The 72089-nt window shown below is 45.8% G+C and overlaps 1 protein-coding gene across 1 annotated transcript; it reads left to right on the top strand.

Annotated features, from left to right (window-relative positions):
- The first annotated feature begins 14706 nt into the window (after positions 1-14706).
- Positions 14707-54691, top strand: LOC149402651 (uncharacterized). Its single transcript, XM_089608472.1, has 6 exons — positions 14707-14753; positions 31371-31464; positions 31546-31638; positions 31711-31815; positions 31879-32347; positions 54651-54691. The coding sequence occupies exons 1-6, from the start codon at positions 14707-14709 to the stop codon at positions 54689-54691; spliced, it is 849 nt and encodes a 282-aa protein (XP_089464598.1).
- Positions 54692-72089: the final 17398 nt, after the last annotated feature.

Raw genomic sequence — 72089 nt, forward strand, 5'->3', positions numbered from 1 at the left:
ACATAACCCAGTGTCCATGATCACTTCAGGATTTAGATCAAGTCTCACTGTGACCATCATAGTGGCCTCGGTTAGTGTGTCGTAACGGTCCTTAAACGACACATCTACACCAAGACCTGTCCGGGTCGTACACTTACCACAAGTGTAGAATGCTCCCACATAGTGATCAGCCTTCACCCATGTGTTCCACATATATGACTTTAGATATAGCTTTCCAGGCGTATATCAGTCATCGACCTCGTTTTAGCTCACCGCCCGAACTCAGGTGCCCAGCACGTTACTCAGTTAGATACAGAGGCTATGGAAGATAGTTGTTATTGATTCTAATTGTTTAGAACTCAACCCACTAATCATATAATGCTAATAAAGTTATCTTATTATCGAATTTAGTAATCATTTATTCATTATCTTCAAGTGGGCAATATTCCTAACAATCTCCCACTTTGACCAGAGAAGATAAGTTTCCTTCAGCCAATTTAATTCTTTGCCATCATTATAGACGGTTTAGACTTTGACCCAGGATTGAGATTCCCATCATATGGATTCCCACTTTTATCTATACTCTATCATTTATGTCGATCTGACATATGTCCCATTTTCATATCATTCTAGTTCATGCATTTTTGCAAGTGTTCTTTGACTTACCATTTAAGGTCAAGTCAATTTGTTCACAGTAAATAAATTTACTTTAGAACAAATTAACACTTCGCATACCTTTAGATTATACACCAGACTTTATATCTAAAGATAACAAGTCTCCCTATCAAGGTCTACATCCCTTTGGTGCCAAAACAGGTTGCACCATTGCATGGTTTGATCTCATCACCACTTACTATAGTGTGATTTATTGAACGTGTTTAAATAAGAACTTTATTGACCTATTTCCATTACTTGGTTATTTATAGTTCATCCTTGTTTGTCGTGTTCATATTCAATATATACACAGGTCTTTAAGGATCTACTATATTTAAATAACTAAGTATCTCACTATTTCCAGAAATTACAGTGTTTACAACACATGTAGTTATTCTCGGAAATACGACATTGTCTAAGGTCTAATTATTAGTCCTTTTAAAGACAATGTCAATAGCCTCAACATTGAGCTCGTACCTTATATCAATAAGTATGTTTGAGACATAATGGAACGAGCATGTCGTTTCTAAATTTAATTTTAGAAACAGTTAGCTCAGTCAATTTACTTGTGTCATAATGAGGTCTAGAACTAAAATAGTAATGAATTTATTCATGACACTTGTTTAGGAGCTATACTTATCGATCATTCTCAAAATATCGATTATAACAAACATCCATGTACAATCATGACCAGTTTGTTAAGTACTTAGGATCTACCTTTCATATTTCGAAAAGTTTAGTAGTATAACTACTTCGATCCATGTCTTTATGTTATTGGAACTTCATCCTCAAAGGACAGTTCATCTTCAATTTTGAAGATCCCTAATGAAGTGGTTTGTGGTATCAGAAAGAAGAGTATCATTTATGATAATGTCTCTCCTTAAGGGCTCAATCCCTTACCTTATAGCTTATAAAGCTTAAACCATTTCATTAATCCTTTTATAGACCTCTCTATTCCTTTAAGCTAATAGCTTAACAGGTAGATCTATTAAATATGGGCTAATAACTTTCAGACAAGTTAGTATGATCGAGAGTGATATCTCAAGATCATGTCTTTCCATTTAAGGAAAGTTTATTGTTGATGAGAGTGACAAGGATCCATTCTAGGATGCTCCCACTAGGTTATTGATTTTAACGACAAGATAATTAAAAATTATCCTTCCTTTTAATTCATTGATTTATGTGGCAAGATAATCATTGATTACTCTTCCACTTTAATTATTGAACAATAGCATATACATTCCGGTTAAGGATGCCATCTTCAATGATGGATTTAATCCTATGAAGGATGTTTGCTATTTATTGAACAACAAGTGGCTGGATTTCATTAAAGAAAGCTCCCACTCTTTTATTGAACAATAGTGACTAGAATGCAATTAAGGATGCTCCCACTCAATAATATTGGTTATTTAGTGGCTAGGTTCCATTTATGGATGCTCCCACTAAGTCAATGAATAAGAGTAGCTAGGTTCCAGCTAAGGATGCTCCTACTCGATTATTGAATTTTAGACTGGCTAGGTTCCAATTAAGGATGCTCCCACTCAATCAATGAATCTAGAGTGACTAGGTTCCATTCAAGGATGCTCCCAATCAATACGAATATTAGTGACTAGGTTCCAATTAAGGAAGCTCCCACTAATTTAATTCATCATCAACACTAACTTTTAGTTGTGTCTCCTTTATTACTTATTATTTGCACAAGTCATTGTCGAATAATGGTAATATTTATTTAGACGCTTTCAAAGCTCTAAATAGTTCTTAAAACAATAAAACATATTCAACATAAGAATTTAATGAAGCAATAAAAGCTAATTAAATTCTAACAGAGATAATAACTTAGAAAATATTTATATTTATTTATTGTGCTTCTATATAGCATATGAACGGAAAAACGTGACCTTCATATTCTATATCTTTTTCATAAGGACATAAGCATTCATGCATATTCAAATATCATAAAAGCAATCAAGGCATTCAATTATAGAAGGAAATATTTAAACACACAACCATGTGTTCATAAATAATGTAATAAAACATAAAGAAAGAAAGATTCATCCTTTCTGGAATAACCATAAAGGCTACAGTCCAGAAAACCTCGGATTATTAAATGACACATCCCATGTTCAAAAATAAATCCAAAGATGAAAGTAATAAAACTAGCGGGAAATTAGATCTTCAAACGGAGCATGAGCTTTTCTACAATTCGGGCTTGAATCTGACATTGCTCAGCAAGCTCGTCTACACATGTGTGCTCCATCAGATCTGCTCTGCAACAAGCAAAGAAGTATGCTCATGAATAATTATCCTCAAAACATTTTTAGGATATCGTTAATCATGAATTTTAAGGTACAATACCAGCATTCTTCTTATTTTTCTCAAGCTTGGCAAAGTGCAAAGGACAATGCCTCTTCCAATGGCCTTCAATGTTGCAGTCGTTGCATTTACCAATGCTTTCTCGCTTCTTTTCTTTTCCTTTTCCACTTCTCTTGAAGTTCTTCCTTTCCTTCTTAGCGGGACCTTTCCCCTTCGAAGTATTCGGACGTGCCTTAGATGACTCAGCACCAGAAGTCAACTTCTTCTTGGTTTTAGGCGAAGAACTCTTGTCAGCATAGAGAGCTGACCCTTTGTTCTTCCCATGTCGAGTGATAGACTCGAAAGTATGTAGTTCATTCAACAGCAGAGACAGTCCATACGTCAACTTGTTCATGATGTAGTTGGACGTAAACTGTATAAAGTCACTCGAAAGGGAATTCAGGATTATTCCCACCTGAGTAACCTCATCCATCTGTGCCCCATGGAGTTCAGCTTCGGTGAAGTAGTTAGTCATCTTCATGACATGATCCCTCACCGGAGTTCCCGCAGTCATCCTAGTGCTAGTGCACTTACGGGTGAGCTCAATGCGGGCTTGCTCGCTTTGCATCCCAAACATTTGTTGCAACGAGTCAAGGATCTCCACAGCGGTCTCCTTCCCTTCCATCTTAGTTCGCAACGCATCAGATATGCTTGCGAGCATGTAGGCCACCGCCTTGTTATTGGCAGTAGTCCACTTGTCATAGTCCTCCCTCAAGTTCTTGGAGGCACCATGAGCAGGAAGAGGAGGTCTGTCTTCAGTGAGGATAAAGCGAATGCTTTCACTCACAAGCACAATGCTGAGATTCGACTTCCACTTAGGAAAGTTATCTCCAGTCAGGACGTCTTTCGACAACAGGGCCATAATAGGGTTCGACATGATTACTAAAAACATAAAAAGCACATTTATTGGCAATATGAAAAGAAACAACTATCAATATAATTTAGGAAATAAAAACTATAATGCAAACATGCACGGGATAAAACACTAAACAAAAGAACCCAGTTTTTATATTCCAAGGTAATTCGACTAATAGCCACAGTCCGTTTCACTCTGGTGACGTAACGGAGTGCACCTAGTGAAAATGAGAACCATCTCAGATTAGTGAGCAATCATAGTACATGCACCTTCATAACTATGCTCACTAACTTCCAATTTTATAGGAATCTTTTGCCACATGAGCAACCACCGGTTTGTTCATGCATGAGTCAACCCAACATTTCAGTGAAAGAAATCTAGCTCATACGCACTAGCGTAACTAGTACACGCAGAGATCAACCCTCCCACCTATCGTCAGAGACACAACCTTGGTATTGGAATCAGAAAAGCCCTTCCGAATGGAACTGACCACCATGTTCAGAAAACCGCCGGTCACGAGGGGATCTTTCATCCTCACGGTGTTGTGTCAATGTTGGAGACCTACGACTCAATATACTTTCAGTATTTTAATTTTCCTAGCATTAACTTTAATCTAGGTGATCCACTCGAGTTAACTAAGTCATATTAAAAACTCGAGTGTTTCTAAGCTACCCTTAAAAACAGATGTTTCGATATAGCTTAGTGATTAGGAATTCGTGACATCTAGTCTTGATTATCCTAAAAGTATTCCATTAAAATAAATCGATATCATAATCATTTATTTTGTAATGTTTTAAATAAAAAATCATTAGGGCTTAGCCCATACAATTATTTATATAAAACATTTAAAAACTTAATTTTTTTTTTCGGTAATTTTTTTTTTATATTGAGTGGGCCCGTGGGCCCACTAGGGTTCCCGGGCTGAGGCCCGGACGAATCCTCTAATCTTGACCTAGGTCAAGATTAGACTTGAGGCTGCACCGGACCGCCGCCGCCATGACGGCGCGGCCCGGCACGAAGAGGACGGCCGAAACTTGTCACAAAATTTTGTGACAAGTTTTCTTGTGGCGTAGTCGTGGAGGCTTTCTTCGTCCGTCATGCTTCTTCGTTTTGTATCCGTCTCTCGCCGATCGTCGTGATCAAGAACATCGCACCATCGGATTACAACAATAATAATAATAATTACATAAAACCTATACCCTTTGATTTTCGGGTTTACAAAAAAAATCTAGAAAAGCGAGAATCAAATATTCTACGATCAAACCACGAATCACAATCCACATATCATATATTGAATTTCATGAAATTCACATCCAAATATAATTTCATTCAAACCATATTTAAATTAATTACAAGAACGAATCGATTAATTAATCATAACATCTAGTTCTGATACCACTTGTTGGTGGATCGAGCGCGCATCGGACACGAACGATCGCTCCGACGTGCCTCTTTTGAGATGATTCCACCATATAACCATATTAATGCGGAAAAATAATTAATTACGCTGATCATAAGCTAATTAAATTATGGTTATAATTAACAAGATCTAGTTATGTTTAATTAATTTAATTCACGAGAGCATATAAGTCAAGCAACCGATATAGAGCGAAAAACGAATACTTACAGTTTTTGGCTCACGAACTGAAAGCTTTCACAATCCATCTTCGTCTTGAGTCGTCTTGATGAAGGACTCGAGGATGACACCTTAGTCTTCCGAAACGTAATCTCCGAGACGAATAAGAAAGATGAGTGGGCACAGTCTTTATCTCACTAGATCACGAAACTAGGTGTTTCGAGATCTTGCTCTTATTTTACTAAGAATGGAAACGAATTTCCGAGGGGAAGAGAGAGAGAATTTCGCACGGCCAAGGAGGCTAGAATGCACGAAATTATTAAGTCAAAATCCTTAATTTTTGCCTTCTCATGAACCCCTGTTTATAGTAGTAAAAAGGAGATATTCATGGAATCTTCCAGAATATTTTATTTCCTTTTATTGTGTTCACACTTGTGGATTAAATCTAGGCCATTGGATCTCAACAAGTGAATCCTACTTTTTCTCTCATCCATCAGATCAATATCTATGGGATATTATTCTTTTATTTAAATAGAGAATAATTTATTTAGTGAGATAATAAAGGAGAATATATTATTCTCCTAAATTTTCTCCTAAATATTCTCCTAAATATTCTCCTAAATACTCTCCTTTAAATAAGGAGAAAATATAGGAAAATATCTTATATTATTCTCTCTCCTTTATTTAAACAACTAAAGAGAAAATATTGGTAAATACCAATATTATAAAAATCGGTTTTTAGGCACACGGCCAAGGGGATTTGCGCAAACCCTAGTGCTAAAACCCTAAATCCGACTTTCATATTTTTGTGCAAGGCCCAATTGCTTAAAACCCAATTCATTAATTATTTACTCGGTCCAACAATAAACAAATAATTAATAATTGTTTATTTACTTGATCAAACAATAAATAAACAATTCTACCATAAATATTTATTTAATTCTGCGAATACCCGTTTTCCAGAATTAATGCTGTCAATCACAATTACAGCAAGTGAGATTAATAATGATAGACATCATTATACGAAATTTCTTATCCGCCTTTATCAGAGCCGAATCGGGGACTATGGACCTAGTAATAGGAGCTTAACAAATCCGATGAAAAAGACGAAATAGTCCTTTCTCTTTTGTCCATCGATTCGTCTAATCTTGGTCAAATACTCCACCTTGTAAGCCAAGATTGAACTCTCCTTTATACTAGAATTATATTTACTCATCGTGACGAGTGTCCACTGATATAGTCAGTTCGTGATCAAGATCCTCCAGGTTCAACCCGTGTCAAGAGAAGTCAATTTATCCGTTATACTTCTCTTGATACATATCAGCCCTAAGCATTGTTGCTTCCCCAGCGAAAGATTCTTTCGATCGTTACTTACTTCGAAAGTGCTAGCAATCTATCGGTTCTGGAATCAACCCTTAGGTTAGTGAACATTAACCTTCTTTCAGGAAGGCTGGATTCCGTATCTGTAAATCATTTCCCACTCGAATTATGCTCTGAGAAAACTCCCAAGACATAAGCTGTGAGTAGCATGAATAGCCTTTTAGCGAATGGGTCAAAGAGCTCAGTAACATAACCCAGTATCCATGATCACTTCAGGATATAGATCAAGTCTCACTGTGACCATCATAGTGGCGTCGGTTAGTGTGTCGTAACGGTCCTTAAACGACACATCTACACCAAGACCTGTCCGGGTCGTACACTTACCACAAGTGTAGAATGCTCCCACATAGTGATCAGCCTTCACCCATGTGTTCCACATATATGACATTAGATATAGCTTTCCAGGCGTATATCAGTCATCGATCTCGTTTTAGCTCACCGCCCGAACTCAGGTGCCCAGCACGTGACTCAGTTAGATACGGAGGCTATGGAAGATAGTTGTTATTGATTCTAATTGTTTAGAACTCAACCCACTAATCATATAATGCTAATAAAGTTATCTTATTATCAAATTTAGTAATCATTTATTCATTATCTTCAAGTGGGCAATATTCCTAACAGGCGCGAGGAGTGTCAGTCGACTCGCGGACTCGGAACTCGACTCGAGGAGTGGACTCAACTCCAGGAGATACGTAGAGTCGGCGCGAGGAGTATCAGTCGACTCGCGGACTCGGAACTCGACTCGAGGAGTGGACTCAACTCGAGGAGATACGTAGAGTCGGCGCGAGGAGTGTCAGTCGACTCGCGGACTCGGAACTCGACTCGAGGAGTGAACTCAACTCGAGGAGATATGTATAGGGTGTGTTTCTCTTTGGGACCTCCGGCCTGACCATCGGCCCCTTGAGACTTCGCTACACTTTTGTTTTTGTTTGTTGTTTTTTTTTTTGTTGAGTGAGTGAGTTTTAGTTTCGTTGAGCATTGTTTCCCATTAGCCCCCCGAGTTTCTTGTGTGCTCGTAGAGGAGACTAGAAATTATAATGCAACAAGATAAAGGCTTCGAGGCGAAATGTAATCTAATTACCATGTTGAAATAGTAAAAAATTACATTCCCAGGCCATTGGCCTTATTGAAATTTGAAATTGTCTTAAAACCGGAAATAAAATGACATCAATCAGGCATAAAGAAGACGAGAGTGGGCTTCTATGGGTAGCCGAGGTTTGACCTTGTCTTCGAGTTGGAAGATGGTGGTCACCATCTTTTCCTTTCCTTTCCCGTCCACGCCTTGGATGTGGCACATCCTTGCCATCGATTGGTCTCCCAACATTATGGCAATTCCCTTGTCAGTCGGGAACTTCATCATCAAGTGGTAGGTGGACATAATGGCCTTCAACCGATTGAGAGTCGGGCGACCGATGATGATGTTGTACGCCGAGGGTTGGTCCACAACCAGGAATGATACGATGCGAGTGACCTCGAGCCCCCCCGGCGTTCCGAAGGTGACCGGGAGGTCGATGGTTCCCTCCGTCATAACCCTCTCCCCGGAGAAGCCGAAGAGTGGGGTCGAGACTGGGGTCGGTCCCATTTCGGATAGCTTCATCCTGTCCAGCGCTGATTTGAAGATTATGTCGGCGGAGCTTCCATTGTCGATTAGGATTCTCCGGACGAGGTTGTTGGCGACCGGTGCGGAGATGACTATCGCGTCATTGTGCGGGTGGAGCACAAGCGCCGCCTCTTGGCCGGTGAAGAACATGGACTTGAACGGGGCCGGAGGAGGAGCCTCGTACGTGTGGTTGATGTAGTGCGCTATTTTCCCTTGGGAAACTTCGCGCACGTATTTCTTCCTTTGCATGCTCGAGTCTCCGAACTCCGGGCAGCCCATGATCGAGCCCACGATATGCAGTTGTGAGTTCTCCGATCCTTGGTTCGCCACTTGGTCTGTGACGGTCACCGTTGCCAGACCCTTCCTTTCTTGCCGTGGGCGCTCTACGTGCACCGCGGCCATCCCGATCGTTCTCAGGACATACTCTTTTAATTTCCCGTCTTGAATCAGGGCCTCAATCTGACGCCTGAGTTGATAACATTCGGACGTCAGATGCCCATGATCTTGGTGGTACTCACAGAACTTGTTTCGATCCCTCTTCGCGGGATCCTTTGTGAGAGGAGTCGGACTTCCTATCTTGTCGCGGTGCAAAGCTAGGATCCGCTCTTGTGGGGTGTTCAGAGGGGTGAACGTCGATAACGTTCGGAAGCTATCGACGTGTGACGATCTCGGCCCGGGGAAGGAGCGACCGTTAGGAGCCTGGCCTCCCTTGTTCCTCTTCCTTCGAGGGTCGGGACGATCTTCGTCTTGGTCGTCGCGGCGGCGACTACCTTGTCCCCGTGACTTTCGGCCGTCGCGGCCATCGAGATAGTCCTCGATTCCCATATACGTGCGGGCCCTCGACATTAGCTCCGCCATGTCTCGCGGGACTTTTCCGACAATAGACTTGAGGAAGTCGCTCGTGCGAACTCCCTCGGTGATTGCCGTGATGGCATCCTTGTCATCGAACCCCTCGACCTTGTGAGACTCCTCGGTGAAGTGAGCGAGGTATTGCCTCAACGTTTCGTCTCTCCCCTGCCGGATGGAGATGAGGTGGGTCTTTGACTTCTTTTGTGCCACAAGGGTGGCGAATCGAGCAAGGAAAGCCTCTCGTAAGGCCCGGAAAGACGAGATGCTTCCCGGCCTCAGACTTCGGAACCACTCAAACCCCGACCCCGTGAGGGTCAGGCTGAAAGCTTGACAGAGAGTGGCATCCGCCTGTCCTTGCATCGTCATCCACGTCTCGTAGTGTTGGATGTGGAAGTTTGGGTCAGTCCGTCCATCATAGGGAGCGATGGATGGCAATTTGAAGTTCCCCACGCAAGGCTGCGTGAGGATTTGAGCGGCGAAGGGAGAGTATGACTCCTCGATCCCCCAATAAGGCCTTTGCCTCCCTGACTCCCTCATCTCGATGATTTGGTTTTGGAGGCTCTGAATCATCGTGACCATGTCAAGCCCGTTAGCAGGGCTGACCGCCGGGGCCACAGGATTCACTGGTTGGCGCTCATTGGACGCTTGGTCCACGACGTTGGCCTGATGCCGACCGAGAGTTGCGGCGGGGAGCGTGTCCCTCCGGGAGTTGAGCCTTTGGCAGAGATCCTCCCCTCGAGAGTTTCTCTGCACCGTCCAGCGCTCTCTAAGGTCCACACTCGGTGCGTGGCGGGGCAAGGTCGCCCTTGGTCGGACCGTCCGGCGAGCGCTTCGGCTATCGGTACCATCATCCACCAGAGTTGATGTCTCCTCGGCGAGGGGCCGTGTCCGGCCGCCTCTTGAAACCGAGGGGGCGAGTCCCCGGGAATGTGACCGTGCCTGTCGTCGCGTCGGACGCGACGGACCGTCCAAAACACCATTGGGCCTCTCGGGTCGCGAATGGGCGAGGCTGAGAGTCACCTCGTTTGTCCTTGACTCCCCCACATAGTCGGTGTCGGAGTCGTCACGGGCGGATCGATCCTCGGCGTCGTAGCCGAGGAGATCGGCAATGAGCGAGCCGTCGACGCCGGGACGGTCTAGAAGCTCTACGAGCCGGTGAGCCGTGTCCTCTCGGAGCGCGTCCTCGGGGTCGTTCGTTGGGTCTTGGGGCTGGCTCTCGATATCACGAGGTTGCCCTTCAAGACGGTGAGCGAGGCTTCGGAGATCGTACCTTGAGCTCGTCGCTCGAGTGCCGGCGGAGGTTGTAGGAATGTGACTCATCTCTCAAGAGTCGTAAGTGTACTGAAAGTGAGGAAATGGAAGGGAGAGCGTGCTAAGGTCGGTGGTCCCCTCCTTCTAGCGCCAAAATGTTGTCGCAGTTTTTCGGACAACAATTTAGGAGTCAAAGGCGGTTAGACCCAAGGCCGGACCAAGTGGTCTCGCCTTGACTCGAGCGTGTCGGGCTTGGTATCCCAAGCCGTCCCTTAGCTGTTGGTGGTGTCAATCTCGGTCCAAGCACCTTATAAAGTAGGAAAAGAGGTGTGAACTACAAAGGGGAAACAGAGGGGGTGCCTCTGTTTACCTCTCCGACGCTCAACATTAGTAGGATTGAGGTGGATCATTACTACAAACAGTGGATTCCACAACGATACAGTACCGTTGTGGAATGATTCCACAACGGTTCTGTACCGTTGTGGAATCCTCCGCTGTGTAATGATTCCACAACGGTACTCGTACCGTTGTGAAATCTTAGGGATTCCACAACGGTACAGTACCGTTGTGGAAACATCCATTTTCCACAACGGGACAGTCCTGTTGTGAAAAAGGGATCAATTTTTTTAAACACTCGCCGCGGCCACGTATTGATTTCGCCGCGGAGAACACTTCCACAACGGTACGGCCGTACCGTTGTGGAAGTGTTCGCCGCGGCCAATGACATACATGGCCGCGGCGAACAAGAATTATGTTGTTTTCCGTTTCTCGCCGCGGCAACGTTACGTACTCATCGCGGCGTGATCTTCCACAACGGTACAGCCGTACCGTTGTGGAATAGTTCGCCGCGGCTAATGACATACATGGCCGCGGCGAACAAGAATTATGTTGTTTTCCGTTTCTCGCCGCGGCAACGTTACGTACTCCCCGCGGCGTGATCTTCCACAACGGTACAGCCGTACCGTTGTGGAATAGTTCACCGCGGCCAATGACATACATGGCCGCGGCGAACAAGAATTATGTTGTTTTAAAAATTCTCGCCGCGGCAAGGTATACCTTTGGCTGCGGCGAGATGAATTCCCAGGAAACTTTGCCGCAGCGTAATTATTACACGCCGCGGCCAAATTGTACCTGAGAGCTATTTTTTTGTTTTCCAATTAAAAACCTGAAAATTAAATATATCCAAAACCAAATATATATCCAAAAAATCCAAATACATCCATAACATCCAAAATATATACATAACATCCAAAACCAAATATATATCCAAAAAATCCAAAAATAAATATCTATATCCAAAATCAAACTAATATTCACATTCTATAAAAGTTTGTACGTATAACACCCACTCTTCTCGAACTTTCTCTAAGTTATCCGGTGTATATGACTTTTTCATTTGTAATTTATCTATACCAACTCCAACAATATCACGCATATAACTCAAGACATAATACCCGCATTCCGTGTTTCCGATTTGTCTGGGAGCTGAGGCACTTGTGATTAAGGTTGATTGACCGTTACTTTGGGCTTCTTGATTGTGAAGCTTGAAATCCGAAAAAATCCTTATCCGCCAAAAAAAAAAAGATTAGAAAAGAAGCATTAGTGTAAATGAAATATTTCAAATAACATGTAATTAATTTACCTTTTTATCAACATCCTTAAATCCAATGGGATTTTATTTTTCAACGGATCGAAGAACATCGCTTGATCTTTCCAAAGATCGAAGACAACAAGCATCCAATTTTCATTTAAATTGTACGACATCAAAACTAGTTGTTTTGGTTTGCAATTTCGTACTATTTTTCCGATTTTCTTGACGCCTTCGGATAAATAGGCCTCATCGTTGTTGGTTTGGAGGTAGCAACTCAAACCCGCTTCAACAAAACACATTACTTCACTCCGCTTTTTTTGTCTAATATGGATTGTAGATAACTACGAAAAACAATTATTGGATTAGTTAATAAAATGAAATATTGTATATTGATATAAGAAAAATAATATAAAAGAAATATTTACCCCATGTAAACCGTTATGCATGACGCGCCTATTTCCTCGTATGTAAGGAATTCTTTAACATCGTCAAACATCACCGGAATACGCTCTACGGCGATACTTGCACAAACTTTGACACTGATTGCATCCCCTTTCGGTAACATTACTCGGTTGGCATGTTGGGCGAGCAATCGAAACTTTGGATTAATCAACTTATATGAAATCTTCTTATCGTCATCGGCGCTAGGTTCACTACCACCACCGACCTTCAACACTTGTGTGACCACCGGGCCGCGACTCTCTTTTGCAATTTCAGTTTCTACTAATCTCTTTGGCCACTTAACGAAGCCCCCTACGGCTTCTTCAATAGTCTTGGCTTCATCGGTGAGAATCGGCAAAAAAGCTTTCTTAATCAAAGCCGTCGCAATGCTCACTCGAACGTTTACATCCTCCAAAGATGAAAAATGAACGTGTTCGGCTTTCATGTACGCTCGCCCGTTTGCTACATGAATCGTGCCTCCATTCATGAAATCATCAAGGAGGAAAATGCATTCTATGCTTTCATCCGAACACGGTGTCACCGGCGTGGTTGGATTCATTGAGCAACTTGCTCGAACACTATCGGGTTTGTCGGCAACTTCATGTTGAGAATGTTTATCTAATAAATTCACTAATGTTATTAAAAAATATATATAAAAATATTTGACTTTTTTACTTGTATTAAAAAATTAAAAATTACCTAAAGACGTTACTTCATTAGCCTTGTCTTCATCACCATCTTTAGCCATGTCTTCATCACCGCCCTTAGCCATCTCTTCATCATCACCCTTAGGCATCTCTTCATCAACACCAATATTTTCCTCTTCATTTGTGGGACGTAGGACACTAGGCAACTCGTCATTAGCATCTTTGAGACTCAAACCATTTTGAGTTAAGGCTTTCATAATGAAAGATTTTAACTCACACATTTCTCGACGTAACTTAGTTACCTCGTCACTCGAGTTTGACCGACGAGATACGGAATTGCAACTTGACGAGTATTTAGATTGCCCACGAACACGACCGGGATGTTCCTTAGATTGCAAGACACTTTCCATAGACTCATCCGTAACTTCTTGAGATGATTTTCCCTTCATTCTCGACTCAACCCATAATACCTCTTTTGTAGGCCATTCACCCGTTTCCTCGTACTATTATCAAGCAATACCACAAATTAATTCATAAATATTATGAAACATGGACAACAAAATAAAACATGTAAATCTAACCTTTTATTGATCAAGTTTTCGATATCCATTGCGGCCGGTTCTAGATTTGTACACGTTCTTCCTCGCTGTTTCTTTCCCATTGTCCGATGATTTTTTGAACACATCGGAACGTCTATACTCAACAGATTTTATCCAATCTTCTTCGGTGATATTTCCATAGCGTTTTAAAACGTATTCCGGCCTCTTCAAGACGCTTGGATCATTGAGGTTGTCTTTGACTAGATCGTTGTATAGCTCATGACGGAATAACCTCGCCGCTTCTCCAACTCTCATAAGACAATTATTCTTAAGTTCGATAGGGACCGTAAATGCTTCACATATTTCGTTCCAAATCCTTTCTTTTAGCTCTTTATGCTCTTTTAGTCTCCAATCGATCATCGAAATTGGAACGTGTTCTCTAGCTAACACGCCAAAATAACTCGATAACTCATCACCCTCCTTATCCAATGGTTCATCTCTATCATTAAATTTGACGTTTATCTTTTTACCAAGAGTTTTAACCTTATTAATCTTGGGCATAAGAGTATTTCTTCTTTTTCCGGGACCATCGATATTGGTGGATCTCCGTTTACCGCTAACGGTAGTAGTGGAAGTATTAGACATAATCTATGAAAAAACAAAATTCAACATAATCTCAATTCAAACAAATTCCAACACAAACTCAAACTTAAATTCAATTTCAATTCAAACCAATTTCAATATAAACTCAAATCGAAATTCGATTCCACACTAATTTTCTACATAAATATCAAATTCCATATTCAATTTCTATATAACTTAAACAAAAATACACAATTCTAACCTAATTTCAACATACAAATACAAATTACATAAAAAAAACACTTACCCATAACCTAATTTCAACATAAAAATACAAATTACATAGAAAAAACACTTACCCGGAGTGAAGACGACGAGCACGGAGGCGTAGTGGAGAGATAAAACGTCAATGACGTTGTTGGGACTTGTGGTCGGAGGGTTGTGGTCGGAGGCAAGGTTTTGTGGACTTAGAAATTTGTGGAGAGTGGGTTTGGTGAGCTTGTGGAGAGGGGTTTGTGAAGAAGAAGAAGAAGAAGCGGGGAAGAAGGAGATGAGGGGCGGAGGAAGAAAAAAAGGCCGCGGGGAAGGAGATGAGGGGCGGAGGAAGAAGAGATGGGCGGAGGAAGAAGAGAGGAGAGAGAGGGACGGCGGCTGAGGAAGAAGAGAGGAGAGAGAGAGACGGCGGCAGAGGAAGAAGAGAGGGACGACGGCGACGGAGTGGGTGTGGGTCGGAGAGAAAGAGAGAAGAAGAGGGTGGGTCGGAGAGAAAGAGAGAAGAAGAGGGTGGGTCGGAGAGAAAGAGAGAAGAAGAAGAAAAATGAAATTTCTGAAAATTTTGAAAAAAATCGAGTGGGAAAACTGTTTTAGGGTCTGACCGCGATATTTCGCCGCGGCCAAGGTCCAACGTCGCCGCGGCGAGTGTATTCCACAACGGTATGACCGTCCCGTTGTGGAATATTTCGCCGCGACCACGTATCTGATTGGCCGCGGCGAAACATTCTGGCCGCGGCGATCTTCATACGTGGCCGCGCGAAATAGTTCACAGATTTACATAGCCCCTGTAACTCATTTCGCCGCGGCCATGTACCTATTTCGCCGCGGCGTGACCTTCCTGGCCGCAGCCAAATTATAGTATAGCCGCGGCGAAATAGTTCTCAGATTTACATAGCCCTGGAACTATTTTCGCCGCGGCCACGTATGCAGTTCGCCGCGGCGTGATCGACCTGACCGCAGCCAAAGTATAGTATAGCCGCGGCGAAACAGTTCTCAGATTTACTGAAACTCGTTTCGCCGCTGCAATGTATATCTTTCGCCGCGGCGAGTGTATTCCACAACGGGACGAGCGTCCCGTTGTGGAATCTATTCGCCGCGGCTATGTATAGTTTTCGCCGCGGCGAAACATCGCGCACTGGATCTATAAATTAAAATTTCTCGTCATTTTCACTTTCTAATCTCAAAACCTCATTCGGAAACCCACTCCAAACCTAATTCCGACCTGTTCTGTGCCATTCTTGGTTATCACTCTCAACTATACGTCCAAATCTTGTAAGTTATTCTCCTAGTTGCTTTGAATATGCTTGTTTTTTATAACTTGGTAATTAGAATGGGTATTTGTTGTAAATCTAGGATTTTCTATCATTGAAGATGAAAAAATGGATGTGGCAGAATAGATTAACTGAGATATATCAAGAAAGTGTACATGAGTTTTGTAAATTCGCTAGAGATAATATGGACGACGTGAAATCTATTCGTTGCCCTTGTGTTCGATGTGGAAATCATAGGCATTTTTCGCTTGATGTTGTTCGAACCCATTTGTTTGCGTATGGAATAATGACCTCCTATCACAGATGGTACTATCATAGTGAGGTTTTTCGTTCGACGATAAACAATAGCGTTGATGATATTGAAAATGATGTTGATGATATGCCCGGAATGATGAATGATTTGGAGGACGATTTTGTTGACCGGCCGGAGTTGTTTGAGTCGATGATGATTGATGCGGAGACACCATTATACGAAGGGTGTACAAGCTTTTCGAAGTTGTCGTTTTTAGTTACGTTGTTTCATTTGAAGGCGTCGGGTGGTTGGACAAACACTAGCTTTACAAAATTGTTGGAAACACTTAAAGAAGCCTTTCCGAAAGACAATAAAGTTCCTTTAAGTATGTATGAGGCGAAGAAGACTTTGGGCACATTAGATATGAAGTACGAGAAGTTCCATGCATGCCCGAATGATTGTATTTTATACAGACACGAGCATGAAAATCTAGATGAATGTCCGATCTGCAAAGAGTCGAGGTGGAAGAAGGGTAAAATGCCACGTGACGGAGTCAAAGGAGTTCCAGTTAAGGTATGTTTTCACTACTCGATTATCAAATACATGTATAGCCTATAATGGTATGCTTCTTATTGTTTTTTTATGATTACAGTCGTTATGGTACATTCCTCCAATGCCACGCTTCCGACGAATGTTTAATAGTGCCAAACACGCGAAGAACATGTTTTGGCACTCCGAAAAACGTGTCAATGATGGTGTTCTCAGACATCCTGCCGATGCTGCCCAATGGAAATCCTTTGATTTTGAGTATAAGGATTTCAGTGCTGATCCCCGAAATCTTCATCTTGGTTTAGCAACTGATGGTATGAACCCGTTTAGCATGATGAGCAGTAAATACAGTGTTTGGCCGGTTATATTGGTGAACTACAATCTCCCTCCAAAACTCTGTATGAAGAGAAAGTTCTTGATGTTAACGCTTCTGATATCAGGACCGAGTCAACCAGGTAATGATATCGATGTTTATTTGGCACCGCTTGTTGATGATTTGAAGATGTTATGGGATAAGGGCTATGAGGTTAAAGACGCTTATCGTCGAGATTCTTTCAACTTACGGGCAATGTTATTGTGGACTATTAACGACTTTCCGGCCAATGGAAATTTGTCAGGATATTCTGTGAAATGCTCGATTGGTTGTCCTATCTGTATGAAAGACACATCTTCCATCTGGTTGAAGCATGGTAAGAAGACTGTTTTTCTCGAGCATAGAAGATTTTTACCAAGAGACCACCCATTTAGAAGGTTAAAACAAGCATTTGATGGCAACACAGAAGAACGTCAATGAAGTCCTTGGAAAAAGAAAGCGTCGTGCTAGTACTAAAGACTCGTTTCAAGAGAATCCTTGGAAGAAGAAATCGATATTTTATGACCTTCCGTATTGGAAGACGCACTACGTTCGGAATTGTCTGGATGTTATGCATATCGAGAAAAATGTTTGCGAATCCGTTATCGGTACTCTTCTTGATGATCCACATAAATCGAAAGACGGAATAAAATCTAGAAGGGATCTCAAGGAGCTGAATATAAGAAGTAGTTTGCACGCCGAGGAGGAGGTCGGACAAAAAACAAAATTTCCAGCGGCTAAGTATACTCTAGATCGGAAGGAGAAGAAGAAGTTGTGTAAATGGTTTGCGTCTATCAAAGTTCCCGATGGTCATTCTTCAAACTATACGAGATTTGTATCTATGAAAGATTTGAGACTTATTGGAATGAAGACTCACGATTGTCATGTGCTTCTACAACAAATGTTACCTCTCTCCTTGCGTGGAATTTTGTCACCCGATATGAGATTTGCAATATCCAAGATATGTGTATTCTTCAACTCGATTTGCTCGAAGGTTATTGATCCTACTCGGTTGGATTCCATGCAATAGGAGTTGGTAAAAACTCTATGCATGCTAGAGAAGTTTTTCCCACCTTCGTTTTTTGACATCATGATTCACTTAACTGTTCACTTGGTACGTGAAGTGAAATTATGTGGGCCCGTATTTTTACGTTGGATGTATCCAATCGAACGTTACATGAAAGTGTTGAAGAGTTATGTGAAGAACTACAATAGAGCGGAAGGGAGCATAGTAGAAAACTATATAGCAGAGGAGTCCGTTGAATTTTGTTCGGAGTATTTAACTAATGCAGACGCGATTGGGTTGCCAAAGAACACAAGTCATGAATCAAAAGCTTTATCTACAGGTATGTTTTCTGACACTTTCTTTTGTGTATTTAACTTATTCATGAGAGGACCACTACTTATATGAGTGGTTATGTATAGGTACTTATTCTATCGTCAACCGGAAAGAGTGGGAGCAAGCCAGTCTCCATGTCTTGCATAACGTTTCCGAGGTCACGCCGTTTGTGGATATTCATTTGAAAGAATTGAGGGCAAATGATCCAAAAAGAGCTAAAAATGAAAAATGGTTACAAGAAGAGGACAATCGTTTTTTTTCATAAGTGGCTTGGAAAACTATTATTTCAAGAATCAGGACATTCAGAAACGTTGAGCAAAATATCTGGCGGTCCTTCGTCAATGGTTACAAGGTACACTGCTTTTTCTGTTAATGGTTTTACTTTTTACACCAAAGAAAGAGACAACAAGCATCCCGTTCAAAATAGTGGTGTTACATTACTTGCTGAAGCATTACACGTTTCTTCGGCAAAGGATAAAAATCCAAAAAAAGCTTTTATGAACTATTATGGGTACATTGAAGACATTTGGGAACTTGATTATTGTGGGCTAAGAATAGCTTTGTTTAAGTGCAAATGGGCAGACAACAATCATGTTAAAGTTGATAAAGACGGAGTTACGATTGTTGACTTTCGACGTACAAGTTACGAGAATGATTCATTTATTTTGGCCTCACAAGCAACTCAAGTGTTTTACGTACCAGAACCCGTCAATCCAGATTTGTCATTAGTGGTTCACATGAAAGCGAGAAATATTGAAGAAGATGAAGACGACAACATGTCTAATATCCCCCCATTCACATCCGGCTTGCCACTTGTTGATGAAGAGATCGAAGATTTTGATGATGATGATGTTTCTCATTTACATCGTTCGGATATCAATCATATTTTAGTGTGAAAACAAAAAAAATATGTATTTTAGTTTCTTTTATGATATATACTTTATATAATTATTGTTAATATCTTGTTGATAAATACTAATATGGCCGCTGCCAAGACTATAAAACGTCAAGGCTTAATATTCCGCCGCGGCCATGATAAAAACACGCTGCGGCCATGTATAAAACACGCCGCGGCGATGATATCTCGCCGCGGCCAAGAGAACACCTGGCCGCGGTGAAATAAGTTTCAGAGTCTATGTTTTTTTAGGAACCCACTTCGCCGCGGCCATGTACAAAACACGCCGCGACCAAGATATCTCGCCGCGGCCAACATAATACATCGCCGCGGCGAAATAAGTTCCAGATACTATGTTTTTTTAGGAACCCACTTCGCCGCGGCCATGTATAAAACACGCCGCGGCCAAGATATCTCGCCGCGGCCAACAGAATACATGGCCGCGGCGAAATAAGTTCCAGAGTCTATGTTTTTTTAGGAACCCACTTCGCCGCGGCCATGTACAAAACACGCCGCGGCGAAGATATCTCGCCGTGGCCAACAGAATACATGGCCGCGGCGAAATAAGTTCCAGATACTATGTTTTTTTAGGAACCCACTTCGCCACGGCGATGATATCTCGCCGCGGCCAAGAGAACACCTGGCCGCGGCGAAATAAGTTCCAGAGTCTATGTTTTTTTAGGAACCCAATTCGCCGCGGCCATTTATAACCACGCCGCGGCGAAGATGACTCGCCGCAGCCAAAACAACATGTGGCCGCGGCTAATTTCTTCTTCATCGGGGAGAATATAGTTATTACTTTTTAATCTGAAGTAATATCAAACACAATCAATACATAAATTTTAAATACTCAAATCATCCATTCAATACCATAACAATACCATAACAAGTCTCAAACAGAAATTCATACAATACCATAACGAGTCTCAAACACAAATTAAAAACTGAAACAAGTATCAAACACACATAAAGACATAAATATTTAAGTCTCACACCCATAAAAAAAAAGATGAAAACAATTATTAAACTTAGAAGGTTTCAAAAAACACATAAAAAAATTTACTCGTTGTCGTCGTTGTCATTCGTAGGTGGTTGTGGTGGTGGCCCCGGGTACTGAGGAGGTGCCATATGCGGTGGCCATTGTGGTGCTTGCGCCTGATAGTATGTGTATTGAGGATATGGAGGAAACCGGTATTGATTCTCCTGATTGATGTCCCATCGACCTATCAGCTCGTTCAATCCTTCGAAAGCCGCGGCGCCATATTGTCCTTGTTGGTACATGTAATCTTGGGTGTGTTGATACCCGCCAACGAGATAGTGGCTACACCGAGCAATGTACTCTTGGGTGGTGGGATCATACCCCGGAGGTGGTTGTAAACACAACAGTGGCTCGTTGGGTGACGGTTCATCCTCATCTTCTTCATCCTGTTCCTCCTCTTCCGGCTCTTTGACAATGTATCTCTCGATCGTCTTGTCATTAATAGGCGCCCCACACTTCTTGGTTGTGTCGTGTTTTGCGCCTCCAACACCGGCATTCAGACACAAGCCGTAGATGATTGACGGATACGGCAACCCATTTTTGATATTCTTGTAGTCGATTCTCTTCATCCAATTGTAGATGAATCGATCGACGTTGATGGTGTTACCACGAATGATACAAAACAAAAGATGGACATGTTCCTCGTCGAGACGGGTGAAGTGCTTTATCGGAAAGAGACGGGAGCAAATGAAATAAATCCAAGTTTTTGCGAGCCTGTAAATTAAACACCTTTATATTTAAAACATGCAATTAATAGAAAAAATAAACACCGTTCTATTTAAAACATACAATAGATAAAATAATACACACAAAAAAAGAAGAAAAGTCTAACCTCGTCAATGATTTATGGAAAAGCTTTCTAACTCCTTTGTCCATGACCCAATTCTCTCCTGGAGTAGTCAACAAACTCAACATTTCATCGAGATTAGGATTTCTCAACCATTGTCGGTAACCCTCATTCTCAAATTCGATGTCCGGGGTTCCTAGCAATGCGTTGATGGCTCCGACACTACAATCGACGTCTACACCACGAACCGTCACCACATCATCCTCGTGATCTGGTAAGTTCGCGTAGAATTCGTACATGAGAGTGACGTTTGCTTTGTGCTCGGGTGTGGCACAAAATTTTCTCCAAGAGAAACCTTCGATGGTATTGTTGATTTGAGACCCTATAGGCGTGGTTGAGCTCATCTTCAACCCTCGTTCAAAGATCGGAGTTCGTTGAACGAGGATGTCGTAGCGTTCTTCTGCGGCCTTGCTAGGAATACCCGACTATTATAATCCACTACGGGTTCGGGTTCGGCTTGACGAGACCTCTTATTTTTTTTGTGGGGGGCCTAGAAGAGCTAGGGGCGGCTTCCTTGTGACCGGCGGTGGTCTTTGAACGGCCCATTTTCACCTAATTGAACAAATCATTTCAAACTCAAATTCAACAACATTTTCAAACAATAAATCATCTTCAACACAAAATTAAACTCAATTCAACACTAAATACATATAAAAACACATTATATTCAAATAAATAAAACATAAAACTCATCACAAACACAAATTCAAACTCAAATCCGAACTCAATTTAACTACAATATCAAAATACAACTCATTTTAAATCTAAAATAACATTATACCCAAAATCATAAATTAGAACAAAAAATCCGAAATAAAAAACCCTAATTTCGGCCAAATCTACACCCCCAATATCATAAATTACAACCAAAATCATAAATTAGTTTATAAATCACACAAAATATTCATGAAAATTAGGATTTTGATATGAAATTGAGATAAAAACATACCTTGATAAAAGAATTTGGTGGGAGAGAGAGCAAGGGAGGCGACACCGAGAGAAAGAAAGAAGAGCACGGCGAGATTTTGCTTCGGCGAGGAGGGCGGCGAGATTTGGCGGCGGCGAAATGGCGGCGAAGTTTCAAGGTTGGTTTGGGAGGAGAAATGGCACAGAATCGGCCGAAATGAAGGTCTGAGGCGAGAGAAAGTGTAAAAAATGAAAAAAGAAATCGAAATGAGGCTTTTATAGTGAAGCCCTAAAATTTTTTACGACATTTCGCCGCGGCGAGTTTAAGCCTTGGCCACGGCGAAATATCGTAAAAAATTTCAACAACGGGTTATTGTCCCGTTGTGGAATCAATTCGCCGCGGCGATGCATAAGTTTCGCCGCGGCGAGATTTCTGACTTCATACCTTTCCCACAACGGTACACTGTACCGTTGTGGAAAAGTTTGGCCGCGGCGAGTTTGTGCCTTGGCCGCGGCAAGATCCAACAACGGGTTACTGTACCGTTGTGGAATGTCCAGGATTCCACAACGGTACCTTAGTACCGTTGTGGAATCAAGGACATTCCACAACGGTACGGTGACCCGTTGTTGAATCTGGACATTCCACAACGGTAGGACTGTACCGTTGTGGAAGCATATAGATTCCACAACGGTACTGTGTTCTGTTGTGGAATTTCCGTTGTGTAATCCAACATTTGTAGTAGTGGATATAGAGGGTTTAAGTGTTTAGAGGCCGAGACTTGAGAGAAACGAGCGAGGTACGAGTTCGGCAGCGTTTCAGTATTCAAGAATGGATTCCCTGGACCGGGGGGGGGGGGGGACCCGGTATTTATAGGCGACCAAAGGGGCTTTGGGGGCATACCCTTGACCGAGAGACGCCTCTAAGGCGGCCATGGAGGCAGGGGACGCCTCTGAGGCGGCCATGGAGGCAGGGGACGCCTCTGAGACGGCCGTGGAGGCAGGGGACGTCTCTGAGGCGGCCGTGGAGGCAGGGGACGCCTCTGAGGCGGCCATGGAGGCGAGGGACGCCTCTGAGGCGGCCATGGATGTGAGGGACGCCTCTGAGGCGACCATGGAGGCGAGGGACGCCTCTAAGGCGGCCATGGTCGAGCTTAGGTTGAGCTAACATGGTCGAGCTGAGGTCGAGCTCACGAGGAGGTCGAGTTCATGAGGAGGTCGAGCTCATGAGGCCGAGTGGAGGTTGAGCTCATGAGGCCGAGTGGAGGTCGAGCTCATGACGCCGAGGTCGAGCTCATGAGGCCGAGTGGAAAGTCGTGCACATGAGGCCGAGGTCGAGCTCATGATGCCGAGGTCGAGCTCATGAGGCCGAGTGGAGGTCGAGCTCATGAGGCTGAGTGGAAAGTCGAGCTCATGAGGATGAGGTCGAGCTCATGAGGCCGAAGTCGAGCTCATGAGCCCAAGTGGAGGTCGAGCCCATGAGGCCGAGTGGAGGTCGAGCCCAGAAGCCGAGTGGAGGTCGAGCTCATGAGGCCGAAGTCGAGCTCATGAGGCCAAGTGGAGGTCGAGCCCATGAGGCTGAGTGGAGGTCGAGCTAATGAGGCCGAGGTCGAGCTCATGAGGTCGAGGTCGAGCTCATGAGGCCGAGTTGAGGTCGAGCTCATGAGGCCGAGGCCGAGCTCATGAGGCCGAGCTGAGGTCAAGCTCACGAGGAGGTCGAGCTCATGAGGAGGTCGAGCTCATGAGGCCGAGTGGAGGTTGAGCTCATAAGGCCGAGTGGAGGTCGAGCTCATGAGGCCGAGTGGAAAGTCGAGCTCATGAGGCCGAGGTCGAGCTCATGAGGCCGAGGTCGAGCTCATGAGGCCGAGTGGAGGTCGAGCTCATGAGGCCGAGTGGAAATTCGAGCTCATGAGGCCGAGGTCGAGCTCATGAGGCCGAGGTCGAGCTCATGAGGCAGAGTGGAAAGTCGAACTCATGAGGCCGAGGTCGAGCTCATGAGGCCGAGGTCGAGCTCATGCGGCCGAGTGGAGGTCGAGCTCATGAGGCCGAGTGGAGGTCGAGCTCATGAGTCCGAGGTCGAGCTCATGAGGCCGAGTGGAAAGTCGTGCTCATGAGGCCGAGGTCGAGCTCATGATGCCGAGGTCGAGCTCATGAGGCCGAGGTCGAGCTCATGAGGCCGAGTGGAAAGTCGAGCTCATGAGGCCGAGGTCAAGCTCATGAGGCCGGTCTTTGGCCTCTCGGGCATGGGACCCCTCGGGCGCCCGCGGGCGCTGTCGACTCGGAACGGGCCGACAACACAATGTATATCACCTCATGCTTTGTTCCTTGGAGTGTGAATAAATGAACTGGCCAGTGTCCAAATTGAGTCCTGACTCCTTTGGATGAAACAATATAACTTGTTAGCTCCTCATCAATACATTGTTTCTAACTTATTCACAAGCGACAAAGGAGTTGAGGAAATAACAGTTACAAGGGTAAAATGGTAATTTTGTAAATTCCGACTAGCTGATCATATTCATGAAGGGTAAACACTGATAATATTATGTGGATCCACTCATTACAATTAGGTTGAATTCTTGAGTAGAAAATAAATTCATTTGAACCGAGAGATTTTCAGTGTAAACTCTTTAGTGGAGTCAATTGACATTAAGCTAAACTTGGAAAAGGTTTGTGAACTTTTGAGTCCAAGTATTTAGCTCAAGCTTTGTTCATTTTGATCCATGAGGTCACTGTCACGAATCACATCGAGTAGGAATAGTTAAATTGGAAGCTAAGTCAAAACAAGAACGAAAATTATCAAAAGGGTATTTTTGTCTTTTGAGACATAGCATGAAATGGATGTCAATAAATTTTTTGACAAGGTCATTTGATGACTTAATGTCACTCGGCAAAATTAGATAAATTGGGCATTGTTGATTAATTTCATTTCATAAGAATTTTATTGAAAATTCTTAATGGGCCTTTCTCATGTTGTCATGAACAAATGAAGAAGCTTCTATAAGCTCCTTCTAGAGACATGTTGGGCGCCCATCACCCAATAGAAAACAGAGAGAATATTTTGTGCATAAATGTAACAAGATACTTGCCAAAAGAAAAAGAGGAAACAAATTTGCATGAGGATGCTTAAGGGAATTCGGCCAAGAGAGAGTCAAAGGCAAGGCATGGAACAAAATAGGAAACAAATCCAAGGCTTATTGAAGCCTATGTTGGCCGAGTATCTCAAGAGAAAAAAAGGGAAATTGGCTCATGAATATGTGATATTCTATAGAAGAGGAAAATACCTTATTGAAGGTGAGACCTCTCCTATAAATAGGATCCTCATTCCACACACACTACAAGAAATAACACATTTAGCGACGAAACTATTAGCGACGACTTAATCGTCGCTAATAAATCGTCGCTAATCACCCTTTTAGCGACGATAAAATCGTTGCTAATTCTTTGGTGCGAAAAATATTGAAGTTTGGCGGCAAAGATAATTAGCGACGACTTAATCGTCGCTAATTCTTTTTTGTCGTCGCTAAGTTCGCGGGAAAATAATTAGCGACGATAAATTCGTCGCTAATTATTTCTGAATTCATTTAGCGACGAAAATTTCGTCGCTAAAAATGTTGAATTAATTTCGAATTTTAAAGAGGGAAAAATCCCTCCAATTTAATTAAGACGAAAACATTTAGCGACGATAAAATCGTCGCTAAAGATTGTTTTATCGTCGCTATAAACTTAGCGACGAAATAATCGTCGCTAAATGTCATCCAATTTTGACTAATTTTAAAGAGGGAAAAATCCCTCCCATTAAATTAAAACGAAATGATTTAGCGACGATAAATCGTCGCTAAATGTATGAAATTTACTAATAGCGACGATTGTATCGTCGCTAAATGTCTGGTTAACGTAAGTTCATTTAGCGACGAACTGAAATCATTTAGCGACGAAAAAATCGTCGGTAAATGTCTTTAAATACCAGAAACGCGACCCAGCTTCCCCATTCGCTCAGAAACCCTAAATTCTACTTTCTCTCTCTACTTTCTCCCTCCTCCGCTGTGTGCCTCGTCCGCCGTGTGTCGCCGACGCTCCTCCGCCGTGTGCCTCGCCGGTAAGTCTCTCTCCTCACTACTTCTCTCTCTCTCCTCACATCTCTCTCCTAAAGTCCCTCTCTCTCCCATTACAGTTCATCCTCCGCCGCTCCGCCGCCGACGCCGACGCCGCTCCACCACCGACGCCGACGCCGCTCCCCTTCTCTGGCCGCGCGCGCTCTTCTTCTTTTTGTCCGATCGGTAAGTTTTTTTTTTAAAAACTATATATATATATATATATATATTAGTTAGTTAGTTATAGGATTAATATATATTAGTTATAAATTTATGTATATATTAGTTATATATTAGTTGTATATGATTAATATATATAGGATTATAAACTTTAGTTATAAATTTATTTTAATTAGTTATAGGATTATAAACTTTAGTTATATATTTGTTATAAATTAGTTATAAATGAATTATATAATTTTAGTTATAAATGTTTGTTATATATTTTTTAGTTATAATTTTAGTTATAAATGAATTATATAAGTATAAATTAGTTATAAACATTAGTTATATATTTGTTATAAATTAGTTATAAATGAATTATATAATTTTAGTTATAAATGTTTGTTATATACTTTTTAGACATAATTTTAGTTATAAATGAATTATATAAGTATAAATTAGTTATAAACTTTAGTTATATATTTGTTATAAATTAGTTATAAATGAATTATATAATTTTAGTTATAAATGTTTGTTATATATTTTTTAGTTATAGTTTTAGTTATAAATGAATTATATAAGTATAAATTAGTTATAAATGAATTATATATTTTTAGTTTAGAAATTTGTTATAATTTATATTTTTAGAATTATATATTTGTTATACCAAATATAAATTTTATAAATTATAAATGAATTATAAATATTTGTTATAAATTTTATAAATTATAAATGAATTATATATTTGTTATAAATTTTATATTTGGTAAAATTATGTAAAAACAATTAGTTAGTTTATGTAAATTAAATGGAATTGTATTTAATTGTTGTTAGAAATGATTAAAAATGTGATGGATTATGAATTTTAATAATCGAACCACTGAGGTTGGATTTATTGTTAGTTTTAGGATGTTTCTATGCAGGTTTTAGTTAAACGCTTGATGCCGGGTTGTTAAGTTTATAGGGGAGGTTCTGTCGAAATTTCGGTAGGATCGATCGTGAAATTATAAAATAAAATCCGAAAACTACTAAATTTTGAAATGTTCAATCTATAGGTAAAATGAGTTATCCAAATAGGAATTGGATAATCGAGGACGAACGTTTAAGCGTTGAGTTTACGGCTGGCATGACAGAGTTCATGGCAATGGCCCGACAACACGTAAATGTCGAAGGACGAGTTAAGTGTCCATGCAAGAGGTGTAACAACGTGTTGATGCAAAAAATTCCTGATATAGAGAATCATCTCTTTATCAGAGGGTTTAAGAGGAATTACACGAGGTGGAACTTTCACGGGGAGGAAGAAGATGACGTAATGCAGTATCAGACGGAGTACAGAGGATGAGGGATGTTTGATGCTGTACACGATATCTTAGATCACAACGACGTAGACGGTGACGATGACAGTATTGACCCGAATGCAGAATACCAGAGTGGACAGTTCGATGACCTTTTCAGCGACCTGAACACAGAATTATGGCCGGGTTGTACGGAGTATTCGTCACTCTCATTTGTTGTCACGTTGATGCATTTGAAAGTGATGAACAAGTGGACGAATAAGTCGTTTGATCAGCTTCTGAAAGTACTGAAAAAATCTCATCCGATCGACAACACGATTCCAGAGTCACATTATGAAGCAAAGGCAAAATTGCGTCGATTTGGTATGGGTTACGAGTCGATTCACGTTTGCAAACACGATTGCGCGTTGTTTTGGAAGGACAACGCCAATCTAGACGAGTGTCCAGTTTGTAATGAGAGTCGGTGGCTGATGAAAGACGGTGGAAAAAAAGTAGCGCATAAAGTGTTGCGCTACTTTCCACTGAAAGATCGACTTAAGCGACTGTACGCGAGTCGGCACACAGCTCTAGAGATGCAGTGGCACGAGAATGAACGCATTAAAGAGGATGGTGTACTGCGACATCCTGCTGACGGAGCAACGTGGAAGGAGATCGACCGAAAATATCCCATGTTTGCGGCAGAACCGAGGAACGTCCGGCTTGGACTTGCCGCCGATGGTTTCTGGTTTCAACCCATTTGGTGACATGAGTTTATCGTACAGTATGTGGCCGGTAGTCTTGACTGCGTACAATTTACCGCCGTGGTTGTGCATGAAAACATCGTACTTGATGTTAACATTGCTTATACCAGGTCGTAGTGCGCCGGGTAAAGACATGGATGTTTTCTTACGACCGCTGATTGATGAGCTGAAGGAATTGTGGGAAACCGGTGTTGTGTTGAGAGATGGTTCGACCGGTGAGCTATTCAGGTTGTTTTCCGTACTTCTATGGACGGTGAATGATTTTCCAGCGAGAAGCAGTTTGTCGGGATGGAGTGGTCAAGGGTACCTTGCTTGTCCGACGTGTAACAACGACACACCATCTTTCAAGGCTCGAAACAAGATTGTTTACTGCGATCATCGTCGATTCTTGCCGTTGTTACACCCGATGAGGAAGAGCAAACTGTACAAGGTACGAAATGAGAAACGACCACCACCAGTGAGAAAATCAGCGAGCGATATACTTCGACAATTGCGATTAGTGGGAGATGCAACCCCGGGGAAGCACCCTGACTTCGGCGGGAAGAAACGAAAGCGCGATGCGAGTGAGCTGAATTGGACAAAGAAAAGTATTTTCTTCGAGTTGCCGTATTGGTCGAGTCTTACGCTGAAGCATAACCTCGATGTAATGCATATAGAAAAGAATGTATGCGACAATCTTCTGGGTACCTTGCTGAACATCGAGGGGAAGACGAAAGACACAGATAAGGCGCGGTTGACTTTGGCGGACTGGAACATAAGGCACGAGCTTCATTTATACCAAGAAGGAGATAGATGGATGAAACCGCCTTCGTCATACACTCTGACACCTTCAGAACGGAAGCGGTTTACTGAGTTCTTGAGATCTGTCAGATTTCCCGATGGTTTTGCGGGGAATTTGAAGAAGAATGTTACCGCGGATGGGAGGTTGACGGGTTTGAAGTCTCACGATTGTCACGTGATTATGCAGCGCCTATTGGCTCCTGCTATTCGTCCTTTTCTGGAGCGAACAATTCAAGATGCCATAATAGAGCTCTGCAACTTCTTCAGACTTATTTGCTCTAGAACGCTGGTAATTTCAGACATTGAGAAGGCGCAAGAGGATGTGAAGCTTATATTGTGTAAGTTGGAACGAATTTTCCCGCCTGATTTCTTCACAATCATGGTTCATTTGGTAATGCATCTACCGGATGAGGCAATTAACGGAGGTCCAGTTCATATGCGGTGGATGTACCCATTTGAGAGATACCTTGGAACGCTCAAGAACTTTGTGCGTAATCGAGCTAGACCAGAGGGTTCAATTGCCGAAGCCTATGTTGTAGATGAAGCATTGACATTCTGCTCAAGGTATCTAGAAGGTGTTGATAATCGTTTCAACATGCCCCAACGAACAGACGTCGCGTCTAACTTCGAAGGTGTCGAACGGGAGTTATCGGTGTTTCATTCATCAAGTTGTCGGCCTTACGGGAAGATGACCACGATACGCTTAGATGAGAATATACGATTACTCGCTGAGTGGTACATTTTACGAAATTGTCCCGAAATTGACGATTTCATGAGGTAAATGAGTGAAATAAATGAACTTGAATTATATTTATACGAAGTGATGTATTAAATGAACATGAATTTTATTTCAGTGAACACATAGATCTCATGGAATTAGAAGGTCGGCCAGATGTTGAAGAAGCGCATCGACTTGAGTTCCCAAAGTGGTTTTGGGAAAAAGTATTTCACTACCAAACTCAAAGAATATGAGATAATTACTAATCGACTCGTTAATGGTTGTATGTAGGTATTTCGCATGAGCCAAGACGGATTATCCGTTACCTCCGAATTATATGCATTGGCATTGGGACCACATTTCGCACCACAGACGTATCCGTGTTGTGTAGTGAACGGGGTTAAATTTATCTCTCGTCAACGTGATAGCAGAAGAACAACTCAGAATAGCGGGGTATGTGTACCAAGTGAAGGAGGTCACGACTTCTACGGTCAAGTAGAAAACGTCATTGTCTTGACGTATCAGAACAATTGTCGCGTCGTCTTATTTCAATGTTGTTGGTTCGGTGATCAAGATCCGAGGAAAAGGACACGCAACGATAATAACTTGACAAGCGTGTATGTGGCAAAAGAATGGTACAAAGACGAGCCATTTATTTTGGCAACTCAAGCGAAACAAGTTTTCTACTTGGAAGATAACTTGAATGGTCCTGATTGGCGAATCGTCGAAGAGTGTAATCATCGAAATGTGTGGGATCTTCCTGATATTGACCTCATTCTTGGTCAATCTTCGTCTTCAGTTCAGTTGTCAGTAGAACCGTTAGATTTAGATTCACTGTCAACGCGTCATCAGTCTGCGATACCAGAGCCCGTGAGCAACGACGCAGTGAACTTGTTGGAAAATATTGAAGAAGAAGAGTATATCGATGATGAAGAAACTGAGGACGAAGATTTGATGGAAGAAGATGATTTGTCAGACGACGATGATTGATAGTATATAACGTTTTTCATTTACTTACTAAATTAACTGATTTAAATCATTAAGAATGCATAACTAAATAATTTTTTTTTGAATTTCAGATGGCTGCGGCTACAGGAGCTGGAGGCAGCGGAGGCGGGGATGACTTCTTAGCCCGTCTCCCGAATTATTGCCAGTCGGCGCCCGTACGTGATGGCGTCGAAGAAGAAGACGAGGATATCGAACCGGCCGTGCGTGGGCCGACGGTCGGGCTTCGATCTGAGCGTGCACGGCGCCCCGGGGTGAAGGAAGTCGTTATTTATAACGAGGACTTTCAGTCGTTCTTGCAGCCAGAGCGCGAGATGGATCCGGATCTCGCGACGTTCGCGAACACGCTCGGGTTGGTCGTCCGAGACAAGATCTTGCCTACGGTCCCAAGGTGGACGAATGCGAACGTGGGGCCGAGATCCGAGCAGCGATTCGAGACAAGTACGACATTCGAGTCGATGGTGATGCAACCGGGAAGAAGAAGGCGATTGTCGATGCGGCAATCATTCGAGACGCGAAGACTCGTCTTCGCGATTGGAGGCATACATTGCGGTCGTGGTTCGACATCGACTGCAAGAGCAGCGTACAGGTGGCGCGGTCACTGAAACCGAAGACCGTTAAGCTCGACACCGAATGGGAGACGCTGATACAACGATATACGAGCGATGAATTTAAGGTAATATCGAATCATTTACGTTACTCGAATGTTTATTAAACGATTTGTTATTTACGTGCACGTTTACTTATATTACAACAGGCTATACAAGCGAAGAATAAGGCGAATCGCGCGAAGAAGAAGACGAAGACTCGACAGGGGACGATTGGGTTCTCGACCCACCGCATGAAAAACGTAAGTTTTATGTTTATATGATACATCAAATCGTTAAAATTATCTAACACTTGAAGTTTTGTTTACATGCAGAAGAGCGTCGAGACAGGCGCATTCGAGAGCTTGTTTGCGAACTACAAGCGCCAACATCAGTCCGACAAGTCTGAATGGCTGACTCCTGAAGCCTCCGCACGTTATGTAAGTTTACATTTATTTTTCTTATTTTTCGATTAATATATACTAACTAGTTAATTATATCAGGATCGACTGGTCGCTAGGTTCAACACGTTGCGAGCGGAGGCTGAGCACCAAGGAGCGGACGTTGATATTTCCGTTCTAGAGCAGCAGGCGATCCGCGATATTATGGGTTCGCGGACTGATCACTTGACCGGCGTCGGACGTTTGGTGCCACAGGGAGCACGGATGGCGGCTGAAGTCGCCGAAGTCTACGGTTCGGAGGCTGGGACGTCGCAACCAGGATATGTCTCGCAGGAGGTGTTGGCATCGACCCTCGCCGCGTTCGCCGAGACAATACAGAGTCAGGTGCCCGGCCTCAACCTTAGCTCGTTCATGTCCCAATTTCCGCAGAGTTCGCAGCAGGCTCCGTCATCCCACAGCCAGCAGACTCCGACGGCCGACGTCCACACTCCGACGCCCGACGTCCGCACTCCGACGGGCGGCCAGCAAAGGACTCCCGACGCCAGCCAGCAGCCGACGCCCGGCGGACCAAGTCAGTCTACTCCGACGCCGCAGCCTGCAGAACTTCAGCGCCAGCAGAAGAGCGTTTCTCGTCGAGGAGGGGGAAAACGAGTGGCGGGACGACAAAGCAAACGTCGCGACTAGTGGTTTATTAGTTGTTTTGTGTATTTATTATTTACATATTTCTCGATAACCGAAAACGTACGTAACCGGATTTTATATAGTTGTTGATTTGGATAATATAATTTAGTTTTTATATGATTTTTCATTTTAGAATTTCACAACCAAAAAACCGTAAAAAATAAATAATTAACGACGAAAAAAAAATTATAATAATAATAATTAGCGACGATAAAATCGTCGCTAAATATCATTCACACAACGTTTTAGCGACGACTTTGTCGTCGCTAATGGGCGCGGGAAAAATTCCCGCGTGAATTAGCGACGACAAAGTCGTCGCTAAAACTCTGTTTCACAACGAAAAAAACTTCTCGTCACAACATTTAGCGACGACTTTGTCGTCGCTAATTGACGCGGGATTTTTTCCCGCGGTAATTAGCGACGACAAATTCGTCGCTAATTGTCTGTTTCAAAATGAAAAAAAACTTCTGGTCACAACATTTACGGACGATTTTATCGTCGCTAAATATTTACCGACGATTAAATCGTCGCTAAATATATTTAGGCACGGCGAATTAGCGACGATTTTTATCGTCGCTAATATCGTCGCTAAATACATTTAGCGACGATTTTAGGGTTATTACCGACGAATAAAATCGTCGGTAAATGTTGTAAATGTTGTAGTGACATTTCATTCATCCAAGTTTAAGAGATTTGAGCGACTCTCTCTCTAGAACTTGGCCGAACTCCTCTCTCTCTCTAGTTAATTTTCGGCTTTTATTTTGGCACGTAGGTCCTCATTTGACCTAGTGTTTAGCTCTGCGATTTCAAGACTTGTTCTTAAGTCGTAGTGTTTAAAAGTGCACACACACTAATTCCTTTTCTCTCGAGTGATTTAGTGATAGAAACTTTCGTGGTTGCTCGAGATGCCGAGGAAGGAAGAGAGACATGCTGCGAGGGGAGACGAACGTTATCAACCTTCCGAAGGCTCATCAACGTTCAAGCGTCTAAAAAGGTTACTAAACTTCTATTCTCGTAATAGTTTTTATTTACATTTCCGTGCTCTTTGTCTAGGTTAGTAAAAACTGTTTTACTTGTAAAAGAAAATTTTTAAAATTCCGCCGCTTAACGAAGCGTTAAACTTTTTCTTAAACCCGAGATCAATTCCAACAAATGGTATCAGAGCTATGGTCAAAGATATGCATGTACATGTATTTAAAAATATGAGCTTGAAAATCGTTTTCGTAAGTTTACTAATTTTGTGACAAGTTAGAATTGTTTTCTTAGATTTTTTTTAATTTATTGCTCTTGCCTTTAAATTAAAAATCATGTTGTTTTTCTATGAGTTTGGGATGTTATTAAAACACATTAGAATCAGTTCTAAAAGTTTTTAATTTTTTTTGTATTGAAAAACGTGTTTTAAAGGTTTGAGAAATTTCGAGTAAATTTTGTGACTAGTTTTCTTGTCATACTAGTTTCTTTTAGTTACTTGAATCGTTTTATGCATGTTGTTATTTCTTTTATACCATGTTATTACCCTGCTAATAAAACACAAATAAAAGCTTTGACAACATCTTAAAATGTTCCGTTACACTCGATTCTTTTTCGCACCTAAAAAGGACCAAGCTTTAATTATTTCTTTTTCTTCGAGCTGGAGTAAAACCCACAGTAAAAGTTGTATAACTCTCTCCTCAGAAATCTAAATTTAATGATTCTTGAATCAAATTAAAGCTTTGTCTGTCCTCAGTCCAATGCCACCAGTTTCAGGTCAAAAGGACATCGGAGCCGCCAGTTATGGCGATATTACTCCGAGGTGCGCGGCTGTTCCAAAACTCCAGTTTTTTAGAATTTCGGATTTTCAGCCCCACTACCATGAGTTATAGAACTCTAATGAGAAAAATTTCTTGAGAAAAAATGTTTTTCATAAGATTATAAACATGATGTGTAAGATTAAATTTTTTTGTTTTTGAAAGTTTATTTGAAATTGAATTTTTTACAAAACTAGTTTGAATCTTGAAAAACCGTTTTCGTTTTCAAACTTGAAAAATTTTATCATCCAAATCAAATAAGTTTTGAAAATGTTTTCAAAACTATATCTATATCACATATGTTCAAAATCTATATGCTCTTGAAAATTTGAGTGGGAGGTCTCCTTGTAGACAAGCCGAAAAATAAAAAGATTTGTAATCTCAAACTTTCAAGTGTTCGAGTGAGTTGAAGTTCACACTTCCCTCACGCACTTTCCCGAAATAGAAAATAGGAAAAGATCCGAGTATGAAAATCTAGGATTCTTTTCTAGTTATCCGCTCTATCGCTCTATAACTAGGAAAACCGTTTCCGAACTTATAAGAGTCGATGTACCAACTCCAAAAACTAAGTGGGAGGGTTATACTTGTTGTTTGTAACCCACGATCCCCAACACTAATGAAAAGTGCAATTGTCGCTAGACTAAGAGTCACCCTCGTGGCCCTCTCTTAAATGAGAGTACTCAAGGGTGCTTTGCACTGATCATTGCTCAATGAGCTAAATCCGAAAGTGAGACAATGAGACAAGACCTCCCCTCGGCGGATTGTTTTTCAAAGTCAATCTTTTGGACTAAGTGCTTGGTTACACACTTAGACTCAATCCCTAGTAATCCTCCCTCGAGGCCCTGCGAAAGGATGTGAGTGATCAAACCAATTTAAAAGTTGGCTTGTCAAAATTGGTGTATTGACATCTTGGCTAAGCATTAATGATGTGTCATTTACTTATAAATGGAGATTTTTTACGGCCTTCCCTCGAAGGAGTAAATTATCGTTTAGTTTATAACACCTTTGGATTTTATCAAATGTTTAAAAAACTTAAATCCTAAACCAAAGACTAATCATAAACTTGTTTCAACTTAAATACGTAACATGTCTCTCAACACTCTCTCGATCATCCTTTCCTCGAACAAACTCGAAACCTAGAGCTACGTAGATTGGAAAACATAACCTCGACATAATAGTTACCGTTAACAAGCACAAATGGGTACTCACCACCCCGTGTCCTCCTCTGACGAATGATGATTCGACTCAAGAGGACAAAGACGCCCTGGCGGCCTTGCTCTGCTCCGATGAGATTGTGAGGGGCTATATCTTAGCATCTATGAACAATATGCTGAAAAAGCAACATCGTGACATCAAGACTGCCGCCGACATGCTCTACAATCTCCTTGAGATGTTTGGAGGGCAAAGGCGTCAAACAAGGCTACAAGCAGTCCGACAGTTTATGAACTGTCACATGGAGGCTAGGACTCTTATTGGAGACTTTATGATACTGATCATTAGTTATTTAAATAAAATGGAAATCCTAGTATCTGAGATTGATGGGAAGAATGTCATAGATATGATCTTAGAAACTCTCCCCGCATCTCTTAATACTTCCAAGATGAACTACTCCATAAACATGCTAGAGTACACTGTTACCAAGCTTATGAAGGAACTTCACACTGCTGTATGTCTCACTAAAAGAAAGAGGAATCAAGGAGAGGCACATGCTACAAAGCAAAAAGCCTCCACCTCTGGAACTGTGAAGAGACCTCACAAGGCCGATAAAAAGAACTGTCCTGCCTATCTCAAAGCAAAGGAACATAGTATTGTACTAGTTACCGAAGCATGCTTAGTACCTGATAATGTATCAACGTGGATTCTTGACTTCGCTGCTACTAACCATATTTGTTGTTCCTTGAATGGTTTCAAGAAAACCAAAAGCTTAGAGGAAGGCGAGTTCTGTTTTAAATGGGGTGATGGGAGCCTGGTGTCTGCGAAGGCTGTGGGCTCCGTGACGCTGTCTTTTGAAGATCGCACTTTAAACTTGAACAATGTTTATTTTGTTCCTACCTTTGGGAAGAACTTAATATCCATTGCTCGTATTCTTGAGCAAGATTATTGTTTAAAGTTTATCAAGAATGGAATTCGTATTTCGTTTCCTGATAATTCTTTTGTCACGGATGCATGTATGAAGAATGCTCTTTTCTACATCTATCCTACTCAACCTTCCCTTTTAGACACCGAAATAGATGATGATCTAATTAGGGAGCCAAAGAGGATCACATTTTCTGAATCCTCCGATCTAACAAAATCAACATACCTATGGCACTTAAGACTTGGTCATATCAGTCTAGATAGGATTAAGAGACTTGTGATGGATTGTCCACTCCAAGCCTCTGTAATAGGTTCACTACCTACTTGCGAATCCTGCATAGAAGGAAAAATGACTAAGCGACCTTTCTCCGATAAGGGTCGAAGAGCCACTGAGTTGCTGGAACTAGTACATTCTGATGTATGTGGTCCGCTCAGCCAATAGGCACGTGGAGGATACGAATACTTCGTTACCTTCACCGATGATTACTCGCGATATGGTTTTGTGTATTTTCTCAAACACAAATCCGAGACCTTTAACGTATTTAAGGTCTTTAGGGTTTCATCTTCTGTAGTCCCATGGACGATAAGACTTTCGTTAGCACGAATGCTCGTTTCCTTGAGGAGGACTTTATGAAGGATGCAAAACCTAGAAGCAAAATTGTGCTTGAAGAAAAGTTGGGTGAGGAAGGTTCTACCTCATTTGTAAGAACTGTTCTTACCCCAACTGAAACACAATCTAACTCATCAGAATCTCGTCAAGTAGTACTTCGACATAGTGGGAGGGCTACTCAAAAGCCTGACAGGTACATGTCTTATGGAGACTCTCTCGTAGCTGTCTCTGACATGGATGATCCTGTTTCCTATAGCCAAGCGATGGCTTGTTCTGAATCAAACCATTGGCTTGACGCCATGAAAGTTGAAATGCACTCGATGTATGTCAACAATGTCTGGAAACTTGTAGACCTTCCTGAAGGGATTAAACCCGTAGGGTGTAAGTGGATATACAAGAAGAAAAGGGGTCCTGATTGGAACGTCGAGACGTTCAAAGCACGACTTGTGGCGAAGGGTTATACCCAACAAGAAGGGATTGACTATGAAGAAACCTTCTCACCACTCGCGATGCGTAAATCCATCCGCATACTCCTATCCATAGCTGCAGCTCTCGACCATGAGATCTGGCAAATGGATGTCAAGACAGCCTTCCTGAATGGCAATCTTGACGAGCGCATTTACATGGCTCAACCAGACGGTTTCGTTGAAGAAGGTCAAGAGACCAAGGTCATGGAATATTAGATTTCATGAAATTGTAAAGAACTTCGGCTTTGTACAGTCAATAGATGACCCTTGTGTATATAAGTTAATACACGAAGGAAAAATTGTGTTTCTGGTACTATATGTCGATGATATACTACTCATTGGTAATGACGTGGGTATGTTATCTGAGGTTAAGGTCTGGCTGGCAAAGCAATTCGATATGAAGGATCTAGGAGAAGCCGCGTACATTATGGGAATCCAAATCTTTCGAGATAGGAAAAACCGGACCCTGTGGCTCTCTCAAGCATCTTATATTGATAAGGTGATAGATCGCTTCTCGATGCAAGACTCCAAGAAGGGCCAAACACCCTTTAGGCATAGAATCTCACTCTCTAAGGACCAGTCTCCCAAGACTGCACAAGAGATTGAAGATATGAGGAAGATTCCTTACGCCTTTGCCGTAGGAAGCCTCATGTATGCGATGCTTTGCACTAGATCTGACATCTGTTTCGCCGTTGGCGTAGTTAGCCGTTTCCAATCCAACCCTGGACCCGAGCACTGGATTTTTGTTAAGCATGTTCTTAAGTATCTTTGAAGAACTAGGAACTTGATGCTTACATACTCAGGTACTGACCTGACTATGACGGGATATATCGACTCCGATTTTCAAGCGGACAAGGATTCCAAGAAATCCACTTCAGGATCTGTGTTCATCCTTAATGGTTGAGCTGTCGTGTTGAGGAGTATTAAACAATCTTGCATTGCTGACTCCACAATGGAAGCAGAATATGTGGCTGCTTGTGAAGCATCCAAAGAGGCTGTATGGCTTAGAAAATTCCTTAAGTATTTGGAAGTTGTTCCAAACGTTGACGAGCCCATGACCCTTTATTGTGATAATAGTAGGGCTGTCGCTAAATCAAAGGAACCTCGAAGCCATAAGCGCTCTAAGCATATTGAGAGGAAATACTATTTGATTCGAGAGATCGTGCAGCGCGGAGACGTGTAAGTGAAGAAGATCTCAACGGTGGACAACCTAGCAGATCCATTCACAAAGGTCCTAGCGAACAAGGTCTTCGACCAACATCGAGACGGATTAGGCTTGAAGGACTACACACATCTTCTTTGAGTCAAGTGGGAGTTTGTTGTCAATGGTTCCCACAAGAAGAGTTGTAATCCTTATATTTTACATTTGATGTAAGAAAGTCTCATGAAGACTCTTGCTTGTAATTGCTTATTCATTAATAAAAAGTTTAAAACATTCATTCATTCTTCCTTGTCTGTTTGAAGCTTTATGATAAAACATTAGTCTTTAGTCCATAAACAAATTAAACAACTTACGAAGAGACAAATGTAGATTTGCATGAACAAACTCTTCGTAGTTTGCTTAAAACGATATATTCGCAAACTAAGGGTCAAAGGACTATTGACCTCAGTATGATTGTTAGAAGAATCTATGATGTCTGGTTATGAGGCATTGAGAGTTGGAGACTCTATAGTTCTTCTGGGTATCTTCCGAAGGTACTGAATTGACCAGTGCACTTCTAGAGACAAGATAAGAACAAACCATTTAACCTCTTATGTCTCGAAGTCACTACATATGAATTGCATCGTGCTTACCTTAATCCTAAAATGAGACATGCCATTTCACAGCTTACGTATTCTCATTTGAGAAAGTCAGAGTTCGGACTCACTATGTGATTCCGAACAGGGCCTATTGGTGAAGTACTAAGTTGTGAGAATGTAATGACTAAATTTGTGAAGTTCTCATAGATATGGAATTCATGTACAAGATTGCTAAAATGCAATATATATCACCTCATGGTTTGTTCCTTGGAGTGTAAATAAATGAACTGGCCAGTGTCCAAATTGAGTTCTGACTCTTTTGTATGAAACAATGTGACTTGTTAGCTCCTCGTCAATACATTGTTTCTAACTTATTCACAAGCGACAAAGGAGTTGAGGAAATAACAGCTAGAAGGGTAAAATGATAATTTTGTATATCCTGACTAGCTGATGATATTCATGAAGGGTAAACACTGATAATATTCTGTGGATCCACTCCTTACAATAAGGTTGAATTCTTGAGTAGAAAATAAATTCATTTGAACCGAGACATTTTCTGTGTCAACTCTTTACTGGAGTTAGTTGACATTAAATTAAACTTGGAAAAGGTTTGTGAACTGTTGAGTCCAAGTATTTAGCTCAAGCTTTGTTCATTTTGATCCATGAAGTCACTATCACGAATCACATCGAGTAGGAATAGTTAAACTGGAAGCGAAGTCAAAACAAGAACGAAAATTGTCAAAAGGGTATTTTTGTCTTTTGAGACATAGCATGAAATGAATGTCAATAAATTTTTGACAAGGTCATTTGATGACTTAATGTCACTCGGCCAAATTAGATTGATTGGGCCTTGTTGATTTATTTTATTTCATAAGAATTTTATTGAAAATTCTTAATGGGCCTTTCTCATGTTGTCATGAACAAATGAAGAAGCTTCTAGAAGCTCCTTCTAGAGACATGTTGGGCGCCCATCACCCAAGAGAAAAGAGAGAGAATATTTTGTGCATAAATGTATCAAGATATTTGCCAAAATAAAAAGAGGAAATAAATTTGCATGAGGATGCTTAAGGGAATTTGGCCAAGAGAGAGTCAAAGGCAAGGCATGGAACAAAATAGGAAACAAATCCAAGTCTTATTGAAGCCTATGTTGGCCGAGTATCTCGAGAGAAAAAAAGGGAAATTGGCTCATGAATATGTGATATTCTATAGAAGAGGAAACTGTTGTCGGTCGTTTTCGGAAAACCCGAGACGCCGAGAAGGCACGTCGCTCAAAGGGCCGATGGTCAGGCCGGAGGTCCTGAAGAGCGGCAAATCTTCAAGCCCTCGCCCAAACTCCTGACTCCTCGAGTCGAGCTTCGCTCCTCGAGTCGAGCCTTGAGTCAATCTCCTCGAGTCGAGCTTCGCTCCTTGAGTCGAGCCTTGAATGGTTCCTCGAGTCGAGCCTTTAATTGTTCCTCGAGTCGAGCCTCGAGTCATTTTCGAGTCGAGCCTCGAGTCATCCTCGAGTCACTCCTCGAATCAAGTCGCTAGTCGCTCTCGCCGGGCCGAGCCTTGCTACTCGAATCAAGTCACTCTCATCAAGTAGAAAGCTTCATATTTCACGTGCGAAGAATGACATTCGAAGGCCCGCAAGAACCCGGCCAAGACGAGCTGTTCATCACGCACACAGCGCGCTACGCCGGCCGGCCGTGCAGCAGACGGCGCGCCGCGCCATACAGGCGCGCGCCGCGCGCTCCATGCGCCGCGCCTGGTGATCCTCGCGCTGCGCCTGGTGACACGCGCGCCGCGCCCCCTGCGCCGCGCGCCGCGCGCCGCGCGTTGTGCGCCGCTCCTTGTGCGCCGCGCACGCCGTGCGCCTCCACCTGATGGCATGCGCGATCCTAGTCCCACATGGACGAAAAAGGGACCTTCTAAGGCTCCCAAACACCTATAAATACCCTCTCTCATTGAGGGGAAAGCCATCCCAAGATATCCAAAAATATCCAATAATTCTCTTCATCTCTTATCGACACGCTCGATTTCTCTGCTTCTCTGGATGCCATATTTGGCCTGAAGCAGGTTCTCTTCTCTCTCCCTCGTTCTCAAAGGTCCCGAAGCACTCACGGGAACTTCCCGGACGTCGCTCCCTTTGACCGAACGTTCTCCGGTGCTCAAGCACGCCCCTAGGGTTCTCAACTAGAGCTACCCTTGCGCGTCTAACACGCTAGACGCGTACGCGATCTCCGAAGTTCTGAGACGCTGTCGAGGACTCCTCGCGCCCCGTTTCCTTCGTCGAGCACGCCTCTTCACCAAGGCTCCACGCCTCATACTGCGTCACACACGCTTGAACTACGTTCTGATCTGATCCCACGCACGGGTACGTAGGCAGCCGACAACCAAGGCACGGTCACTCACCCTCCTCACCCCCTACCTCTCCCGAGAGGCGGGTTGATCGGAGAGAACCCTAGCTCGAAACTATCGAGTTCACACTCTTGGCCCGGGTGCGATCACTTGGTCCGGCCTTGGATCGAACCGCCCGAGGTTTTAAATAGTTGTTCATTTTCGTGCGACAACATTTTGGCGCTAGAAGGAGGGGACTTCCCGACCTATTCAGCCCGAAATCCCTTCTATTCATCTTCTTCTTTTCTTCTGCAAACTCAACCTTCTCGAACTTGAGAAACGATGAGTAGCCAACCACCCGTACGTTCTGAGGGCGCAAACAACCCCGAAAACGTCGCTAAGACCAAGAAATACTTCTTGCGCTCCCGAGCGCATGGTGACGAAGAGTCGCTCCACGAAGAGAGCTCGACCCGCTCACCATCTCCATCTCCTGATAGTAAGGACAACCGCATCGTGGAGTTAGAGGAGAGTATCCGCCGACTGAAGGCGAAGAACGCAAGGTACCACAGCCGACTGGCTGCGAAGCAACCTATGCGTGACACGACGATCCCCAACGGGGATCCTGAGAACCTCAACGAGGAAAGCCGCGACCCTGATTATGAGGATACTGGTGACTCGGAGGATGTCGAGACTTCTCTCACAAAGGACGGGGGACTCCCCGCCGTGTTTGAAGCCGGTCCGTCGAATCCCTTACCCCGAACAGGCGATGCGCCGGTAACTTCTCAAGAGGGGAATTCCCGACGTTCGGCCCTCGACCGGCTAGGTCCAAGGGAGAATGTTGCGGAAAGTCAGGGCGCGCGGAGAGCGCACCGCCGCAAGCAGAGCCGGCGCCTCCGTACGGCCAGCCCTGATCTTAGGGACCACCTCACTGCTCAACGCATTGGGCGTGGCAATGATCTGAGAGAGCGATTAAGCTCTAGACCCAACATCCCGCTGGCAGCCCCAACTAACGGGAACCGCCGCGCAGGACAGGGGTCTAACGAGAGGCTGCAAGTGACTCCCCCCGATCAAGGGGTTACTCCAACGACCGGTCTCGATGTGGTCACTATGATCCACAACCTTCGAAATGAGGTACGAGATCTCCGAGAATACGGAATAGGTGGAAGCGCCTATGGGGTCATTGAGGAGAATTCATCACCTTTCACTACTCAGATACTGGCTGAGGTTTGTACGGGGAATTTCAAGCTCCCGAACCTCGCTCCCTATGATGGGAAAGCAGATCCTGCTTACCACATCCAGCACTATGAAACCTGGATGACGATGCAGGGTGTTTCTCCTGGTGCCATGTGCCAAGCCTTTAGTTTGACCCTCGCTGGACCCGGCTTTGAGTGGTTCAAAAACTTAAGACCAGGAAGCATCCACTCGTTCAAAGACCTGAAGGACATGTTCCTAGCACGGTTCGCTACGTCTATGGTCCAAAAGAAGACCAAGATGTACCTGTGGTCAATCAGGCAAGAGAGTGGCGAGTCTCTTAGACGATACCTCGCCCGATTCACAGAAGAGTCAAACAAGGTCGACCGCTTTGACGACAGTGACGCGATTGCCGCTATCATAGAAGGCTTGCGCACGAGTGACTTCCTCAAGTCTGTCGTCGGCCGTGTCCCTTCCACCATGGCCGAGTTAATGACTCGAGCTAAGACCTTCATGGGAGTCGAAGATTACCTCGACGGACGCAAGAGCACTAATCAAAGCTCTCGCCGTCGAGAAGAACCTATCCGCGAGCAGAACGAACCTCGTAAGAGGCGGAACAAGGGGAGCCAGGTTCCTAGCAACCAACCCCCTGTACCTCAGAAACCGCGACTTGCGGAAAATTTCAAAGGGTACTCGTCGTTCACGCCGCTGAACACGGCGCCGGAAAGGATCTTGGCTCTGGCACGTGACAAGTTCACCCCCCCGGCTCCAATGAAGAAGGACCCCGCAACTCGCGATCGGTCCAGGCATTGTGAGTTCCATCGGGAATATGGTCATTTGACCTCGGAATGCTACAACCTCAAAAGGCAAATCGAGGCTCTGATCCAACGGGGCGAGCTGAAGGAGTTCGTGTTGCGCATGATTGGCGCTGCAGGCCCCACCGCGACCAGACAGCAGTCTGGTCAAGGAGGAGGAGCAGCCGCCTCTGCCAACCAAACCTCGGCTACTGCCAACGCCAACCCACAACTACACGTGGTAACCACCATACTGGGAGGTCCACAAGATGGGGATTCAGCCCGTCAACGGAAGAAATTCCTTAGGGCCGTGTCTCAGGAAGACGCTGCTATGCACGTCAACTTCACATATGAAGAACCTCCGTCCGTGCCTCACGAGACGATGTATTTCACCAATGAAGAGGCCAAGCGAGTTGTGCATCCGCACAATGACGCGATCGTGCTCAAAGCCCAAGTGGCCAATAACTTGGTGAAAAGGGTTCTCATCGATAACGGCAGCGCTGCCGACATAATTTTCAAGTCCACCCTAGAGCGCATGAAGCTCGGGGGGCTGCGCCCGACTCCGACCCAAACGCCATTGTTTGGGTTCACTGGGGAAAAGGTTATGACCGAGGGCATCATCGACCTGCCGGTCACCTTTGGGACCCCTGGAGGAATCGAAGCCGTTCACATGGTCCCATTCCTAGTGGTCGATCAAGAGCCCCCCTACAACTTAATCATCGGGCGACCCACGTTGAACCGGCTAAGGGCAATCACTTCCACGTATCACCTACTGGTGAAGTTCCCCACCGAAGGGGGAATCGGCATCATGGCTGGAGACCAATCCCAAGCCAGAATATGCTACGTGCAAGGAGTTGATGGCAAGTCCGCGGGAAAAGCGGTCAACACAATCTTCCAACTGGAAGACGATTACCCATGCAACCTAAGGGATGCAAGGAAGTTCGGAGAACTTGACCCCCGTGATGAAATCGAAAGACTTAAAGTGGAAACCTCCGATGATCTTGTGCCAATCGTCCTGGACGAGTCGAAGCCTGATCAAGTTGTAAAAATCGGCACCCGACTTCCACTCGCCATCAAAACTCAGCTTACCGCCTTCCTTAGGGAGTTCAAGGATGTTTTTGCATGGACTCATGCGGACATGCCCGGAATCGATCCCGAGGTAATAGTGCACCGACTGAACGATGACCCAAAGGTCGCCGAAAAAGTGCAGGCTAGACGAACGTTCAACCCAGAACGATACCTGGCCATAAATGAAGAGGTCGAGAAACTCCTCGCCGCAAACTTCATTCGAGAGGCTAAGTACCCTAAGTGGGTCGCCAACGTGGTAATGGTAAAAAAGCCCAACGGGAAGTGGCGAATTTGCATAGATTACAAAGATCTTAACAAAGCCTGCCCTAAGGATTGCTTTCCACTCCCGCGCATCGAACAACTGGTGGACGCCACTGCCGGCCATGAACTCCTAAGCTTCATGGACGCCTATTCAGGCTACAACCAAATTCGAATGCACGAGCCCGATCAAATTAAGACGACCTTTGTCACTGATCGAGGCCTCTACTGTTACAAGGTCATGCCTTTCGGCCTTAAGAACGCGGGAGCAACATACCAACGCTTGGTAAATCGGATCTTCACCGATCAAATCGGCAAGACGATGGAAGTATACGTGGACGACATGCTCGTTAAAAGCCTACTGGCAACTAATCACGTACGCGACCTTAGGGAGATGTTCACAATCCTCCGCCGATATAAAATGAAGCTCAACCCCAACAAATGCGTATTCGGGGTTGAATCCGGAAAGTTCCTCGGTTATATCGTCAGCCGACGAGGCATAGAAGCGAACCCGGAAAAAATCAAGGCGCTCCTTGAAATGAAGTCGCCAAGACGAGTCAAAGAAGTGCAAAGCCTGACCGGTCGGATTGCCGCTCTGACACGCTTCGTGTCTAAAGCCACCGACAAGTGTCAACCGTTCTTCAAAGCTCTGAAGAAGACGAACGGCTTTGAGTGGACGGACGAATGCGAAAGTGCCTTCCAAGAAATGAAGGCTTACTTTGGGTCCCCACCATTCCTCTCTAAACCGAAAGAGGGCGAGACGCTGTACGTGTATCTCGCCGTCTCTGAAAGAGCTGTAAGCGCCGTCCTTGTCCGCGAGGAGAACAAGGTCCAATGGCCAATCTACTATGTAAGCAAGGCCTTACTCGACGCGGAAACACGCTATACCGAGATTGAGAAACTTTCTCTGGCTCTCGTAACGGCAGCTAAGAAGCTACGACCGTACTTCCAAGCTCACCCAATTGCGGTGCGAACTGAGCATCCAATCGGTAAAGCTCTTCAAAAGGGAACGTCGACTCGCATGGCGATCTGGTCCCAAGAATTGAGCGAGTACGGGATTGAGTTCCACCCAAGAACGGCTATAAAGGGGCAGGCCTTAGCCGACTTCGTGGCAGAATTCTCCTACGCTCCCGATATGGGAAGAGCGGAAACTGACTTAAACGATAGCGAGCTAACTCCGAAAAGGAAGGTAGACCCAACGGGTCCCATCTGGGAGTTATACGTAGACGGAGCATCTAATGCTCGGGGGGCTGGCGCCGGAATAATCCTAATTAACCCCGATGGGGAAAAGCTGCGATATGCCCTCCACTACGGCTTCCAAGCCTCCAACAATGAAGCTGAATACGAAGCGCTCATTGTAGGGATAGAGCTAGCACAGAAGCTCGGCTCCCATAACCTGCGAATACACTGCGACTCGCAGTTGATCGTAAACCAGGTTAAGGGAGATTACATCGCCAAGGAGCCCAACATGGTCGCATACCTGGCTAAGACGAACTCCAAACTCGAGGCCTTCTCTTGGTTTGAGATTCACCAAATCCCGAGAGAACAAAATTCGGAGGCTGATGCGCTTGCTCGCCTCGGATCTGGCATCGACGAAGACGGATTGGGGACTGTGCCCATTGAATCTCTCCCACGACCATCCGTCTCCCGAGACGAAGTCGGGACCATAGAAGTGGCATCTCAGCCTACTTGGATGGACTCAATTGTCGAGTTTTTGCGAAGAGGGGAACTCCCCGAAGACCGCAAGGAAGCCGATAAACTGAGGGCCTTAGCATCCAAATACACGCTCCGAGAGGGCACGCTCTATAAGCGCGGTTACTCGACACCGCTGCTCCGATGCCTCGATAGCGTTGAGTCGACCAAGGTCCTCCGCGAAATCCATGAGGGCATCTGCGGAAACCACGCCGCTGGAACTTCCCTTGCGCTCAAAGCGCTTAAGCAAGGCTATTTCTGGCCTTCCATGAAGCGAGATGCTTGCGAATGGGCAAGGCGTTGCGATAAATGCCAGCGCTTCGCGGAAATTCCGCGACAGCCCCCGACCCCGTTAAGCAGCATCGTTGTCCCACGTCCCTTTGCTTAGTGGGGCGTGGACATCATTGGCAAGCTCCCTAGAGCGCCAAGGCAATACGAGTACGCCATTATCGCCATCGACTACTTCACTAAGTGGGTAGAGGCCGAGCCGCTTGCCAGAATAACTGAAGCAAACACGACAAACTTCATCTGGAAGAACATCATATGCAGGCACGGTATCCCCGCCTCGATTGTGACCGACAACGGGGCACAATTTGACAACGCGCGAGTAAGAGATATCTGCGATCAACTGAAGATCAGCAAGACCTTCTCCTCGCCGCGACATCCTCAGGCCAACGGCCAAGTCGAGGCAGTCAACAAGACTATCAAGAGCAACCTGAAAAAGAAGCTCGAAGACAAGAAAGGCGCCTGGGCTGATGAATTACCATTCGTCCTATGGGCGTATAGGACAACCGCGCGAAACGCCACCGGCGAGACGCCATTCTCCCTTGCATATGGGGTCGAGGCCGTGGTTCCAATTGAAACCGAGATACCCACGTTCCGAGTCGACACGTTCGACGAAGCGGAAAACAACGAGGCCATGCGCCTTGAGTTGGACCTGATCGACGAAAAGAGGGCGGAAGCATTCCGACGCCTCGCCGCACAGAAGCGCAAGGTCGAAAAATACTACAACTCCAAAATCAAAAGGCGAACCTTTGCCGTCGGAAGCCTCGTCCTCAGACGGGTATTCCAAAACACACAAGTCCAAGGCGCCGGCGTCCTAGGCCCAAACTGGGAAGGCCCTTACAGAGTCCGCAAAGTCATACACGACGGGACATATTACATCGAGCACACGGACGGGACTCCGATTCGCCACCCGTGGAACGCGGAGCACTTGAGGCAGTACTATCAGTAGCTAGCGTCCCCCGCTTTTTTATCGCTTTTATTTCCATTTTCAATAAGGCCTACGAGCCAATGTTTTAGGATTTAAATTTTCTCGCAAGTTTTTTTCGCAAAAGTAATAAAACTCAAGTTTTCCATTTCAATTTCGTTTTATGCAAGTTTTCTGGTTATGAACAATTAACTTTTAACCCAAAAAACTTGGGGGGGCTAGCTATGGTAAGGAAACTCTCAAAAGAACACGCTCCACCAAAAAAAATCGTAAGACGCCTACATGGCGCACGTAAGTCGCGTAAAGGCGCAACCCGTAAGACGCCTACATGGCGCAACCTAAGACGCCTACATGGCACACGTAAGTCGCATAAAGGCGCAACCCGTAAGACGCCTACATGGCGCAACCTAAGACGCCTACATGGCGCACGTAAGTCGCGTAAAGGCGCAACCCGTAAGACGCCTACATGGCGCAACCTAAGACGCCTACATGGCGCACGTAAGTCACGTAAAGGCGCAACCCGTAAGTCGCCTACATGGCGCAACCTAAGACGCCTACATGGCGCACGTAAGTCGCATAAAGGCGCAACCCGTAAGACGCCTACATGGCGCAACCTAAGACGCCTACATGGCGCACGTAAGTCGCGTAAAGGCGCAACCCGTAAGACGCCTACATGGCGCAACCTAAGACGCCTACATGGCGCACGTAAGTCGCGTAAAGGCGCAACCCGTAAGACGCCTACATGGCGCAACCTAAGACGCCTACATGGCGCACGTAAGTCGCGTAAAGGCGCAACCCGTAAGACGCCTACATGGCGCAACCTAAGACGCCTACATGGCGCATGTAAGTCGCGTAAAGGCGCAGCCCGTAAGACGCCTACATGGCGCAACCTAAGACGCCTACATGGCGCACGTAAGTCGCGTAAAGGCGCAACCCGTAAGACGCCTACATGGCGCAACCTAAGACGCCTACATGGCGCACGTAAGTCGCGTAAAGGCGCAACCCGTAAGACGCCTACATGGCGCAACCTAAGACGCCTACATGGCGCACGTAAGTCGCGTAAAGGCGCAACCCGTAAGACGCCTACATGGCGCAACCTAAGACGCCTACATGGCGCACGTAAGTCGCGTAAAGGCGCAACCCGTAAGACGCCTACATGGCGCAACCTAAGACGCCTACATGGCGCACGTAAGTCGCGTAAAGGCGCAACCCGTAAGACGCCTACATGGCGCAACCTAAGACGCCTACATGGCGCATGTAAGTGGCGTAAAGGCGCAGCCCGTAAGACGCCTACATGGCGCAACCTAAGACGCCTACATGGCGCACGTAAGTCGCGTAAAGGCGCAACCCGTAAGACGCCTACATGGCGCAACCTAAGACGCCTACATGGCGCAGGTAAGTCGCGTAAAGGCGCAACCCGTAAGACGCCTACATGGCGCAACCTAAGACGCTTACATGGCGCATGTAAGTCGCGTAAAGGCGCAGCCCGTAAGACGCCTACATGGCGCAACCTAAGACGCCTATATGGCGCACGTAAGTCGCGTAAAGGCGCAGCCCGTAAGACGCCTACATGGCGCAACCTAAGACGCCTACATGGCGCATGTAAGTCGCGTAAAGGCGCAGCCCGTAAGACGCCTACATGGCGCAACCTAAGACGCCTACATGGCGCACGTAAGTCGCTTACATGGCGCAACCCAAGATGCCTACATGGCGCGATTTAAGACGCCCACGTGGCACAATCCGGCGCACGTAACACACCTACGTAGCATGGCTGACTCGCAGTTGAAAATACTTAAGAACGCAAACCATCCAAGTGACAAGCGTGTTTGAAAAAGTATCCTGCTGAGATAAAAGGATGGACACAAACAAGTGACCGTCCATGCATGCCATAGAAGATAAACGTGCGAAAACACTCATAAAAATAAATGAACAACTCCTCATAAAAGAAAGGGGCAACTGCCTCAAAACCGAGAAAGCATGCGCTAAGACAAGTGCGTTAAAGGGAAATATCCTAGTAAGCAAGCGCTAAGACAAGTGCGCTGAACGGAAAAACCTAAAAAGCACGCGCTAAAACATTTGCGCAGGAAAAATAAAGAAAGAAAACGGTCACTCGGCGGGATCATCGCCCACAGGGTCGGCCCCGTCGAGTGGGGGGAAAAGCGAGTCGAAGAAGTCGAAGGTGACCCCTCGAGAAACATTCTCGGCAGCTGTGGCGTCCCGACACTCCACCGCCGCTGCATGCCTTGCCTCCTCGACTCCGACATCGAAGTCGTCCTGAAGGTCGGACGCAAGCTGCTCCGCCGCGGATTTCTCCTCGGTGACCCGAACCACCTCCTCCGCCAAGGAGTCGCGCTTACGCTCCGCACGAACACGGGCAGCCTCACTCGATGTAAGCTGGCCCTGAAGAATGCCAACTTCTTCCGTGCGCGATTCCAACTGACGTCGAAGGTCCCGCGCTTCGCTCCGGAAGACCTCCGTCGATCGAGTCGCCACTTCAAGGGCTTGACGTTCCGTCGTTAGATCCTCAGCCATCTTCGCCACCGCTGCCTGAGCACGGTCGCACTTGCCACGGGTAACTCCCAATTCCACGCGAGCCTCCTGAAGCTGCTCGCGGAGACTCGCTAACTCCGCCTTTGAGTGAGAACCTCGCTCGGCGTGGGCCAGCTGAGACTTCGCTTGAGCAAGCTCCTCCGGGGCGCGACTCATCCGCCTGATGAGGTCGTGAAGGATCTTCTCGCCCCGGGTCGCTCGAGCAAGCACCTGAGAAGGCGAAAAGACAGTTTAGCAAAAGACAGATTCATCGCAAATGAGGCAAGGGAAACTCACTCTCTGTGCATCGGAAACGCCGTGACGAAAGAACTCTACGTCACTGCTGGCCACAACGCTCTTCCACATCTTCATCGAAGATTGAGCAAGGCCCAGGGAACATTCCCCCCTAACCTCCGCGGCCTCCACGTCGACCATCGAATTCACGCGCTTGGAGTCCGAAGACGTGTCTGGCAAAGCCGAGGAGGAAGGTCGCTTCAAGGAAGCGCGAGGACCGCTCTCCGCCCGATGATCGGTATCGAGTTTCTCCCGACCATCCCGCGCAGCAATCCGACGACGAACCGCCGCCAACGACTTCGGGTCCCGGGAAGCCTTCGCTAGACGAGCCCGAGCCCTCGCCCTAGCCGAAGAGACTGCAAAAGCGACAAAGTCAAAACCCTAAACTAAAAACAAAAGCAAGAAGTACGAAACGTCAACGTACCTTGAGGATCGCCGCTCGAGAGAGATGATGCGGCACTTGGGGTACCCTCGGTCCGCTGACTAGGAGGAAACGGCGGGAACCACCCAGTGGAAGCCATCAGCTCAGGAGAACGAAATCGTTCAACGGCTTTCCGAGCTTCCGACATTCCCCGGATCTCCTTCACAAAGTCGAGATCGTCGGCCCCCTCGTTAGCGGGAAACTCGGACAAGGGGCCGAACCGGAGCGGCGCATCACCAAAAGCCTCCGCCGAGACCCACACCCACGGTCGTCGATTGTACTTCTCTGAATCAATGATCAGCTTAGTATTCCGTCGATCGCGGGCCACAAAGAAACTGGGTTGCCCGGGCGCAGGGAAGACCGCGATAAGGTTGCGAAAATCACTCACGGTCATTACCCGCTCGGTCTGGCAATGCCATTCCATATGGCACATCGCCACTATGCGGTAGAATGCCGGGCTCATCTGACATGCGTGCACCCCCAGACGGGCGAGAAGCTGCTGAACGATGGGTTGAAACGGCAGCCGCAACCCGCAGTTAAGACTCGCAACTGAAACTACGGCGAAACCACGACGAGGCCGGAAAGGACGGTCGTCCTTTAAAGGACGGAGAAGCGCCACGGATGACGGAATGGCAAAAGCCTCCCGGAGACCGACGAATGTCCGGTAGGTAAGCGTGCTCGAAGCATCGACCCCCGAACAATCGAAGTCCTCGGGAGCAGCAAGGCCCTCCTCGGGATACCACTCCGTCCTAGCAAGCGACCTCGCCGATACCAACGCCTCCGCGTCAGGGGTCTCGGGCTGAGAATCCCCTGGCTCCACGGAAGGGTCCCTGCCCTCCGACACGACCGCGGCAGCTGCCGACGGTACCTCGGGACACTCCGATGCGAGGCCTTCGGCCCCCGGACATGTCTCTGACTCACCTCCGGGATCTTCAGACTCGGGACCAAAGTCGTCCACGCAGTCTATCTCGTCGAGAACCGACTCTAGCGGAGTCACCGCATCCGCGTCCGTAACATCTCCCGGCGCGCCTTGAAAGCCCAAGTCGGACTGCGGCACGTCGAGGCAAACTTTGTCACGGACCCCCCCGCCAACTAAGTTGATCACGAGGCGAGGGGCAGGCTCCCCGGACGCGGGACGATCAAACTCCCCGCCTGTACCGCGCCCAGTTGGCGCGCACCCTTCGAGGGGCTGAGCAGCGGGCACGGTCGCGCCCAGCTCGCCTTCCTCCAACCACTGCTCTACTCCGCTTGGATTTTCTTCCACGTGCAGAGGAACTTCCCTTAATCTCGCGAAGAGATCATCCTCTGCGTGTTCAGAACCCTGAAACAAGAGAGAGAAATCAATCTCGGGACTCTCAGCTGAGAAAAGGGGAGGGACACCCATAATGCAAGCGTAAAAGAAGAAAACAAGCGTAAGAAAAGAGAAAAAATAAAGTGAGGAGTAAAGGGAAGGGGGGAGGTCTATTTATAGACTTCTAGGGGGGTAGGAGTCGAAATCCTACTCCCACAAGGAGCAAAATCGGAGTAGAAACTCCAAAAAGTCGGAGTTCTCCCGCGCGAAGCGAACCAGCCCCGCGCACGGGGCGCGCCGCGCGCCAAGCCCGCGCGCCGCGCGGGTCGTGCAGCACAGACCACGCGCCGCGCCGTCCAGGGCGCGCGCCGCGCGGCCACCCCCTAAAAAAAAAAAAAAAAAAAAAAAAAAAAAGAAAGAAAAAAGAGAAGAGGGAAAAAATTTTCCTCGGGGCCACAAGGCACGGGAAACATTTTCCTCAAACACCCAACTAGAAGAACAAAAAGTTCATCGCTGGGATGCCTCCCGAACGACGAACTTGGGGGGCTAATGTTGTCGGTCGTTTTCGGAAAACCCGAGACGCCGAGAAGGCACGTCGTTCAAAGGGCCGATGGTCAGGCCGGAGGTCCTGAAGAGCGGCAAATCTTCAAGCCCTCGCCCAAACTCCTGACTCCTCGAGTCGAGCTTCGCTCCTCGAGTCGAGCCTTGAGTCAATCTCCTCGAGTCGAGCTTCGCTCCTTGAGTCGAGCCTTGAATGGTTCCTCGAGTCGAGCCTTTAATTGTTCCTCGAGTCGAGCCTCGAGTCATTTTCGAGTCGAGCCTCGAGTCATCCTCGAGTCACTCCTCGAATCAAGTCGCTAGTCGCTCTCGCCGGGCCGAGCCTTGCTACTCGAATCGAGTCACTCTCATCAAGTAGAAAGCTTCATATTTCACGTGAGAAGAATGACATTCGAAGGCCCGCAAGAACCCGGCCAAGACGAGCTGTTCATCACGCACACAGCGCGCTACGCCGGCCGGCCGTGCAGCAGACGGCGCGCCGCGCCATACAGGCGCGCGCCGCGCGCTCCATGCGCCGCGCGACCTGCGCCGCGCCTGGTGATCCTCGCGCCGCGCCCGGTGACACGCGCGCCGCGCCCCCTGCGCCGCGCGCCGCGCGCCGCGCGTTGTGCGCCGCTCCTTGTGCGCCGCGCGCGCCGTGCGCCTCCACCTGATGGCATGCGCGATCCTAGTCCCACATGGACGAAAAAGGGACCTTCTAATTCTCCCAAACACCTATAAATACCCTCTCTCATTGAGGGGAAAGCCATCCCAAGATATCCAAAAATATCCAATAATTCTCTTCATCTCTTATCGACACGCTCGATTTCTCTGCTTCTCTGGATGCCATATTTGGCCTGAAGCAGGTTCTCTTCTCTCTCCCTCGTTCTCAAAGGTCCCGAAGCACTCACGGGAACTTCCCGGACGTCGCTCCCTTTGACCGAACGTTCTCCGGTGCTCAAGCACGCCCCTAGGGTTCTCAACTAGAGCTACCCTTGCGCGTCTAACACGCTAGACGCGTACGCGATCTCCGAAGTTCTGAGACGCTGTCGAGGACTCCTCGCGCCCCGTTTCCTTCGTCGAGCACGCCTCTTCACCAAGGCTCCACGCCTCATACTGCGTCACACACGCTTGAACTACGTTCTGACCTGATCCCACGCACGGGTACGTAGGCAGCCGACAACCAAGGCACGGTCACTCACCCTCCTCACCCCCTACCTCTCCCAAGAGGCGGGTTGATCGGAGAGAACCCTAGCTCGAAACTATCGAGTTCACACTCTTGGCCCGGGTGCGATCACTTGGTCCGGCCATGGATCGAACCGCCCGAGGTTTTAAATAGTTGTTCATTTTCGTGCGACAACAGAAACTTCCTTATTGAAGGTGAGACCTCTCGTATAAATAGGAGCCTCATTCCACACATTTCATTCATCCAAGTTTAAGAGATTTGAGAGACTCTCTCTCTAAAACTTGGCCGAATTCCTCTCTCTCTCTCTCTTTAGTTAATTTTCGGTTTTTGTTTTGGCACCTAGGTCCTCATTTGACTTAGTGTTTAGCTCTGCGACTTCAAGACTCGTTCTTAAGTCGTAGTGTTTAAAAGTGCCCACACACTAATTCCTTTTCTCTCGAGTGATTTAGTGATAGAAACTTTCGTGGTTGCTCGAGATGCCGAGGAAGGAAGAGAGACGTGCTGCGAGGGGAGACGAACGTTATCAACCTTCTGAAGGCTCATCAATGTTAAAGCGTCTAAAAAGGTTAGTAAACTTCTATGCTCGTAATATTTTTTATTTACATGTGCTTGCTCTTTGTCTAGGTTAGTAAAAACTGTTTTACTTGTAAAAGAAAATTTTTAAAATTCCGCCGCTTAACGAAGCGTTAAACTTTATCTTAAACCCTAGATCAATTCCAACAGGGGAGAACTTCCTGAAGACCGTAAAGAAGCCGATAAGCTGAGGGCCTTAGCATCCAAATACACGCTCGTAGAGGGCGTACTCTATAAGCGCGGTTACTCAACAGTGTTGCTCCGATGCCTCAATAGCGTTGAGTCGATCAAGGTCCTCCGCGAAATACATGAGGGCATTTGTGGGGACAACGCCGCTAGAACTTTCCTCGCGCTCAAAGCGCTTAAACAAGGCTATTTCCGGCCTACCATGAAGCGAGATGCTTGCGAATGGGCAAGGCATTGCGACGAATGCCAACGCTTCGCGGAAATCCCGCGGCAGCCACCGACCCTATTAAGCAGCATCATCGTCCCACGTCCCTTTGCTAAATGGGGCGTGGACATCATTGGCAAGCTCCCTAGAGTGCCAAGGCAATACGAGTATGCCATAATCGCCATTGACTACTTCACTAAGTCGGTAGAGGCCGAGCCGCTCGCCAGAATAACTGACCGACAATGGAGCACAATTCGACAACGCACAAGTAAGAGATATCTCCGATCAACTAAAGATCAGTAAGACGTCTCCTCGCCGTGTCATCCTCAGGCCAACGGCCAGGTCGAAGTAGTCAACAAGACTATCAAGAGTAATCTTAAAAAGAAGCTCGAAGACAAAAAAGGCGCCTGGGCCGAGGAATTGCCATTCATCCTATGGGCTTACAGAACAATCACGCGAAACGCCATTCTCCCTTGCGTACGGGATCGAGGCCGTGGTTTCGATCGAAACCGAGATACCCACCATCCGAGTCGATACGTTCGACGAAGCAAACAACGACGAGGCCATGTCCCTGGAGTTGGATTTGATCGACGAAAAGAGATCAGAAGCATTCAGACACCTCACCGCACAGAAGCGCAAGGTCGAAAGATACTACAACTCCAAGATCAAAAGGCGAACCTTTGTCGTCGGAAGCCTTGTACTCAGACGAGTTTTCAATAATACACAAGTTCAAGGTGCTGGCGTCCTAGGCCTGAACTGGGAAGGCCCCTATTGACGCTTACATGGCGCAACCAAGTCGTCTCTCGAGATGCACCTAAGACGCCTACATGACGCAACCAAGACGCCTACATGGCGTACGTAAGACGCCTACATGGTGCAACCTAGTCGTCTCTCAAGACACACGAAGATGCCTACATGGCGCAACCAAGACGCCTACATGGCGCACGTAAGACGCCTATATGGCGCAACCTAAGACGTCTACATGGCGTAACCAAGTCCTCTCTCGAGACGCACCTAAGACGCCTATCATGGCGCAACCAAGACGCCTACATGGCGCACGTAAGACGCCTACATGGCGCAACCAAGTCGTCTCTCGAGACGCACCTACGATGCCTACATGGCGCAACCAAGACGCCTACATGGCGCAACCAAGACGCCTACATGGCGCACGTAAGACGCCTATATGGCGCAACTAAGTCGTCTCTCGAGACGCACCTAATACGCCTACATGGCGCACCTAAGACGCCTACATGGCGCAACCAAGTCATCTCTCGAGACGCACCTAAGATGCCTACATGGTGCAACCAAGACGCTTACATGGCACACGTAAGACGCCTACATGGCACACGTAAGATGCCTACATGGCGCACGTACGACGCCTGCATGGCGCAACCAAGTCGTCTCTCGAGACGCACCTAAGACGCCTACATGGCGCACCTAAGACACCCACATGGCGCAACCTAAGACGCCTACATGGCGCACCTAAGACGCCTACATGGCGCGACCTAAGATGTCTACATGGCGTAATCCGGCACACATAGGGTACCTACGCGGCATGGCCGATTCGCAGTTGAAAAAACTCGCAGAACGCAAACCGTCCAAGCGGCTGGTGCGTCCAAAGTGAGATCATGCTGAGGTAAAATAACTGGCAAGACCGTTGACACAGATACTTGCCTATCGAAACGTGCCATAACAAATGAATGAGCAAAAACTTTCATAAAAATAAAGGCGGCTGCCCCAAAAATCCTAGAAAGCAAGCGCTAAAAACAAGTGCGCTGAAAGGGAAAATCCTAGAAAGCAAGCGCTAAAACAAGTGCGCTGAAAAGAAAAACCTAAAACAAAGCATGCGCTAAACACTTGTGCGGGAAAAATAATAAAGAATATATATCACTCGGCGGGATCGTCGCCAATAGGATCGGCCCCGTCAAGTGGTGAGAACAGCGAGTCGAAGAAGTGGAAGGTGACCCCCCGAGAAGCATTCTCGGTAGCTGTGGTGTCCCGACACTCCACCGCCACCGCATGTCTCACCTCTTCGACCCTGACGTCGAAGTCGTCTTGAAGGAATCGCGCTCACGCTCCGCTCGAACACGGGCAGCTTCGCTCGATGAAAGTTGGCCCTGAAGAATACCTATTTCTTCTGTGCGCGACTCTAACTGGCGTCGAAGGCCCCGCAGCTCGCTCCGGAAGACCTCCGTCGATCGAGTTGCCACCTCGAGAGCTTGACGTTTCGTCATTAGCTCCTCAGCCATTTTCGCCCCGGGTCGCTCGAGCAAGCACGTGAGAAGGCAAAAAGAAAATTCAGTAAAAGACAAGGCCCTAAACGAACAAAGTAAGAGAAACTTACTCTCTGAGCGTTAAAAACACCGTGGCGAAAGAACTCCACGTCGCTCCTGGCCGCGATGCTCTTCCACATCTTCATCGAGCGAGACCCAGGGAACATTCTCCTCTAACCTCCGCGGCCTCCACGTCAACCATCGAATTCACATGCTCCGAGTTCGATGACGTGTCTGGAAGAGCCGAAGAGGAGGGTCGCTTCAAGGAAGCGCAAGGGCCACTCTCTGTCGGGTAGCCGGCATCGGGCTTCTCCCGACCATTTCGTGCCGCGATCCGACAATGAATTGCCGCCAGCGACTTTGGATCCCGAGAAGCCTTCGCCAAGCGAGCCCGAGCCCTTGCCCTAGCCGAGGAGGCTACAAAAGCGACTAAGTTAAAACCCTAGACTAAAAGCAAAAAACAGAAAGAGCGAAATACCTGGAAGACGGCCGCTCGAGGAAGATGACGCGGAACTGGGAGCACTCTCGGTCCGCTGACTGTCTCCATCACAAGGAGGAAAGGGCGGGAACCACCCGGTGGAAGCCATCAGCTCAGGCGAACAAAATCGTTCGAAAGCCTTCCGAGCCTCCGACATTCCCCGGATCTCCTTCACGAAGTCGAGATACTCGGCCCCCACGTCAGCCAAAAACTCGATCAAGGGACCGAACCGAAGCGGCGCGTCGCCAAAAGCCTCCGCCGAGACCCACACCCACGGTCTTCGATTATACTTCTCCGAGTCCGTGATCAGCTTATTATTCCGGCGATCGCGGGCCATGAAGAAACCGGGTTGCCCGGGCGCAGGGAAGACCGCGATGAGATTGCAAAAGTCGCTCACGGTCATCACCCGCTCAGTCTGGCAATGCCACTCCATGTGACACATCGCCACGATGTGGTAAAATGCCGGACTCATCCGACAAGCATGCACCCCCAATCGCGTGAAGAGCTGCTGGACAATGGGCTGGAACGGCAACCGCAACCCGCAGTTAAGACTCGCGACAGAAACTACGGCAACTCCACGGCGAGGAAGGAAAGGACGGTCGTCTTGTAGGGGACGGAGAAGCGCCACGGACGATGGAATGGCAAACGCCTCCTTGAGACCGATGAATGTTCGGTAGGTGAGCGAGCGAGCATCGACCCCTGAACAATCGAAACCGTCAGGAGCAGCAAAGCCCTACTCGGCATACCACTCCGTCCTGGCAAGCGACCTCACCGACACTATTGCCTCAGCGTCAGGGGTCTCGGGCTGAGCACCCCCTGGCTCCACGGAAGGCTGTCCAGCCTCTGGCACGGCCGCGGCAGCCGCCGACGGCCGTTCGGGACGCTCCGGTGCGAGGCCTTCGTACCCCGGACATGCCTCTGAATCATCTCCGGGATCTTCAGACTCGGGACAAAAATTGTCCACGAAGTCAATCTCGTCGAGGACCGACTCCAGCGGAGTCGCTGCATCCACGCCCGCAACATCTCCCGGCGTGCCATGAGAATCCAAGTCAGACTTTGGCACGTCGAGGCAGGTCTTGTCGCGAGCCCCCTCGCCAACCAAGTTGATCACGAGGCGAGGAGCAGGATCCGCGGACGCGGGATTATCGACCCTCCATCCTGTGCCGTGCCTAGTTGGCGCACACTCCACCTGAGGCTGAGAAACGGGCACGGCCGCGCCCGGCTCGCCTCCTTCGAGCCACTGCTCCACTCCACTTGGGTTCTCTTCCATGTACAGAGGAATTTCCCCCAATCCTGCGAAGACGTCATCCCCTACATGTTTAGAATCTTGAAACAAGAGAGATAAATCAATCTCGGGATCCTAAGTTGAGAAAATGGAAGGAATATCCATAATGCAAGCGGTAGAAAAGAAAAAATGTAGAGAAATAGAGAAAAAATATAGTGGAAGAATGGGAGAGAGAGAGGGGGGCTTATTTATAGACTCCTAGGGCGGTAGGAGTCTAAATCCTACTCCCACAAGGAGAAAAACGGAGGAAAACCTCATAAAAAGAGAACCAGCCCCGCGCGGGTCGCGCCGCGCCACCCAGGGCGCGCGCCGCGCGACTACGCCAAAAAAAAAAAAAACTTTTCTCGGGCGACTGGATTTTGAAGATATTTTCCTCAAACACCCAACCGAAAAGACAAAAAATTTCATCGCCGAGAACCTCCCGAGCGACGAACTTGGGGGGCTAATGTTGTCGGTCGTTTTTGGAAAACCCGAGACGTCGAGAAGACACGTCGCTCAAAGGGCCGATGGTCAGGCCGGAGGTCCTAAAGATCGGCAAGCCTTCGAGCCCTCACCAAAACTCTTGACTCCTTGAGTCGAGCCTAGCCCCTCGAGTTGAGACTTGAGTCGGCTCCTTGAGTCGAGCCTCGCCTCTCGAGTTGAGACTTGATTCAATCTCCTTGAGTCGAGCCTCGCTCCTCGAGTTGAGCCTTGAGTCAGTCTCCTCGAGTCGAGCTTCGCTCCTTGAGTAGGGCGTTGAGTCAGTCTCCTCGACTCGAGCCGCGCTCCTCGAGTCGAGGTTTGAGTCAGTCTCCTCGAGTCGAGCCTCGCTCCTGGAGTCGAGCCTCGACTCGAATTCTATCCGTCGAATAGATACGTTTGTGTAATAAACCTGAAATGGAAAGCTCACAATAGCTCAACGGGCTCGGAAGGATGACGGTCGCGAAAAGCCCATGAAGAGCAGCCCAGCACGCGCCGCCGTGGAAGGTCGCGCCGCACCCGATAGAAGGGACACGGGTCGCGCGCCGCACGTGGTGCGCCACTACCTCTTGTGCGCCTCCACTTGAAGAGGCGCATGTTGGAATCGATCTAGGGTTTAAGAAAATAATTAACGCTTCGGTAAGCGGCGGAATTTTAAAAATTTTCTTTTACAAGTAAAAACGGTTTTTACTAACCTAGACAAAAGAGCAAGTACACGTAATTAAAAACTATTATGAGCTAAGAAGTTTACTAACCTTTCTTGAAGCTTGATCTTTGAGAAGCTCTTAGAAAGTTGCAACGCTCGTCTCCCCTCGCAGCACGTCTCTCTTTCTTTCCTCGGCACCTCGAGCAACCACGAAAGTTTCTATCACTAAATCACTCGAGAGAAAAGGAATTAGTGAGTGGGCACTTTTAAACACGACGACTGGAGAACAAGTCTCAAAGTCGAAGAGCTAAAACCACTAGGTCAAATGAGGACCTAGGTGCCAAAAAAAAAACAAAAATAACTAGAGAGAGAGAGAGGAGAAATCGGCCACAAGGTCTAGAGAGAGAGTCTCTCAATCTCTAACTTATGTGGAATGAATCAAATGAGAGGAATGAGGTGGGGTATTTATAGGGGGAGGATTACCTTCAAAAGGTAGTTTCCTCATACCCCTTGCACGTCCAAATGAGCTTCTAGAAGCCTTTGGATTTGTTTCCTCAATTGCTTTCTCTCTTAGTTGGCCGAAAATGCACTTTCCTTCTAAAGGAAATTTGTTTCCTCTTTTTCTTTTGGCAAGTATCTTCATACATCAATGCACAAAATAAACTCTCTTTTTCTCTATGGGGCTGCACGAAATTAGTCTCCCATTCTCTTGGGTTGGACGGCCAAAGGGCTTCCAGAAAGCCTTTCTAGATTTTTCTTTACTTGTTCATGACAACATAAGAAAAGCGCATTGAGAATTTTCAAGTAAAATTTTATGAAATGAAATTAATCCACAAGGCCCAATGAACACATCATGGCCAATTTTATTGACATTCATTTCATGCTATGTCCAAAAGGACAAATTTAGCCTTTTGACAATTTTCGTAAAACTTGTCTCGTTCTTGTTTTAACTTAGCTTCTAGTTTAACTATTCCTACTCGATATGATTTATGACAGTGACCTCATGGATCCAAATGAACAAAGCTTGAGCTAAACACTTGGACTCAAAAGTTCACAAACCTTTTCCAAGTTTAGCTTAATGCCAACTGACTCCACTAAAGAGTTGACACTGAAAATCTCTCGGTTCAAATGAATTTATTTTCTACTCAAGAATTCAACCAAATTATGATGAGTGGATCCACTGAATATTATCTATGTTTACCCTTCATGAATATCATCAGCTAGTTGGGATTTACAATATTACCATTTTACCCTTCTAGCTAGCTGTTATTTCCTCAACTCCTTTGTTGCTTGTGAATAAGTCAGAAACAATGTATTAACGAGGAGCTAACAAGTCACATTATTTCATCCAAAAGAGTCAGGACTCAATTTGGACACTGGCCAGTTCATTTATTCACACTCCAAGGAACAAAGCATGAGGTGATATACATTGCATTTCAGCAATCTTGTACATGAATTCCATATCTATGAGAACTTCACAAAGTTACTCATGACATTCTCACAACTTAGTACTTCACCAATAGGCCTTGTTCGGAATCACATAGTGAGTCCGAACTCTGACTTTCTCAAATGAGAATACGTAAGGTGTGAAATGGCATGTCTCATTTCAGGATTAAGGTAAGCATGATGCAATTCATACGTAGTGACTTCGAGACATAAGAGGTTAAATGGTTTGTTCTTATCTTGTCTCTAGAAGTGCACTGGTCAATTCAGTACCTTCGGAAGATTCCTAGAAGAACTATAGAGTCTCCAACTCTCAATGCCTCATAACCAGACATCATAGATTCTTCTAACAATCATACTGGGGTCAATAGTCCTTTGACCCTTAGATTGCGAATGTATCGTTTTAAGCAAACTACGAAGAGTTTGTTCATGCAAATCTACATTTGTCTCTTCGTAAGTTGTTAAGTTTGTTTATGGACTAAAGACTAAGTTTTATCATAAAGCTTCAAACAGACAAAGAAGAATGAATGAACGTTTCAACTCTTTATTAATGAATAAGCAATTACAAGCAAGAGTCTTCGTAAGACTATATGACATCAAATGCACATAAATAGATACTACTACTCTTCTTGTGGGCACCATTGACAACAGTGCGCGCCCCTAGTCCCACACGGATGACGAATGACCTTTCTAAGGTCCTCGAGCACCTATATAAAGCTCCTCTCATGGAGGGGGAAGCCATCCCTTCATCTCCTATCGATACGCTCGAATTCTGGTTCTCCTCTGCTTCTTTTAATGCTATCTTTGGCCTGAAGCATTCTCGCAAGTCTCTCTCATTCTCTGAGGTTCCGAAGCACTCACGGGAACTTCTCGGACGTCGCTCCCACTGACCGAACGCCCTCCAGTGCTCAAGCACGTTCCTAGGGTTCTGAACTAGAGACCCTTGCGCGTCTAACACACTAGACGCGCGCGCGATCTTCGAAGTTCTGAGATGCCGCCGAGGACTCCTCCGCGCCTCGTCTCCTTCGTTGAGCACGCTTATCCACCAAGGCTTCGCGCCTCACGCTGTGTCTTACACGCTTGAACTACGTTCTGACCTGATCCCACACACGGGTACGTAGGCAGCCGACACCCAAGGCACGGTCACTCCTCCTCCTCACTCCTTCCCTCTCCCGAGAGGTGGGTCGATCGGAGAAAACCTAGCTCGAGACTTTCGAGCTCACACTTTTGGCCCGGGTGTGATCACTTGGTCCGGCCTTGGATCGAACTGCCCGAGGTATTCAAAAGTTGTTCATTTTCGTGTGACGACATGCATCTCATGGATGTCCTTACGGTGCGCCGCAGAGGCGTCTTTAGCCTGCATCTCATGGATGTCTTATGGCGCACCGCGGAGGTATCTTTACCCTGTATCTCATGGATGTCTTACGGCGCGCCGCAAAGGCGTCTTCAACCTGCATCTCTTGGATGTCTTATGGCGCGCCGCGTAGGCGTCTTTAGCCTGCATCACATGGATGTCTTACGGCACGCCGCGGAGGCATCTTTAGCCTGCATCTCCTGGATGTCTTACGGCGCGCCACAGAGGCGTCTTTAGCTTGCATCGCATGGATGTCTTACGGTGCGCTGCGGAGGCGTCTTTAACCTGCATCTCTTTAATGTCTTATGGCACGCCGCGTAGGCGTCTTTAGCCTGCATCTCATGGATGTCTTACGGCGCGCCTCGGAGGCGTCTTCATGATGCATCTCTTGGATGTCTTATGACGCGCCGCGTGGGCGTCTTAAGCCTGCATCTCATGGATGTCTTATGGCGTGCTGCGGAGGCGTCTTTAGTACATGCTTGTTCTCGTTTATGTTCGGGTGTTTTGTTTTGGTGGAGCGTACTTTCTTGAGGATTTCGAGAGTACTTACTATTGCCTATGTCATTAGCCCCCCAAGTTTTTCGGTTTAGAAGCGTTATCTTGATGACCGGAAAACTTTGATAAAGTGGATTTTGAAAGAAAAACCTCGAACTTTATTAATATTGCAAAAATATGAAATCCTAAAACATGGGCTCGTAGGCCTTATTGAATGTTGGAAAGCAAAATAATAAAATGGGGGAAGCGCTGGCTACTGGTAGTACTTTCTCAAGTGTTCCGCATTCCACGGGTGACAGATCAGGGTCTCGTCCGTGCATTCGATGTAGTAGGTCCCGTCATGTATGACTTGGCGGCCTCTATAGGGTCCCTCCCTGTTTGGGACGAGGACGTCGGCACCTTGCACTTGGGTGTCATGTAGATGTCTTCATGGATTTCGCAGAGGACCTTGGTCAACTTGACGTTGTCTCTAAGTTGGGAGATCGTGTTAACCGTCTTTCTTGCGGGTTTTCCATCGATTCCTTCGATGTAGCATGTTCTTGCTTGGGAACTTCACCAGTAGGTGGTATGCAGAAGTAATAGTCCTTAGTCGGTTCAGTGTGGGTCGCCCAACGATTATATTGTAGGGTGACTCTTGATCAACCATTAGGAATGGGACCATGTGAACGACTTCAATGCCTCTAGAAGTTTCGAAGGTGACCGGCATATCGATGATGCCTTTGGTCATGACTCTTTCCCTAGTGAACCCAAATAAGGGTGTTCGGGTCGGAGTTGGGCGTAGCCCCCCGAGCTTCATGCGCTCTTGGGTGGTCTTGAAAATTATATCGGCAGCACTGCCGTTGTCGATGAGAACCCTTTTCACCAGGTTACTAGCCACTTGGGCTTTGAGCACTATCGCGTCGTTGTGCGGATGCACAACTCACTTGGCCTCTTCGTTGGTGAAGTACATCATCTCGTGAGGCACGGATGGAGGTTCTTCATATGTAAGGTTGACGTGCATAGCAGCGTCTTCTTGAGCCACGGCCCATAGAAATTTTTTCCGTTTTCCTGCTGAATCACCATCCTATGGACCACCCAGTATGGTGGTTACAACATGGAGCTGTGCATTGGCGACAACAGTTGTTGTGGCTCGGTCGGCAGTAGCAGTTGCTCCTCCTCCTTTGCTAGACTATGGTCTGCTTGAGGTGGGGCCCGTAACACTAATCACGTGTAGCACAAACTCTTTTAGCGCACCTCGTAGGATCATAGCCTCAATTTGCCTTTTGAGATTGTGGCACATGGCGCCGGGAGCGACACCCTGCATCATCATCCAGGTTTCATAGTGCTGGATATGGTAAGCGGGATCCTCTTTTCCATCATAGGAAGCGAGGTTTAGGAGCTTGAAATTTCCCATGAATACCTTGGCCAAAATCTTGGCCGTGAAAGGCGAGGAATTCTCCTCAACGACCCCATAGGCACTTCCGCATATTCCATATTCTCGGAGATCTCGTACTTCATTTTGAAGATTGTGGATCATAGTGATCACATCGAGACCGGTAGTCTGAGTAACTCCTTGTTCGGGAGGAGTCGCCTGTCGCCTCACATTAGACCCTTGACCTGTGCGGCGGTTCCCATTAGTTGGGGCTGCTACGGGGATGTTCGGCCGAGAGCTTAGTCGCTCTCTTAGGTAATTGCCATGCTTGCTTTGTTGGGCAGTAAGATGATCCCTAAGATTGGGGCTTGCCACACGGAGGCGCATGCTTCGTATAAGACGGCACGCTCTTCGCGTGCCCTGACTTTCCGCAATACTCTCCCTTTGACCAAGTCGGTCATTGTCTGAACGTCGGGAGCTTCCTTCTTGGGAGGCTGATGGTGCATTCCCCGTCTTGGATTAAGGATCCAAAGGAATGGCTTCATTCACAGCGGGAAGTTACCCGTCCTTTGTGAGAGAAGTTTCGATATCCTCCGAATCATCAGCACCCTCGTAATCAGGGTCGCGGTCGCGACTCTCCCCGTTGAGGTTCTCGGGATCCACATTGGGGATCACCGCGTCATGCTAATGTCGCTCTGCAGCCGGTCGGCTATGGTACATCGCGTTCTTCGCCTTCAGTTGGCGGGTATTCTCCTCCAACTCCATGATGCGGTCGTCGCTGCTATTTGGAGATGGAGATGGCGAGTGGGTCGAGCTCTCTTCATGGAGCGACTCTTCGTCACCATGTGCTTGGGAGCACAAGAAATATTTGAAGTTATCGGGGTTGTTAACACCCTTAGAACGCATGGGTGGTTGACTACTCATCTTTTCTCGAGTCCGTGAAAGTCTAGTCTCCAAGAAAAAGAAGAAGATGTATAGAAGGGATTTCGGGCTGAGCAGGTTGGGAAGTCCCTCCTCCTTCTAGCGCCAAAATATTATCGCACTAAAATGAACAACGATTAACTACCTCGGGGGGTTTGATCTAAGACCGGACCAAGTAATCGCACCTGGGAGAAAAGTGTGAACTCGAAAGTCTCGAGCTAGGTTTTCTCCGATACCCACCTCTCAGAGGAGGGAAGGGGTGAGGAGGAGGAGTGACCGTGCCTTTTTCATATAGGCTGCCTACGTACCCGTGTGCGGGATCAGGTCAGAACGTAGTTCAGGGTGTATGTAACGCAGTATGAGGCGCGGAGCCTAGATGGTGTGTTGGATAGTGGAGACGGATTGCGGAGGACTCCTCGGCGACATCTCGGAACTCAAGGACCGAGTGACCCGAGAAAGAATGCGTGTTTTCTCTCTTTTGGAGACGTGAGAGACTCTAAGTCATGAGTTCCTTGTCGTGGCGGAGCTTACAGACGCGTAGGTGATTTCCAGTCGGAAATGCAGGACGTGTAGGCAATTTTTCTTATCATAAATGGTGGACACGTCTAGTGTGCTAAACGCGTAGGCGATTTTCACTCGAAAACCGCAGGAGCACTCGTTGGCTTGGGATTAGTCATTCGATCGAGAGAGGCGGCACTCGGGAGTCCCTGGGAGTGCTTCGGAATCTCTGAGAACGAGAAAACGAGAAATCGAGGAGAATCCGCTTCAGGCCAAGGATGGTATCCAGAGAAGCAGAGAGAAGTCTCAAGTTTCTTGAGAATGAATGGGGATGGCTTTCCCCTCAATGGGAGGGGGTATTTATAGCAGTTGGATGGCCTTAGGAGGTGTGTTTGTCGTCAATGTGAGACTAGGGGGCGTTCTGCCTCTAAGGAGAGGCGCGCTCTCCTCGAAAAGAGGTGCGGCGTGGGGTGTGCGGTGCGCTGGAGGTCTTGTGCGGTGCGCCCCACGCGGCGCGCACTAGCGTGCTTTCCGGACGGTGCACGCACGTGGCACGCGGCCTGCCTGGCACAGCGCGCCGTGAGCGATGCACGGCGCGTGGCTTACTGCGCGTGCCTGTCCGGCGCGGCTTGTTGCACGCACTTTCCTTGAGGGGTGCACGGTGCGCGGCCTGTCTCAACGGACTCTTGTGGGACTTAGTGATCTTCATTTATCCGGCCCGTTGGGCGTTCGAGACTTGAGATTTCGTGAGTTGTGTGGAACGTAAAGTCCATACTTGAGGCATCAAGGTCAACATGAGGATCTGTTAATCGACTCGTGGACACAATGACTCAACTCGAGGAGCAAGACTCGACTCGAGGAGAAGGACTCGACTCGAGGGGCGAGGCTCGACTGGAGGAGAAGGATTCGAGTCGAGGGGTGAGGCACGACTCGAGGAGAGTGACTCGACTCGAGAAGAGTGACTCGACTCGAGGAGCTGAAAGTTTCGACATGACGGCTTGCTAGCGACTCGTGACGGAAGGCTTGCCACTGTTCAGGACCTCCGACGTAATCATCGGCCCTTTGAGCGGCGTTTCTTCTTAGCATTCCAGGTTTTCCAAAAACGACCGACAACAGTACCTTCGGAAGATACCTAGAAGAAATATAGAGTCTCTAACTCTCAATGTCCCATAACCAGACATCATAGATTCTCCTAACAATCGTACTGAGATCAATAGTCCTTTTATCCAGATTGCGAATATATTGTTTTAAGCAAACCATGAAGAGTTTGTTCATGCAAATCTACATTTGTCTCTTAATATGTTGTTAGGTTTGTTTATGGACTAAAGACTAAGGTTTTATCATAAAGCTTCAGACAAGGAAGGATGAATGAATGTTTCAACTTTTATTAATAAATAAGCAACTACAAGCAAGAGTCTTCTTGAGACATTATTACATCAAATGTACAAAAATACAGAATACAACTCTTCTTGTGGGCACCATTGACGATATCTTTTTAGAGAAAAATTTGGTGTCATAGCTCATAAAGAAACATAAAAGTATTTCGCTATCTAAAGTTGAGATAGAGTATATAGCTGCATGGAGTAGTTGTGCACACACGAACTAGACGAAACAGATGTTGTGCGAGTATGGTGTTCAAAAATATGTTATTCCACTATACTACAACAACATGAGTGCTATAAGCATCTCAAAGAATCTAATACAACACTCGAGGATGAAAAAATATATCATGCATCATTTCATCAGAGAATTGGTTGAAAAGAAGGTTGTCGAATTGAAACACGTGCCCACTTATAAGCAGCTAGCAGATATCTTAACCAAGCATCTTGATTGTGTGCAAATTGAGGCACTGAGATGCTCCTTGGGTCTTTTTATTGTTGAGAATTTTTCTCTTGATCGTGTCCGACAAACAAGGTTTAACTGATCATCTTATGTGTTTGACATGGAAGTAATGGGTAGTAACTGCGTAGATATCTGGTGAAAAGATTCGGTTACTCCAATTGTTCAATAAAATGGATACTCGAGTGTGATTTGAATTGGGTCTATTAGTGGCACACATGAAGATTATGGGAAGAATGGTTTGTAGTTGTTTTATATTCCTATGGAAGTGTTTGATTATATACAAATATTATTTTATTTCATTTTTTTCACTCACTTGTTTGAGAGTTTATACAACCAAAATCCTAACCCTCTTCTCTCCGACGAGAATCTTTTGAGCTTTTTACTCTTCGATCCGAGAAAAAATGGTTACCACGCGAACCAAAAGAAGAGAATCGACTCAAGCTTCTAATCCAGTTGAGTCTCAAGCTCCTACAGACTCATCTCTTTCTCCTCTCTTTCTCATCGCCAATGTCACGACCCAAGGAAATGTCGAGTCGCCGCCGTTATTTACTCACCCAGCCCAAGGAGTGGGTTCCTGAAGAAAATGTAGAGGTACATGCAACCTACGAAGAGGAAAATTATAGTACTCCTAATCTTGAGGGAGTTAATGAACAAACATTGAGAATATGATGAAGAAATTGAGGAAGAAGTATGGAAAATGGAAGAAAGGGGTTGAACAACATCCCGCACATCTTTATGAGACCACATATGAAAAAGGTCCTACAAAGGAGACTCAAGAAGACGGCATAAAGAAGGACATTGTTGGAATTGATCTAGGGTTAAGAAAAGATTTAACGTTTTGAGCAAGCAGCGGAATTTAAAAATTTTCTGTAAAACAAGTAAAACGTTTTTACTAACCTAGACAAAGAGCAAGTACATATAAATTAAAACTATTAGTAACCCTTATATGTTTACTAACCTTTGAGAAGCCTTAGGAAGGTTGAAAGTACATCTCTCTTCTTTCCTCAGGAACTCGAGCAACCACGAAAGTTTCTATCACAATAATAACTCGAGAAAGAAAGGAATTAGTGTGTGGGCACTTTTAAACACGACAACTCTAGAACAATTCTAAGAGTCGAAGAGCTAAAACACTTGGTCAAATGTGAACCTAAGTCTAAGAGAAAGGGGTGGCCACCACAACGTCTAGAGAGAGAAGCTCTCAATCTCTAACTTATGTCGAATGAATGAAATGAAGGGAATGAGGGTCCTATTTATAGGAGAAGGGTTGGCCATGGAAAGAAGTAGTTTCCTCTTATTTTCCAAGCTTTCATGAGCAATCCTTTATTGCCCATTCCTTCCTCATTCACACGGCCAAGAGGGGCTTCTCGAAGCCTTGGATTTGTTTCCTCTTTTGTTCTCTCTTGCTTGGTGGCCGAAATTCCCTTTCCTCATGGAGGAAATTTGTTTCCTCTTTTTCTTTTGGCAAGTATCGTGATACATTAATGCACAAAATAATCTCTCTTGTTCTCTATGGGTTGGACGGCCAAGTCTATCTAGAACGGGCTTCTAGATGCTTCTTCATTTGTTCATTACAACATTAGAAAGGCCCATTAAGATATTTCAAGTAAAATTCTATGAAATGAAATTAATTCACAAGGCCGAATGAACTCATCATGGCCAAGTGATTTAAGTTTCACTTGTCATCATATGACAATGTCAAAAAATTTATTGTCATTTATTTCGTCCTATGTCCAAAAAGATAAAAATACCCTATTGACAATTTTCGTAAAACTTGCCTCGTTCTTGTTTTGAGTTAGCTTCTAGTTTAACTATTCCTACTCAATGTGATTTGTTACAGTGACCTCATGGATCCAAATGAACAAAGCTTGAGCAAAAATACTTGGACTCAAAAGTTCATAAACCTTTTTCAACTTTAGCTTAATGTCGACTGACTCCACTAAAGAGTTGACACTGAGAATCTCTCGGTTCAAATGAATTTATTTTCTACTCAAGAATTCAACTAAATTATGATGAGTGGATCCACTGAATATTATCTATGTTTACCCTTCATGAATATCATCAGCTAGTCGCGATTTACAAAATTACCATTTTACCTTTCTAGCTGTTATTTCCTCAATTCCTTTGTCGCTTGTGAATAAGTTAGAAACAATATGTATTGACGAGGAGCTAACAAGTCACATTGTTTCACCCAAAAGAGTCAAGACTCAATTTGGACACTGGCCAGTTCATTTATTCACATTCCAAGGAACAAAGCATGAGGTGATATATATTGCATTTCAGCAATGTTGTACATGAATTCCATATCTATGACAACTTCACAAAGTTACTCATGACATCTTCATAACTTAGTACTTCACCAATAGGTCTTGTTAAAAATCACATAGTGAATCCGAACTCTGATTTTCTCAAATGAGAATACGTAAGCTATGAAATGGCATGTCTCATTTCAGGATTGAGGTAAGCATGATGCAATTCGTACGTAGTGACCTCGAGACATAAAAGGTTAAATGGTTTATTCTTATCTTGTCTCTAGAAGTGCACTGGTCAATTCAGTACCTTCGGAAGATACCTAAACGTCCTATAGAGTCTCCAATTCTCAATGTCCCAAAACCAGACGTTATACATTCTCCTAACAATCGTACTGAGATCAATAGTCATTTGATCCTTAGATTGCGAATATGTTGTTTTAAGCAAACTATGAAGAGTTTGTTCATGCAAATCTACATTTGTCTCTTCATATGTTGTTATGTTTGTTTTTGGTGGTGGTGGTGCTTCCAGAAATTCAGTCGTCGTTCACTCACCATTTGGTGGTGGTGGTTGTGATGGCATCGGATATTAATGAGGTGCCATATGCGGTGGCCACTATGGTGGTGGGTACTATTAATTGGAGTATTGAGGATATGGATGAAATAACACCTTATTCTCCTAGTTGATGCCCCACCAAGAGTAGAGATTGTTTAATTGATTGATGTGAGAGGCACCATACTCCGCTTGTTCGTGCATGTATTGTTGCGTGTGCTGAAACCCACCGACGAGATAGTGAGAGCAATGCGCAATGTAGTCGACGGTGGTGGGGTCGACTACCGGAGGTGCTTGTAAGCGTAATAGGGGCTCGTTGAGTGGTGGTTCTTGTTTCCCCTCTTTCTCCTCTTGTAGTTCCTCCCTAATCTTGTATCGATCGTTAATAGAATTGGTAATAGACCCCATAGGACGCTTGATCGTATCCATTTTCGAGCGGCCTACCATCGCATTTGTACAAAGGCAGGTAATGATTGACGGATATGGAAAACTGTGTCGTTCATTAATATATTACAGACTCTTCATCCAATTATAGATGAATCGACCGACGTTGATAGAATGACCTCAAGCGCTCCAGAACAACACGTGGATACGACCCTCGTCGAAATTGGTGAAGTGCTTGATCGGAAAGAGATGAGCGCAAACAAAGTAAATCCAAGCTTTAGCAATTGCGGTCAGTTGTTCGCGCTTGAGTACCCTTTTTCCTTTTTCAAGGACCCAATCCTCTATTGGGATGCGCAACGCCCATGCCATCTCCCCGTGGCTGCAAGTTCTTAACCATTCCTGGTAGACCTTATTATCGAAAGGCACGTCTGGGGTCCCAAGAAAAGCGTTGATGGCTCCGCCACTCACATCGACCTTTCTACCACGGACCGTCACAACATCTCAATCGTTATCCTGTAAATTTGCATAGAATTCATACATGAAGTTTAAGTTCGCATCGAACCCGGGTACGGCACAATACTTCACCCAGTCATGGCCTTGAATACTGTTGCGGATTAACTCTCCTATAGCGATGTTAGTGCTCAAATTGAATCCCCGCTCAGGGATCACACTACGCGACGAGATTATGTTGTAGCATTCGTCAGCGGCCTTGCTATTGATGATATTTGTATTTTAATCCGCTTTGGGAGACGGTTGACGAGCTTGCTTTGATTGACTTTTTGCTTTTACTAGGACCTTCGGAAGAACTTTGATATTTGTATTTTAGTCCGCATGAATTCTGGTTCGAACCATTTTTCACCTTTACAAAGCATAATCATAAACAATTCAATCTCAATATCTACAATCAGCATAACCATTCCAAATACTAACTATGTCACAACAATCACAAATTCTATATCAATTCCAACTC

Source organism: Urtica dioica, chromosome 3, assembly GCF_054948205.1.
Source record: "Urtica dioica subsp. dioica isolate 48M chromosome 3, U.dioica_male_clone48M_v1_H2, whole genome shotgun sequence".
NCBI classification, from domain to species: Eukaryota; Viridiplantae; Streptophyta; class Magnoliopsida; order Rosales; family Urticaceae; genus Urtica; species Urtica dioica.

Excerpts from the sequence above, each read along its gene's own strand:
- LOC149402651 (XM_089608472.1), top strand. The coding sequence starts at position 14,707 with ATGACGTTGTTGGGACTTGTGGTCGGAGGGTTGTGGTCGGAGGCAAG. Across the intron at positions 31,816-31,878 it reads CTGAAGCCTCCGCACGTTAT|GATCGACTGGTCGCTAGGTT; the intron begins GTAAGTTTACAT and ends TAATTATATCAG. Across the intron at positions 32,348-54,650 it reads GCCGACGCCCGGCGGACCAA|GGGAGAACTTCCTGAAGACC; the intron begins GTCAGTCTACTC and ends CAATTCCAACAG.